At 34.4% G+C, this 51,054-nt stretch overlaps 3 protein-coding genes and 1 long non-coding RNA gene across 4 annotated transcripts; 2 read left to right on the top strand and 2 right to left on the bottom strand.

Moving 5' to 3' along the window:
• Positions 1–891: 891 nt before the first annotated feature.
• LOC139429410 (uncharacterized) lies at positions 892–1,446 on the bottom strand. Its single transcript, XR_011640055.1, has 3 exons — positions 1,369–1,446; positions 1,146–1,298; positions 892–1,082 (listed from the first exon to the last, which is right to left on the bottom strand). It is a non-coding gene; the product is annotated as an uncharacterized lncRNA (long non-coding RNA).
• Positions 1,447–20,239: 18,793 nt separating this feature from the next.
• Positions 20,240–24,114, top strand: LOC111419509 (uncharacterized). Its single transcript, XM_071195235.1, has 2 exons — positions 20,240–20,593; positions 22,027–24,114. The coding sequence occupies exons 1-2, from the start codon at positions 20,240–20,242 to the stop codon at positions 24,112–24,114; spliced, it is 2,442 nt and encodes an 813-aa protein (XP_071051336.1).
• A 44-nt stretch (positions 24,115–24,158) lies between these two features.
• On the top strand, positions 24,159–24,812 carry LOC111423181 (uncharacterized). The gene has a single exon (XM_023056429.2). It carries the CDS (start codon positions 24,159–24,161, stop codon positions 24,810–24,812), a length of 654 nt encoding a protein of 217 aa, XP_022912197.2.
• Positions 24,813–31,618: 6,806 nt separating this feature from the next.
• LOC111419014 (uncharacterized) lies at positions 31,619–36,246 on the bottom strand. Its single transcript, XM_071195234.1, has 3 exons — positions 35,776–36,246; positions 34,627–34,839; positions 31,619–31,660 (listed from the first exon to the last, which is right to left on the bottom strand). Exons 1-3 carry the CDS (start codon positions 36,244–36,246, stop codon positions 31,619–31,621), a joined length of 726 nt encoding a protein of 241 aa, XP_071051335.1.
• Positions 36,247–51,054: the final 14,808 nt, after the last annotated feature.

Genomic DNA, 51,054 nt, shown 5'->3' with positions numbered 1-51,054 from the left:
CATCTAATTTTACCTCCAACGAGGCAACTTTCTGCTCCACTTCACATAGTCTTAGCATATGATTAACTCTCATATTATCCATATTATTAGTCATCTTTAAGCTAGGAAGGGAAGTTTACGCTATTAGTAGTGAAACTAGATAAAATACATTCAGCCTTTTTAATTTCACAGGTTAATGATGCTATGGTGATGTCGAGCGATATTGTTAAAGGGTTGTTACAGCTCGATGCCAGCCCTTCTCTAAACTGTGAAAGTTCTCTCAAAGAGGTCTGCAATTGAAGAACCTTTGCATGAAGGTCTTTATAAAAATTTTGATACAAATTATTAATTTCGGCCAAAATCTCCCCTTTGGTTGTTTCTACTGCTGTACACATTGCGTTTGAAAAAAGGCTGGCAGACACATCGGAAATATCTGAAGTAGCAGGAATATTAGCAGGAATATTGTCAACCCTTAAGATGTGTACTTTCGGGCTTAACGAAGGAATTTCGGTGTTAGGGATATTTGAGTTAGTAACGGGAGCCAATGAAGCTTTAGAAGAAGAAAAAGAAGCCTTAGTAGCTTTAAGATACTTCCGGTTACTACAGTGTTGTGATACCGCCATTAAAGCAAGAGAGTCGTCGGATTTATCGGACTCGTTCTCGGTAACCACTTTCGACTGTGTCATTTCAACCTTCGACGGGGTCGCTTGTTCAACTGACACATACTTGCGTTGGCTACGTCGCGAACGAGCACGTGCCTCCCTTCTTTCCTCTCTATACTTTTCTGACGGTACCCACACACCTGCAGCCTTCTTCCAATGTTCACGGTTCCCCGAATTCCGACGAAGTGAAAGGCGTTTCACATTTTTATCGTCGACATTCGCGGAACCTGCGACGTTCAGAAGTGACGGATCTTGCTGCGCATTAGATTCTACGTTAGGATCCATCGGCTGCTCATTAGGTTGCACGTTTGGATCCAGCGCCTTCTCAACAGTCGATATGTTCAACAGGTTTATGTCAAAACTGTTTAACAGGAATGACTCCTGGCTGCTGGCGAAACCGGGAGCAGTTAAATCAATTTGACTAAAACCGTCTTGAGACATCTTGATAAAAAAAGATTCATACATTAATTTATTTTATTTTAATAAAAAATCATGTATACTTACATCGCTTGATGAAAAGAACGTTAAAATCTAATTGCAGTGGGTGCTGAATGATAGGATGTGAATGATAAAAAATTATTGTAGATATTATGATACAAACGTTCGAATAATAAAGTTATGCTTACCAACAAAAATTAAGATTTAAAATAGAAGGAGCTATAGGAATGAAAAAAAAAAACAGATTAGCAACAATATATGCAAAGGAAAAGAAGGCTATAAGGCTTACCAGAAAAAAGTCGCCGAGATAACGAAGTTATCAAAACTGATCGAACTGATCAAACACAAAATGGAAGTGATCAGTAGTAAGGTCCTGTAGGAATTGAACAAATAAAAATAACAATTTAACATAACAAACAAATAAACAAGTTGTACTCACAAAAACAAAGTAGAAAGAACTGTTATGATGAAACAAAACAAGAATATTTTACATATTATATAAGCAAAGTAAAAAAGGTTACTTACCAAATAAAACACAGCAAAAAAAGAGAAAGCTGAATGAGCAAGGATGTCTAGGAGTGGAAAAAACAATTTTAAATATTATATAAACATGCAAAACAAATATAGTTTTACTCACCAAAAAAGAGAAAGTTGTAGAAAGAGCTGTAGTGATGGAGAGAAAATGAACGTTATATAAACATGATAATAAAGAAGGTTGTACTTACCAAAAACTGAAGAACACAAACACTTAAGTGACTTGGACTAAAGTGGCTGGGAGGTGCCTTCTTATAGTAGAGTAATGAAGGGGGGCGTGGGGTGGGGCGTGACAAGGGGGAGGAGTGGGGAATGGGCGGAGTTAGAGTGGGGGTACTTTTTTTCTGGCTCAACTTTCCTGGCAACGGGGGGGGGGGGGAATTTTAGATTTCCCCCACTCCCATCCCCACTCTTCCATCTCCACTTTGGGAGGAGCCTGAGGAGGAGCATGGGAGGAGCATAGGAGGAGTTTCAATAAACAATCCTTTTCCCTTTTCCTTTTCTTTTTTTTTTTTTCTTCCTTTTTTCCCCTTTCTTTCTTCCTTTTTTCTTCCAATTTAATACTTTTTCAATGTACAACCCAAGTCATACCAACCCAACCCAATGTATACATACCATGTATTCATTTAGATTAACTATTTTTTCTTTTAAATTAAAACAACTTTTTACACTTTTTACAATCTTTTATTATTATTATTATTAATTTACAATCTATAACTGACAATGTTTATATACTAAACCTTACATAAAGAACAATCCTTTCTTGCCGATGGAGGACCATCAATATGCGTTTCCCAATGAGGTAAATTATAATGTTCAAAACAGGGCAGCTTGCTTTGTAATCGCTCATCGTTTCTATACTTCAACGGTAATTTAAACCAAACCGCCGCCAAATCTAATGGCTTTACTTTATTGATATAATAATCGATTGGTAAATAACATAATTCGTAGTTTTTAATATTCGCAAAAGATAAATCAGATTCGTATCTTTCCATAATATCCCACACTTTATTAATTATAAAAGTTGAAAGTCCCAATCTGGTAACTAACCGCCAAAGACGTTCCATCTTGAACTGCTCTACCGCTACTACCCGTCTGCCTTTCTCAATTCGTTTACATATAGTTATAGATGTCTGAATACGTATGAAAATAAATAAAAAACATTCGATAAGGAGCACAGACTTGGTCTCTTTTTATGATAGGGACACATCGGCGCACCAACCTCCAATTTGCATTCATTTTCCGGCAATTCTTTTACCGGTATTGTTAAAATTCTTCTTAAAAATGTAGCTTTCTCACGTCCTTTTACGTACGCTACTTTTGTCGAACGACACAAATAATAAACGATCTCATCGAAACGAGACGCAGGAACAAACCCGTCGTTCCAATCAATACAATGATGATGACTCATTAACCAATTCGCCGTATTGCGAAATTTGGTAGATAGTGAAGAAAAGCTTCGACTAGGTTGAAACACGTAATGACTTATACAATGATTACTGTCGTAAGAAGCCAGTTCCTTTGGGATAAATTCTTCATCGTTTATCGTGAAACCTTGAATGTCCAAAATAATAAAATCCCTTTGAAAAACCATAATATCCATAATATACCACTATATGCAAACGTTTCCTTCGATGTTTAGAGATACACTAAATGACGTTGCTTCAACAGTACCACTATATTAATTGCTTAACCATTTTCGTAAGAGGCGAATACACAAATGCTCTGTCATGCAGAATTAATGCGTAAGCTGTCGTACCTTCCGGAATTGGATTTTTCGTTGAATACTCGATTTTTATTTCTACTCCGCTTTTATGTATTGCTTCCTGTTGATACGTGCAATCGATTCCAATTAACGGCGCGTAAGTTTTAAATTCTTCCGGTGAAAACAAAGGTTCGCTTTCTTGATAGTAGTATGCTTGCTGAAATCTTGAATACATATCATACAAAATCGCATAGTGATTGTTATCAAAATCCACATTCAAATTATCGTACGGAAAACGTTCTCCATTCAAGAAAACGGTTACGTTCGTTAAGTTTATATTATCAAATAATGCCATGTTTCCTTTAAATATACCCTTTCGATTTGTTTGAAATCCGATGATTATAAATCTAGGCGTTTCCAATTGTGGAGCAGTTTTGACGGCCCAAGATTGCTTCGTAGTTTGAGGTAATTGAGGGTACTCGTGTATTTCCCACGATCGAAAAGGAACGTGAATGTCTACGTTTCTTTCTGATAGTTTTGTTAATGCCAACTGTTCGCGTAATCCCACCGCCACGTGAGGAACTCTCCATATAATTTTATTAATGATCAATTTCAATTTTTCGTCGTTCGGAGCGGCTGCTGGTTGAAAGATGACGTCCGTATCATCGTGTCCGCGAATTAGCACAAGTTCCTGTCGAACGTTCATCATGATCTTTCTGAAATCTTCTGCGAATCCTAGCAACGTTTTTAGCGGAACGCTAAGACCGAAATTTCCATTTTTATCTAAAGCCTTTGAAACACCCGCTATATCATCTTTCCAAGGTTTTATGTGCCAACCGGCGTTCTCTAATTTCACCACCTCGTTCTGCGTAGATGAGAAATAACCCTTCATGCATGAGCTTATACCGACGTTCCGCACACCATCAACATGTACTCCGTTAATAAGATATCGAATATCGCTAAACATAAATGCAACGGGATTGTTAACCAATTGCCCCGTTGCGCTGGCATCTTTTGTTATACTTCCGTCCGCGGCTAACTTACGAACGCTACCCTCGACGTATAGATAACTCTCGCTCGGTAAAGTATAATTATCTATTTCCGGAATTGAAATTCTAATTTCGTCATTGTTATCGAACGTGGTCGATCCAAACGGTTGATGCGAATGGAATTCATAACTTACGATAGAGTGATCTGTTTTTATCTTATCCGTTACTTTTAAAATGTCCATTACTTTAACACTTCGTATCCTAACTGAACTAAATACCTTCGATTGACTGGTGATAATCGATGAATGGATCGTCTTCTACTGCCGCTACGTTGACTGATGACGCGCGCTTTATAGTTTTCTCCATTAAACAATTTTCTCGCTCTGTCTCTTCTTGACCACCGCATTCTTTTGTTTTGATATAACACTGTCATAACGTTAGTCAAATTTAAATAATTCAATTTATCGATCTCAGGTGAACTCTCACTGTTATTTCTTCTTCTCTGAAGTCTACCAAGTTTCCGTCCTGATCAAGTATACGTACTGTTAAGCTACTAATCACGTTCGTTAAAACCGGTAAATAAATAGGTAGTTGTGGTGATTCGATTATTTTAAAACCTGCCGGAACGTTTGGGAAAAAATGATATAAAACGTGCACGGGAACTCCGTTATTATACGATCCCGTCACTAAATTACAATAAATTTGTAAGGCGTTCGTTTTATTTATGTTTACTACGAAATCGGATTCCACTTCCGTATCTCTAGGTAATATTTGAGGCTTGAAGCCAAGTAACGGCCCTATAGAATTATCGCATGCAAAATTAATTCGACGGGTACTTTTTATTAAAGAATGTTGTGTGTTATTATTCCCCTTAATCCTTATTACGACACTTTTAGCGTGTCTTTTGTCTAGCTGTTCATTCACGAACTCGGCAATATCATCAATATCGTACGTTCCAACAGGTACTATTATATTGTTTTTAAAATGTCCTGTCTTATCTTCGTATTGGATTACGTTGTTGTTTTTATTAACGTTTGCTAAACTATTAAACGTTTCGAAATTCAAAAGAGCCAACTCGTAACTACCAAATTCGTTCAAATAGATCGGAGGATTAAAATTACAAGTCAATTCAGATGACTTTCCAGTCAACGTAAATGTATATGTCGTGTGTATTGCTTCTTTCTCCATTACTTCTGAACGTCTAAACGTCTCTAGACTCTAATAGGTTCTTTTATTACTTAGAAACTTCAGACACAACTGTCCGCAATTTTGATCTATTTCTCTTTGATATCGACAGTAATTATACTTTACTTGACCACCCCTACCGTCTGACAGCAAATATTGTTCAATTTCTAATGGCGGTCTTAAATCACCGTAACTGTCGAAATAGTATATGTCCTTGTCGTCTTTCTTATAGGCGACCCAATGAGTCCCTCGTCCTTTCAAGTTATCCAAGTTAACAATACCTCTTTCCTTCTTTTTAATCTTACTCGGGAGATTGTCTCTCATAAATATACCCCGAAAATGTGGAATTTTTAGTACTTTCGCAAACTTTTCCAACTCGACGTTAGTTAACGCACGACGAGGTATTCGAACTAGTTTTTTGAACTAGTGGTTATACCGCAACCTTTCTTATAGGGCTTATTGAAGTAACCTGTGCCGCCAACATTATTCCCCTTTCCTTCAATAAACAAACCGCAACCTTTCTTATATGGTTTTATATAAAATCCACTACCTACGGCCTTTGCTTCCATAGCCTTGTTATGTCTTCGTTCTTCATCTAATTGCTCTCTAGCTGTTTTCGCATTGTTTATAGTTCTTACAATAGCGGCAGCACCACCGCCGATACTACCTAGGGCACCTAAAGCTGCGAATAGGGGAATTAAAGGTAAAAATCCTCCCGTTTTCGGAATTCGAATAACTCGACCTCTAGGTTTGGAAATTCTTTTTCTTATCTTTTTCAAAGCTCCGTACGCCGCTTTAACGTTTGTCAACAAATTCTTAGCACCTGATCTCGATATTGCGTTGCGAGCGAATCGAAGTGCATCTACAAAAGATATAGCTCCACCACGCTTTACACGCGTTCGGACTTTTTTTAAAGGTCGTCGACCCGTACGATTTCTTTTTCTACCTACGCCCATACCGACCGCTACTTTTGCATTCATTAAGGCGGCAACTGCGGACGATGCCACTTTTTCTCCAAGAGTAGACTCTTTATTTCGTATTCGTTCTTTCGCTGCTTTATATAATGCTCTGTCTGCGTCGTGTCTAAATTTTAAATTTGAACTGACCGTATATGCTATATCGTGTTTCTTACACGCTTCGTCTAATGGATTCACGCCTCGATCTCCTCTCGATAATCTCTTTTCCAACTTGGTACCCGGTCCACAAAAATTATATCCTGGCAAATGAAGTTCTATCGGAAGTTTATCTATCAACTTGTTAAAAAATCCTCGACCAATTCGTTTGCCTGTCAAACGATAACTGTTACGATTAGGTTCTAACAAATTCATTTTATAATTTCACTCCTTCTTCCTTTTCTTCACAGTTAAAAACTAGAAATGAAGCTCTGCTGTTGTGCTTTAAGCTTTTATTCCTTTTAAATATTTTACAAAAACAGTTTTGCTCTTAATTTATACTTAAATCTATTAATATTATTATTATTATTATTCAGCTACACTTAAATCTACTAATATCCTAAAAATTAATTGTTACTCAGTTAAAAACATTTCGATTACTCTACAATGCTAAAACGTTCTTGATATATATTTAATCTATAATCTACATCTAAATATTTTTCTAATAACTTATTTACGTTTCTTATCCTAGTCTTAAATCTAATTCCGTCCAACATCTTTTCTTCCCAGTCACTTATCCTTGATTGTCTGTAAGCAAACGTCCAAGTGTGCATTCGGTACACTCTATTTTTCGATTCGCAAAACGTCACTTTTTTTTCCATTTTATTCACTTCACATCTTCATTAATGCGTGCAAATCTAAATCCAGTAATATCTTATCCATACCGTATACGAGCAGTTCTTTAGTTACGCACAAATGTTCACTTGGTGCACCGTTTGAAGCAACCAATATATTCGATTTTATATCACCTTGCATTGTTGATACCACATCGATCACGCTATCGTAATAATTTTTATATTCCATACACTTTAATACTTCTACCCTACTCGAAACTAAATCGCTAAGTTTCCACAATTCGTGTAACGAGTCGTAAGCCAGGTAAAATATTTCTGACCCCCTTTCCATTTTCAACACTTTTCGTACATTTTCTATCCATTGGCTGCTGCAGGTCACGCCGCTTACAACGAAATGTGGTGGTGTCGATAAATCACCAACAAAACTATTCATAATCAATTGTCTGCTATTAATCACATTTTTCCATTCGTCTTCGGTAAAAGTTATGCATTGTCCTTTTCCCATTAATCTTATAACCGGATCAAAATGTAGATTGGCAGACATGCCAACCGATATCCATTTCGTTCGACTTTTATTTAAATAATATGTACTCTCGGAGAATAATGGCGCTTGATTACCTTTTTGGAGATTATTTTTCACTGCTTCATTTAATACTACGTTACTTGTGAAAGGTAACTTTCCACAATTTTCTACATAATGTTGTTGATTGCTAGGAAATACGTACTCCGCTAAGTCGGAAGCCAACAAATTAATTCCATCGAATACCACATCCTTTTTTCTTTGATTATCACTTCCTAGCGACACATTTGTTGCAGTTGTCTCATTACAATTACCCTCCATTTTGATGTTTCGGGCAGGATTTTTATTTTCACCCTTTTCAAATGAATTTACAGCAGCTCTCTTAGTTGGACATTTGGGGTTCGGTCTGGTTGCTACTAAACATCAATATTATTGTTTACATTAGTACATTATCTACTTGTATTACATTTGAATTACTTACTCGTTACGTTAAAAATCCTCTGTACTAAATGCACCAAAAATCTACACGATATTTTTAATATGTACTAAATACACAAAAACCTTACTCTGAAGCACAACACTCTGCGGTACAACTTCGACCAACGTTTGTATTTATAGCAATACATAAGGTTGCTGGTGGGGGGAGTAATATTTCACATCATTACCGAATATATCTATTATACATGTTCTAACATGTCATTATATCGTGAGACGTCAGACAAAACGCATGACAAATTTATTAAGAAGCTCTTAAAAAATATCTCGCAGGTGGATCATGACTCATCTACTACTAACAAGTTAGTTGACCTCCTCCTCAAACCTGTCCTCCCAAAAAAATTGCCGATTCAAGAACCTCCTCACATATTCTTAAATACCCGTACACCTTTACATAATAAAATAAAAAATATCTCGCAGGTAAGTTATGACTCACTTATTTGTATACCTACATATCTCAAAACCGTATACCTTTGTGTATAATAATAAATTAAGAGATATATCGAAAACATTAACAGTTCATTGAGAAGCGTCGAAGGATAAACATAGTAATTGTTTTCATCTAGGTAAACAGGTTACATATAAAGATAAATTTTTAATAACATAACCTAAATAAAGATACATTTTTAATAAAGATAAATTTTTAATAATTTCGTCAAAATAACATGACCTTCTCAAGTTAATTGACCTCCTCTCTTCATCGAATCTCCTCCGACCCTCAAAAGAATCGCCGATTCAAGAACCTCCTCTCCTCATCGAACCTCCTCTGACCCCCAAAAAATTTGCCGATTCAAGAACCTCCTCCTAGAACGCAGGTTCGAGGAGGAGGTTCTTGAATCGGCGAATCTATACTACTCAGGTCGCACCGTCTTGTTGGAAAAACATGTCCTTCACATCAATGATATCCAGTTCAGGCCACAAAAACTCCGTTAACATTTTGCGATATTGCGCACCATTAACAGTTAGTCTAGAAATACGGCCCAATCATTCCGCCAGCCCAAAATGCACACCAAACAGTTACTTGCGGTGGATGCGTTGGGTGTTTGAGTATCACACAAGGATTTTCAGCACCCCAAATCTGACAGTTTTGCGTATTTACGTATCCATCGAGTTGACAATGTGCCTCATCTGAACAAATGATTTTCTTCGAAAAATCAGCATTATTTTTAATGATGTTCCAACATCCAATCAGCTAATTCCACTTTTACCACAATTTGTTGCATAGTACTTCTGGCAATGTTTAATTCTTGACCACGATGCCGAATGGAAGTTCCTGGATTCTCAGCCACAGATAAGGATGATGACCAAAAATGATCTTCTGATCCATCAGCGTAAATTTGGTCTCATATTTTGTAATTAAACGCCTCACTGTCGATTAATTTGGCGCATTATTACGACCGAAGTCTTAACGTAATTGGCGAACGGTTTCCGCAAAACTTTCACCATTTTTGTAATATGTTTTTACAATAACTAAACGTTGTTCGCTTGAATACTTCTCCATATTCTTAAATCGCGTGGTCTATACGTGACAACTATCAAAAAAAAATCACCGTACAAGTCGTATTAACAAAATGGCGACAGATTTAAATCCGGCGCTCTTGTTGGGTATATTGGTTGCGGACGAATCGCTTTCGATGTATTTAATCTAGACCTCACATATGCTTTGTTCAGAAATACAAAAAGAAATAAATAAAAAATATAGTGATACATAATTAAAATAAGTCGAGTAAAGTTGAGTTAATGTTATGACCGGTTTCAATTTTGTTTATTTGTTTTAGAATGGGCCACGTTAAAACAATATCTATTTTGTTATTCAAAACATTACGTTTTCTTCTCTGAACCGTATTGCTCCACTTTGTAATGACCACTTCTGGTGAACTATTATATTTCAACCACTGGAAATCGCAATACTTGTTGTAATCTTCGTCATTAGTGCTTGATTCTGAGGATGATGTTCTTTTCCTTTTTTAATTGTATTTACTATTTGGTTAGTATTAGGAATTCCTTGTTTCCTGTATTTTTTGGTTAGTGAGTAATACTTCTCTACAAGTTTTCCCCTCTGGTTGTTGTTATCAATAAATCAATAACTGATCTTTAAATCCCGTAATTAGTTGAATTGAATTTCTTACTAGATTTTCGAAAGGAAACATCTTTACAGTTTCGTTTCCGATCGATTCATAAACTTCTCGGCCGACTTTTGTCTCCGCATTAATTAAATTTTCTACGATAATATTTGTTAGAAATTTTTTATCTTTTAAAGATAGTATTTTTTTTATTTCATAGCTTGTTAAAATAGCTTTACCAGCTATAGATTTCTTTAACAAATCTTCCAAATTCTAAAATAATATGTTATTATTTAGAGAATTCACAATCCTTTTTGATATCACTATAAATAAATAATTTACCGAGATTTGTTTATTCTCTGATTGAAGTTGTTGGAAATCAATTACTTCGACTTCAGGTATTTGATCTACAGAAGCAACCCAACTAGTGAGGGAACTGCTAGGAGAAGCAGTACTACATGAAACTGTTGAGGCCAAAGGTGTAAAATATGCCTGGAATATGAAATAATCAAGAAATTTTAAAAATTCATTATTGATTCCTACACTTTCTGATTTCCACGGAAATAATTATTTACGAAAGTTAATTCGTAATCCAAATAAATTTGTTGGAATTAAGTTGTCAATATCGGAGAAGGTTAGCTGCTTTAACATATCGACGTAAATTCCTTTTTCTAAAACACAAAAAAACAACTTATAAAAATTATTAGTTTTGAAAAACTTCATGTTACGTGTAAAATTATTAAATAATTAAAAACTTTTAATTATTATAGTAAAAAGTTTTTAAAACTGACTTAAATATGTAGTTATTTTTTGATGTAATATATGTAAAATAAACCCAATTTAATTGAAAGTGAATTAAAAATTGTTATCCTATGGCAACACTAACGATCACTTCCGCTTCATACGCCCATCTCTTATGTTGACAGATATACGTATCTGTGATGAGGGCTAGAGGGCGTTTGAAAATAATTTCCAATTCTAGCGCATATTAATTGATAATAGTATGGGTAAGTCATCTAAAAATAATCTTAAACAATAAAATCATTGAAACAGTATTTATTCAGAACAAAAATTAATTTAGAATAATATTTAATAGTTTAAATTCAAAAATCAATAGCAAGTTTATCTTTTTTTTTAATCTCTCTCGCATTGTTTGGGGAGAGATTTCATCTTCGGAAGAAGAATCCTGTTGAGGGTCTTTATTTTTGTTTAAATTTTCGTAGAAACGATGATGTTCAGGTGGTATAACGTTACTCTGGCAAAGCTCCGTCAGGTTCTTGTATTTCTTAGAGTCAATTTTTAGAGGCGCATTATACAAAGTCGGAGGATCTTTTCTTACAGGTGTTTGTCTTCGACGACCTCCTCTAGTTCGGTATTACATGTCTATTTCCAGGTATCTAGAACTTTTATAGTATAAAATGTTTGGTGTGTTTTAGAAACTTTATGCATCGAACATTTTTCCAATTGAGATGACTTCCATCTTTGTCAATATGAAAATTTGGCATTGCTGAGTGTTTTAGTTCCTTAAAATCTTTAAAATCTGTGAACTTTATACGGTTCACCTCTTTTTTTTGCGAGACATACAACATTGTACCAATCAGAAGGAAGCATTTTCGATGCTGCCTCAATGGTAGAATGCATTGTCCATAAGTATCACACATTTAACGGGCAGCTTCATTTCCTCAAGATAAGTTTTAACAGAAGGAACAAAAACGTCATTTATCCACTCTCTAAAATATATTCTGGTAACCCAAGCCTTAGAATTTGATCTCCACATTACTGGCAGCTTACTTTTTATTACTATATTGCTCTTAAAAACACGCGGATTCCCAGAGTGATATACTAAAAGGTGTTTAATTTTGAAATCTCCACTTGCATTTGCACACAATAATAATGTAAGTCTATCTATCCTTCATTGCTTTGTGGCCAGGTAGTGATTTGTCTTTGAATATATATGTCCTCTTTGGCATTTTTTCCAAAATAGCCCCGTTTCATCGCAATTGAAAATTTGATTCGAGACGTAAAAAAGTGTTTCATCAAAAGTCAAGTCAAAAATCAAAATTAATGAAAAACGACCAATTCTTTTTAATGGAATGTTAAAAAATTGGTATTCTTATAACTTTTAAAAAACTCTAAGTAAAAATTTTAATATAATATGGTATGTGAAACATGACCTCATCTTCTAGTGGAAAACACTGTTTTATCTGTAGTGCTGCGTGGGTGTGAGTAGTGTGAGTTGGAATCACATTACTATGCAGCCAAAATTCCACCATCAAAGTGGTCAATGTGTTTCTATCTTGAACTGATAGTGCCTTATTTGAATCAGAATTTTTTTTATAAGTATACCAGCAATGGTATTGTTTAATTCTTTTTCCAAGTTCTGTAATATTCATAGAATTTCAATAGAATTTCATATTGTTTTCATATAACGTCTTACCAAACATAAATCTACTGCAGTTTTTAATGTATCAGAGTTAATGTGGCTGAAGTTAAATTCATATTCGAATCTGTAACAGATTCAGATTCATAAAATTACAGTTGATCAGACAAGTATTGAACATATCAATTGAAAAATCGTTTTCTGAAACTACAGAAGTTGTAGCAATCTGCGACTACCCTGGATAATTCGAATAGACCCTCTAATATGTTCCCTATGTACCCTCACCCAAAGATACTCATCGATTTTAATAGCAAAGTTAAAAATTATTTTCTCAAGAACTAAGGACTGCAGCACCCTGGGACTAGTCTGAATTATTGAATTAGGTCCTCTGGTATTCTTCTAGCCCACCAGCACCCTCAGATTTGCCGTAGGGGCCACGGGATGAATTTTTTAATATTCTTCGTTTTCAATAGCAAATTTAAACATTATTTTCTCAATAACTAGAGACTGCAGCACCCTGGGACTATTATTTATCTATTGGGTTATCCTATAACGCTCATAAAATATATAACAAATATTCCACAATTTGTGTTATCCGTTTGTTTAGGATATTTGTGGTCTTTAGCAATTCTGCAACCTTTGATATTTATTTGTTCATTACGACTTTTTGTTTTATTAACCTTTGGAAAAACTTTTTAATTTTGTTAAATATGTTGTTGTCCGTATTTGTTTGACCGGGATCGAGTAAATAAATTAATTTTTCTGACATACTTAGGACTATTAATATCCAGTGACTAGAGTTTACGTTATATGGAATAAATACGTACTTATAATTATTTAAATTTTCCACAAATACTTTTAAATTTAAACAATCGTTTCCGGAAAACATAAATTGCACTGAAACAGAATCTTGCGACGTCAAAAAAAATTGAAAACCAAAATTTTGTATGTGGGATCAGGACTGATAAAACGTCACAAATAAAATAAACAATTCCCAGGAAGTGGGTTGGGCGCAAACTTATTTAACTCAAGCTCAAATAAGAAAGCTTTGCCGATTTTAGGGCAAGTCCCAGTTCCAAACACAAAAAAAAAATGAAAACAACAAAAACCCGCGTATTTAAAGCTGTTGGACAGGGTAACAAAACAACAAAATTACTAAAGGTAAAAAATAAAATTAAATTTAATATTAAAACAAAAAATATATACAGGATTTAGGTCCTTTACAAAAAAAATGGATTAAACAAAAAAAAAAGTTGAATACTTTAAAGCGTATCCGAAATCACTTTCTTTTTTTATATACTATATATAAAATTACTTAAATTATTGGCAGCGCTAACTCTATTGATTGTGAATATTTTGCGATAAAACGACTGATACTTAGATTTTGAAGCAACTCACAGTTTTTCTTTTTTTTTTCTATTCCTTTCGTGGTCCAGATGTTTGACATATACGTCACCGTAATACAAAAATGACGGAGTTATACTGCAGAATATGTCGTCAGTTCTTCGAATCCAAAATAATTAAATTTATATAATGATTATATAAAACGGCCAATAAAATGTCCAATATTTTATTCCCAAAACTAAAAACCCTTAAAACGGAAAACGAAAAGAAAATAAAAATAATCTTTAAAACGAGAGAGACATACCTGTTACAGGGTTTTTATATCCCAACCAAAAAAAAAAGAACCGTAAATGTCGATGCAAAACAAAATGTGTAATAAATCCCGGAATCCGGTGTAAATATAAGCGTAAACCAATTAAACGACTTGCGTTTTCCAAAATACACCCAATTTATGAATTTTCGAGAGATCCCCCAAAATTAGGATTAACAATTTCCTCGCCGAAAAATTCTCAAAAACACGTTCCTTTTGCCTCGAACGTTCACGACCGACTCTCTATACACGAGCGACAAATATCAAACCGGTTTTTCCCTACACCCCCGACCATTACCAAACTTTTAAAACACGAAAATAAATTTCAAAAGGAAAAACAAAATATAGAAAATAATTAAGCTCCCGCAAAATTAAACCGTGACAATCTATGTAATAAATATAATTAGTCATTTTTTTTTAAATATGAAAACGCAAATGCATCGATGCAGTAGTCTAATAACTACTTATCTGTTATTGTTTTTGATTTAACTATTATAGAATTTTTACTGTAATGTAGCCGTAAAAAATCGTCGCTCATTAATTTAATAGTGGTGTTACGATACTTGTATATTCCAATCAAAAAATTTTGGGTGTTTTGTAAATTTTGATTTATTATTGCTTTCACGTAATATTCATTATTACATATCAATCCGTTCATATCCTCCTAAGTCCTAGGTGCCTACGCGAAGCACAAAATGGCGTTCTTATTTGAGTCCTGGGTATTGCGAGCTAGGTGATATTATGACCCAATGTCCTTTATAAAGAACAAAAATAAATATCTTCATTGAGTCCTGAACGTTTAGGACCGTTTTAATTCATTCTATAAAATGCTACATTTTTTTTGTTAAAACAAACATTGTTCATAACGAAGAGAAGGTATATTTGCACCAAGTCAAATTGTTCATATTTTTGTTCTTTATAAAGAACACTCGGTCTCTATGTATGTTGAAAATGCTTTCTTACTTAGTGTGTATACTAAGTAAGAAAGGATTTTCATAAGGGAACGAACAGTTTTTTATTGGTTTACAAGTTTTCATTTCCATCATATATTAATCATAAGACGATGAAAACAAATATTTTAAATATTTAATCTGACGGAAACTTCACTTATACAAGTTATTTAATCAAATGTAGCAATAACAATAACATTCTTATACTATTTCTTATTCATTTTAATTGGTATTTTTGGCATTGAACTTTGACAAAAATTACTAAGTAAATTAGGAACCTGTGTGGAAATCTGCAAAACAGTTTCTTTTTGCAGTAAAACACAAAGGTACATCACAAGCTTTACAATAGACAGTAGTCTTCATCACACAGCCCTTCTGTCTGCACCTATGTTGTGAGGATCTCATAGCAGGTAAGTGAAGGGTACCGTATTGTCGGAAAGCATTTGAGGGGATTGCTTTAACTGGTGGTCTACCTCTTTTTGAAGTGTTAGTGATTTCTTCCAGCACGTCAACCGATCCAGCAATTGTGCGTACAATTTCATTTTCTGAAAGCAGGTAATGATCTAGTATCTCCTCTGCAACTGATTGCTTAAAAGCACGTAGTTGGACTATTTTGTGAGAACGTGTTCCTTGCAACTTTTGATCCGCCTTCTACCTTATCATTAACAACGGATAAGTCAATCAAATGACTAATAAATCTTACAGTCCACTCTTTGGTACGCATTCTCGAGGGACAAACGGTTAACAACCTGTCTGTAAGGTCCACGCCCCCCATGTTATTATTATATTCTTTGACAACTTCAGGTCTTTGGACTTGTACAGAGCTACGTAGTTTTCTGTCGTATCGTCTACATTCGTCTACAGTTTCTGCAGCGTGTATGCTTGACAACAGCATAACGGGATTATTATCGTACCATTTCGTTAGCGCTATCTGCTGGTCTTCTCTTATAAGCACGTCATAGCTACCTCTGCCCTTTTTTGCTAATTGTTTGTCTGTCTGCAAATTGTCTAATACATATTTAGGCAGGCGGTTTCTCATCACAGTACCAGCACATTTAAATCCAGGTTTGTTCAGCTCATCTATCAACTTGATAGTAGTGAAAAATCGGTCACAATATATTACGTGCCCGGTGAAGTCGCCCATGGTTCATATATCAAAGTACCCTTAAAATTTACTAAAGAATCACCTCTTGAAGTTTGTTGCAGTCATTCATATACACCCTGTATATTAATCGTGTGAAGGCCGCTTTACACTTAATAGCAATGTTAATACTTCGTCACTCATCTATGAATTTAAGAAGCTATACACAGAGAAAAATGAAATGGAAAGTTTAACTAACTATGATTAGTTGCCGAAAAATTCGTTATTTTATCTAAAATCCTATAAAATTTACCTAAATATATAAGATGTTATTGCAACTTCAAATTAGATGAAATCAAATTAAATAGCCCGTAAACAATTTCTAGAGGTATCAACTAAACGTTTCGTTGTTTATAAAAGCAACTAAAGTAGTCTGGCATAAATAAAGAAAGAAAGTAGTTAAATTTACGTATAAATAGAAATATAGACCATTCGTTATTGACATGGTAAAATTACTTAATGTTGTCTAATGTAGTAGTTGTATTTACATATTAAATATCTAGTCATGGATTGAAAAGATAACTAATCTTTGTATAATGTGCCTAGACGAGTTAGATTTTGAGTATGCTTGCCCGATGTTTTCCTTTACGGTTATAGTGTTCTAGTCGTGAGGAATGTTTTTAATTTTGTATGGCTGTTTCGGATGGTTTCGGATGATTTCGGATGTAAAGTGTACTGTGTATATTATCTTATAGTGTTCTAGTCGTGAGGAATGTTTTTAATTTTGTATGGCCGTTTCGGATGGTTTCGGATGATTTCGGATGTAAAGTGTACTGTGTACTGTGTATATTATCAATATCTGTGTATTGACAATATTATTGAACGTGTGAGTAGAAAGATTGACAGATTGCCAATATTGAAAATATTGGAGATGGTTTGATGAAATCGAAATTGAATTTGATATATTGACAATAAATATTGACAGTCTGAGGGAGAGATTGCCAATCTATCTTTTGGAGTAGATACGCGAACCTCATTCAACTAATTCATGTGAGAAACCGCGCCTCTCTTTAGAAGCCATTCCCTAGCCCATATTTTCTTTTTCTTCCGGCGTTTTATTGTTACAGCTAAAATAATAGCTACACAAGCTTGTTGAGTGCCATCGCAAAACTAATAATAATAATCTTTATTGATGTTATTAATCTTGTCCAGTCAGCTGCTTGACTCCATACTAAAGTTGCATAGGAAAATAGGGAATGGCATAGTGCAAAATATGCAAGTCTAAGTGCAGCCGCCGAAACAGAGTTGGATAGGTTTTGCAGGATATAATTGTTCCGCGATAATTTAGAAGCCAAAGCCTCGACATGACAATTCCAAGTTAATTTTTTATCAATGTGTACCCCGAGAAATTTAGTGCTATCAGACAAAGTGAGCTGTTCAATTTCATCGCTATAAGGGCATAAGGAAATCATCATAATTATAGTTTTATCAGAATTCAGTGTGAGACTGTATCATACGTACCAGCAAGTAGAAAGCGCTATTCCACCTATAAATAAAAGTAAAAGAATATGGAATTTAATTCTCAATTAAATTAAATTATGTAAGCTTTTTACCGCGTACTACACTCCTGTACAACGCCTGAAGCCGTTTGGTTGAGTTGTTCCGTTTGTATTTTGTTTAGTTCCGTTTGAGCAATTTGAGAATGATTAAAATGCGTACAAATCTTTTTCATTTCGCTATCAAATTTTTGATTTCTTCATCAGAATCTAACGCAGTTTTCACACAAACTTGTAATTGATGTACGGTATAACTGACATCAGGGATATCAGCTAGCCTCATTGCACGTATCACATTTGACTCACAATCACGAATGAAACAGTGGATTTTGTCAGACGTTATTTGCCATTCCTGAACCATCTCGTTAAATTTTTCCTGAATTACATCTCCTGTATGTCGGCCATCAAAACGGTGGCATTTCAAAACAAGTTTTATTCACTTAAAATCTTCAGTTATGCCATGCGCTGTCAAACTCAATAAGGAAACATTGGAACTGGGTTGAGTCCAAACATCCGTCGTAAATGAAATTTTTGTAAAAGTTTTCAGCAAATCCACTACTTTACTGGCCAGCTTAGGATACAACTCATCACAAATAAATGACGTAAAAAACTGTCTTCCCCTTAACTGATAATTCGGCACGATGAATTGCAACAGTCATCGAAATCCGACACCTTCTATAAAATTGAATGGAAGGTTCTGTAGAGCAATCATCTGAGAGATCAAATTATCAATTTCCACTGATTTAGGATTTGAAGAAGCCCATTTGATCTTTCACCAAAGCGTCTTTGAGAGTCATTTGTTTATTGGCTTCTTGAAGTGGGGATGCAGTCGAGGGCTGCTTTTTTTCAGTTTCAAGCTTAATGCATTCTTCGTATTCAGTAATAAGCAACGACTTTAAAAGACCTTTTAACGAAGTAGTTGTACCTTCTTTTCTTGAATAGGTTTTCTCACAAATCTTACACATTGCCGAATTTGCGTCTACTTCATTGAAGTAGTTCCATATAACCTTTGATTATATATATATAGATAGCTCACCTAATGTTAAAAATTGGCAACGCTAAATGGGACATCAAAATAACAGCTGTGGGACACCAAGATAAAGTTGGCTGTATTACGACACCCAATACGAAGCTTGTTTTATTCAACACTAGATGTCTCTGCTCAAAAGTGCTATTAAACATTTTGTTTTAATTAAATGTTATTTGTTAAATATTAATTGTTTGAATTGGTTATTAAATTATAAAATAATAATTATAATTCATAATTTTATTTCTTAATTCTTTATGATTATGCGCATTTTGTTTTTTCGGTCACAGGTAGAAATGTGTAAATTACGTGAGTCACGCCGGGTCACGATGGATCATGCGTGAGCGGTCATCAATTTTTGTACCACTCACATGAGGGTGAGTGATCGTGAGCAAGTTTTATTTCGACCGGACCCACCGTGACCCGATTAGACCGACTTTTTAATTTTTCTTTAATAATATTTTACCGAACGTCGGACAGAACGGTATATGTCGAACAATCTTTCAGAATTTTTGGTTGCTTTTTATGCTCCTCCATTTAAATCTTTTGCCTAAGTTTATAACGTGTATGTATTTATTTACTTAAAAACACATTTGTTTATAGAAAATAACGCCTGCTATGTCCTATAACGAACAAAGACGGTTGTAAACAAATATTTTACGAACCCCGAAAGGTGTGTTCCTTAATGCGGCCCTTAGTGAATAATCCCGTTTTTGTCCGTGTTAATTATTTGTTATTTTATTGATTATATATTTTTTATTATATTATGTATTTACCCTCACGTTATCAAGTTATCCGTTGCACGGCGTAAAAATTGATTCGTCGTCAACGCGACATTCGTCGTCAACGCGATAACAAACAAAAATAAAATATAATTATTCACAACTCGAACGCAAGTCTTTCAATGTTTGGCTGTTGCAAACAAATAAAAATAAGGTATTTTTCACGAAAGAAGTTTTTCAACCAGTGCAACCCAGAGAAACCCAGATATTATTTAAACATAAATTGGTCCTTCGAGCCGGATGCTGGAATTGGTATTTTTCGCAAGATTTCGTCGTGATTTTGTCGACATCAACCTCGTAGAACAGTGTGAAAAATTATTTTGGTGTCCAAGAGTCCTCAAGTTCTCAAAAATCTTCAACGAGCCCTGCAAAATCATCCAGGACGCTGAATTTTGCCAGACGCCGCCATACTTGCAGCCAATAGGAAGTCGGGAGTCACGTCATAGGGTCGTAAGTTTTTATTGTTCAATCTGAAACAAGATCGCGTTAAAAATGAGTCAATTAGAAACATTAATTAAAAAACGAGGCATTATTAAGGGAAAGCTTACGAATTTTACTAAATTTGTCGCGAAATTTGAAATTACTATACGAGATACAGGCGTTGATCATGACTTGTCTGTTGAGTTGGAACAACGTTACGATAGGGCCTCTAACTTTATTGATGAGTTCGAGGCAATTCAGGGGGAGATTGAATTATTATGCGTTGATGGCGAAGCGCAATCCGCGGAAAGAGAATCGTTTGAAGCGGCATTTTACTCCAACTTCGCGAAAGCTAAGCGTATGCTTTCTAATAGAACTATTTGCACTGATTCTTCATTCGTTGTCGGCCCCAAACCAGAACAGAATGTACGTCTCCCGGTTATAGACCTACCAAAATTTGATGGCAATTACAATATGTGGTTAGAGTTTCGCGAAATATTCGAGTCGCTAATACACGAAAATGCGGCAATTAATGGCGTACAAAAATTCCATTATTTATTATCTGCGTTAAAGAGCGATGCTCGCCAAGTAATATCAAGTCTAGAAATTACAAATGCCAATTATGACGTCGCGTGAGGTTTAATTCGTGCCCGTTTCGATAATCCACGAGTACTCATTCAAAACCATGTACAATTCTTATTTGAAACGGAAAAGGTAAACGAAAATTCTCAGTCTATCCGAAAATTCATAGATCACATTCGAAAACATATGAGGGCGTTGGCATCATTGAATGAGCCCACAAATAATTGGGACACGTTGTTGATCTACCTCGCGACAACAAAATTAGATCCCAACTCTAATAGAGAGTGGGAACAACGCAAGGCAACAATAAAGGATCCGAAACTAAACGATTTATTCGATGTCTTAAGGGCACGCGCGGATCTATTAGATACGCTTAATCGAGGATCTAATCAACGTTCGTTAGAGCGGGTAAAATCAAACCGCGAAAAATCATTTTTAGTAGCTAGACAATCAAACATAAAAAATTGTACATACTGCAAGGGTGATCATTATATACAAGAGTGCTCCACTTTCGGGAAACTTGCCGTTCAGGGTCGGATCGAACAAGTTAAAAGGATGAAATTATGTCTAAATTGTCTCCGATCGGGTCATTTCCTTAATCAATGCCGGTCAAGTTCATGCAAGGTTTGCAAGGCGCGACATCACACTCTTTTACATTTGGAGAACAATCGTTCGGGTTCCCCAACACAAGCATCAACATCTAATGTCAGTCTCACGTCTCAAACTCTCACACATTCTAACGTCTTACTCTCAACAGTCATAATGCATTCATTTGATAAATACAACAAAAAACATTCTCTTCGCGCACTTCTCGATCCGGGCAGTCAAAGCAGCTTTATTACAACAGAAGCTCGGCGAAAGTTGTCATTAGCTGAAACTGAAATAAATGTTAACGTAGAGAGTATTAATAAAAATCAATTAACGATTAGCGGTTCATGTTCATTTAAAATTCATTCAAATTGTTCAGATTTCTCTTTAAGAGTTGATTGTCTAATAATTGATGGCATCGCAAACAATTTACCAAACTTTATAGTAGATGCGAATGCTTTGAACATTCCCGGTAACCTTCGCTTGGCGGATCCCTCCTTCAATCAACCCGGCAAGATAGACATGTTATTAGGAGCAGATTATTTTTGGCAAATATTACGTGTCGGGCAGGTTAAACTAAACAGCGGACCGATCATGCAGAATACCAGGTTGGGCTGGATAATTTCAGGCCCGGTAGCTACTATCGCGTCACATTTAACTTATTCCGTGTTTTATAATCAAACAAATAGCGATCAGTATGCTGGGTTAAATTTCGACAACAATTACCTTATCTAAATTCAATTCGTGTTCCGCGGCACATATCACTTCAATACTCAAGGTCATTAGAATTACACGGATTTTCGGACGCTTCAACGAAAGCGTACGGAGCGTGCATTTACCTTCGTTCTTGTGGGGTCGACGGAGACGTTATAAGTCGTTTGATTTGTGCAAAATCCAGAGTTGCACCATTAAAGCAAATTACCGTGCCGCGATTAGAGTTGATGGGAGCATTGCTGCTTGCGGACTTAATGAGTAAGGTTACAAATGCCTTAAAAGTAGATATATTAAAAACAACTTACTGGACAGACTCTAGTGTGGTTTTGGGTTGGTTATCAATAGATCCATCACAGTTGCAAATATTCGTAGGTAATCGTGTCACAAAAATATTGGAGAGAACAAATTCAAATGAATGGAGATACGTCTCTACAAAAGACAACCCGGCCGATCCTATTTCGCGCGGGGTTAATGTTCGGGAATTATCAAATTTAGAAAAGTATTGGTTGGGACCGGCTTGGTTAATACAAAACGAAAACATGTGGCCTGTTCGGAAATTTCAGACAGAAAATCTTCCTGAAAAAAGAGTTGTATTAAATTTAACCACTAATGTCAATCAGTTAATTCCATTTTCAAAGTTTTCGACTTTAACAAAGTTACAAAGAATTGTTGCCTTCGTATTCAGATTCAAAAATAATTTTAAAGGAAAATTAAGACTTAAAGGTCCTCTAAATGCTGATGAGTTAAGAGTTGCTTTGGAATATTTAGTTAGATGTAGTCAAAGGGAAACATTTCCTGAAGAACTACAATTATTAGAGAGCGATAAATGTTTACCAAAGAAAAACAGATTAACAAATTTGAGTGCATTTTTAGATGAAAACGGGATAATTCGAGTAGGCGGACGATTAAGTAACTCGGATTATGCGTTTGACAAGAAATTTCCAATAATAATATCAGGCAAACATACATTAACCCGTTTAATTTTCGAAGCAGAACATAAATTTCTTTTTCACGCCGGGCCCCAACAATTATTAGCATCAATACGGAAACGGTTTTGGCCAATCGGTGGACGAAGCATCGCAAAGCACATTGCGCGTAAATGTATAACTTGTTGTCGAGTAAACCCAAAATTCACACAACCCCGTATGGGTAACTTACCTAAAAATCGAATAACACCAGCACCTCCCTTTCATACCACAGGAGTGGACTACGCAGGTCCATTTCTTCTAAAAAATAAAAGGGGCAGAGGGGCAAAGACAAGCAAATGCTACATTTGTTTATTCGTATGTTTTGTGACACGTGCAATTCATTTAGAATTGGTATCTGAATTAACTTCTGAGGCATTTTTATCCGCACTCCGTCGTTTCGCAGCAAGAAGGGGTAAACCGCAGAAAATGTACTCTGACAACGGCACTAATTTTGTGGGCGCTAATAGAGAGTTAGAGGAATTAAGCAAATTCCTAATTAATAATTCCAACGAACTAACAGACATGATTAATGCCTGCAATATAAATTGGTCGTTTATTCCTCCCAATTCTCCTCATTTTGGAGGAATCTGGGAGGCGGGGGTTAAATCCGTAAAGTTTCATTTAAGGCGGGTAGCTAGTAATGCCTCGTTTACATTCGAAGATTTTTATACCTTGCTGGTTCAGATTGAAGCAATTCTTAATTCACGACCCCTTACACCATTATCATCCGATCCCAATGACTTGGCTCCTTTAACCCCGGCCCATTTCTTGATTGGAAAACAACTCATCTCACCACCAGATCCATATTTAAGTCACGTGGGTGAAAATAGACTATCGCATTTTCAACACATTCAACGGGTTCAACAGCATTTTTGGGCTCGATGGTCCCGAGAATTACAGCGTCGACACAAATGGACGAAGAGCGACTCTGACCTAAAAATTGGACAATTCATGGCGTTATTAACGAGAATAGCACAACAACTAGATTACGGGTGGTGTTTGACGCTTCTTGTCCAACTACCACGGGATACTCGTTTAATGATATCCAAATGGTTGGGCCCACAATACAGCCCGACTTATTCAGCGCGCTCATAAGATATCGAAAGTACACGTACGTAATAGCCGCGGACATCAGAAAAATGTATCGTGCATGCTTAATGAATTCGGAGCAAACATCGCTGCATCGTATTCTATGGCGTGATTCTGAAGAATTGCCTATTGACACTTACGAACTGTTAACCGTAACGTACGGCACGGCATCCGCGAGCTACCTAGCAACACGGTGCCTAAAGCAACTGAGCATTGAATGCTCCGATCCGGTAATATCAGAAGTAATCGGGAACCACTTCTATGTAGACGATTTACTTACAGGGGCGGATTCAATAACAAAGCTTTCTCATATCATTGGTAAGGTTAAATCTAAATTACTTGAAGGCGGTTTTGAATTAGCTAAATGGACGTCAAATAACCTCCAAATTATTCGCGAGCTTACTTTAACATCTACGATAGACCGGGTCGATTTAGGCAAATACGAAAACACTCGAACTTTGGGATTATTGTGGGATCCTACAAGCGATGAATTTAGATATCAAATAAGTGAAGGTACCAAATATAATAAGATCAATAAACGTACAATTCTGTCTGATATTGCACAAGTGTTCGATCCACTTGGGTTATTATGTCCGGTAACAATAAATGCAAAAATTATTTTACAAGAAATTTGGCAAGCAGGGTTGAATTGGGATGAAGCGCTACCAAATCATATCCAGTCCGTTTTATTCCCACAGAAGTAAAGAGACGGAGTTATAAAAACCGATCCCGATATAGAACAAAATTTAATTTAAATTTATGATGAATGGAGGAAGATCTTTAAAGCTTTAAAGGAAGTATTACCCATATGAATATGCTAGTTTTTATTATTTATTTTAATTTTATTACTTTTGACTTTTTGAATAAATGAAAGCTCAAACAAACGTCAGTGTTACATTTATTTCAAAACATAAAAAAAATAAACTCCCTGTTAATTCTGCCATTAGTCAAACACGATTAATTAATAATCAAATTAACAAGAAGTAATCAAACATGATCAAACAAATATATGAATATTTGATCACGTGATCATGCGTGAGTCACCTGATTCATATATGATATTCACATGATTGGTATGTGTGACCCGCGTGGGATAGATCGTGAGCGGGCATAAAAAATCACTCACGCGCACATCTCTAGTCGCAGGTTCAAATCCCACTGCGGCGTGCTGCGGCGGACGCTTTTGGTTTTTTTATTTATTTTATTTTTTTCATTATTCTTTGTCTTTTATCCGAGTCTAATGATTATCAAGAAATATTAAATAAATCCAAAAATAATATCAAAATTCGGGTATTCACACGGATGCTAGATGTCAATCAGTATTTATGAATGTCAAGTATGGTTTTCGACAGATGTTTTAAGACAACTTGTCGTCAAACTTCTTATTTATTAAATTATTTTTTCCAATTATACTGAAACGACACACGACACGTCGTATACGAAGTTCGCACCTTTTGTTACCGACAAAAAAAAAGTGGCAAAAAAACGTCTGTATTTGTTTAAAAGGGTGTCTAGACATCAGGGAAAAAATAAAACATTAATTCCTTAGTTGTGCGTTAGTAGTTCAATTTATGCAGACGTGAAATTCAGTTAGTAGAAATTTGAGTGAGGTAATATTAAAATTATTAAATATTCATTAATAATTTATTATTATTATTAAAAATGAGTGATCAACGTCGTAGTGGAAGAAAATGTTTCTATTACAATTGCAATTTAAATGCGAGAAATTGTAATGAACTTAAATTATACGGGTTTCCAGTTAAAAACGAAGGTGTGTGTGAACAGTGGATAAGAAACGTGGGAAACATAAACTTACTTGAATTGACAATAGAAGAACTAAAAAACAAATATATTTGTGAAGTACACTTTAGTGATTGTGATTTCATAAATGTTACAACAAGAAATAGATTAAAGAAAAATGCCGTACCACAAAATTATAAAAATCATATAGACTCTGATGCAGATAGTGACAATTTTAAAATGAATACTCCTGAAAAAACTTATAAAAAAAATGAATTTCCGACAATGTGGTCAAATCCACGGCCATCAACTTCTCAAACAACTTCGCCTGTACGCTTAGAAACAAAGTATTTAGAAGAATTCTGCGAATTTGAAACACCTTCGAGAAAAAGAAATTATTCTGGGGATATAGAATCTATCAAAGATAAAAAGATTGCAAAACTAGAGAGATTAGTGAAACATCTAAAACACTTATTAAAAAGTAAACGAACTATAATATCCAAACTTAAAAATAAACTAAATACTAAATCAAAACTTACAACCGAAAATCTATTAAACAATTTCAATTATTGTACAAAGGCTTCTAAAAGTTTAGTACGTATGCAATTGTTGCATAAAAAAAGATGTAAATGGGAAGTAGGCGAGAAACAACAGTCGCTATCGCTCTTTTATTCCAGCCCGAGTGCCTACCGTACAATGAAAAAGCACATCATTCTTCCTGGTCTAAGTACCATAAGACGATGGGTAGGCTACGCAACCATTTTGCCCGGTTTCAACATTGCCATAAAAAAACAAATATTGCTCAAAACTCAGACAATGGCTAAAATGGAAAAAGTTTGCGTCCTCTGTTTTGATGAAATGTCAATAAAAGAACTTTTAGAATACTCGAAGGCTCTTGATTTGATAGAGGGTTATGAAGATTTAGGCTCCTTAGGACGACGTAATCTACATGCAAAGAAAGCAATGGTCTTTATGATTCGTGGGTTGTTTGTAAAATGGAAACTGCCGATTGCATACTTCTTTACAGAAACAGGAATAAAAAGCGACAACTTAAGAGAATTAATTATCAACGCAATAGATTATGTGGAAGATTGTGGTTTTCTTCTAAAAGTTATCACATGTGATCAGGGACCAGGAAACACTTCATTAATGGATAAGCTAAATGTCTCTAAAGATAAGCCTTATTTTGAACATAAAACCAAAAGAGTGTTTTGTGTATATGATGTACCACATCTATTTAAAAATTTTAGAAATAATTTAATTGATAGTGATTTTGTGTATAAAGTGAACAATAAAATAGATGAAAAAACAGTTATTTCGTTTAAAGATATAATTGACGTGTATGAACTTGATAAAAGATTAAATACAGCAAAAGCGCTTCCAAAATTAACGGATATTCATATCAAACCTAACGCCTTCCAAAAACAATCTGTTAAACTTGCAGTTCAAATATTAAGTGGCAGTGTCGCAAATACAATTAGAACGTGTCACAAAACCGGGGAACTAAAAAGCAGAACTTGCTTAAATACAGCCAATTTTGTTGAGCTTCTCAACAACACTTTTGATTGTTTAAATTCAACACAAAAGTTTGACAGCAATCCATACCGCTGCGCTTTAACGGAGGAAACTACTTTGGTTAAGTCTTCATTGCTAGATGCAAAACAGTGCGTATCAAATTTGTGGAAACTACACAACAATAAATTAACTAGACCAAAATGTTTCGCTGGCCTTGAACAGACAATTAATGCCGCGTTAATGTTGAATAAAGATTGTGTTGACGAAGGATTTCAGTACATTCTGACAGGTACGTAATTCTAATAATTACCAAGTGTATTTTTTATATAGTCATTTTTTTACATATCAGGGAGGCTGAATCAAGATGTGCTGGAAAACTTCTTTTCGATGATACGTCAAAGAGGTGGTTACAACAGAAATCCTAGCGCCCGCTTATTTCGTACAACATTCCGTTTGCTAATGACTAACTTATTAATGAAACCACCTGCATCAGCAAATTGCGAAGAAGATGAAGATAACTGGCTTCGACAATTTGATAGTTGTGCCTCAGATGTAGCTAATATTTCCTGTTTTTCAAGTGATGATTATAACATTGATGTTTCCATATCTGATCTACCTTCCTCCTCAACAAATCCGACGCAATCGTCTCTTGTTAAAATTAAAAAACGACAGAGAGTGACATTAGAGGACTGTGCTATAACATATTATGCAGGCTACATATGTTATAAAACATTAACAAAATTTAACTGTACGAAATGTGAGAGTGTACTAATTAAAAATAATACTGAGTTAGTGGATAGGAATGAATTATTAATATTAGAAAAACAGTACGTGAACGACAAACTAACCGGAGGCCTAAAATCTCCAAGGTTTGAAGTAGTGATGTTTACAGAAATGTGTCTTCTTACCCTAAATTCTGTTATGGACATCAAACCACACATTTCTAATGTTTCTACAGTTATTAAACAACAGATAGAAAAAAATAGAGAACGTTTTCCAACCATGTATAATAATATATGTTCAGAGCATTTAAGTTATTTTATTGATTTACTCGTAAGAGTAAAATTATATAAATTATGTAAGGACGCCTGTAGAAAAGCTGCACCCACAGACAAACCCCATCCAAAAATACAAATTTTTAAAAATACCTAACCATGTAAACATAGAAATATATAATGTTAATATGTAAATATGTAAATATATAAATATGTAACTGTGTAAATATGTAAATAGGTAAATAGGTAAATATGTAATTACAGTGAAATTCCCCACTAGAACTTCTATATCTCGAATTATCCTCTAAGGCCCACCTTTACCACCTCTTGATAAATTTAACTGATAGATAAATTGGCCATGGTAATTATCTATGGGTTAAATTTATCAAGAGGTGGTAAAAGTGGGCCTAAGTCGAATAATTTTCGTAAGCTCAAACGTTTGACTAGGTTTCATATGTGTCCTTATCTCTCTAAGTCGAAGTTCACAAACTCGAATGTCTCATGTAACTCGAACTGAACTACTATGGAATTTCTTCAAATTTTACTTCGAATTTACCAAAGAATAAAATATTCGAATCCGTTTTGTAAGTAATTTTCTCAGGCTCAGAAACTACAAACTCTTGAACAATAACAAACCTAATGTTCTTATTGTTTCAGAATCAGATGAGGGTAATGATAATCTTGAAAATGAAATACTTATTGCTGTACCTACATTTGATGAAGCTTATTCCTATCTTAGAAAGCTTGAAACCTGTGTATTATCAAGAAAGAATGTTCCAAATAATATTCACAATCTTTATACAGGGTGATTCATAAGTAATGGGCCAAATTGTAAATGTACGTTCAGGAGGCCAAAATAATAATATTTTCATTAACAATAATGGGTCTTAGTCTGCTCCTTACTGAGGATACAGGATGTTAAAGCGAAAAAAATAAAATAGATTTTTGTTAATAGATCAGCTACTTTTCTACATAATGACTCATAGTTGACTTATAGTTTTTGTAAGGGTAAACAATAATGTGTGAGAGGATTTGAGTTAACTCGTAGATGTCGCCACATGCGCCGTATGAATTAGATGAAATCAGCTACAAATTTTTTATCGCTCATTATTTTACAACATACTTGTTTAATTTGGATAGCCCCATCATTTCTGTAGAAAAAAGCTATACTTCTTTGATCTTGAAAATATTAACGATTTTCGAGATATTTGAATTTTACTAATTCACTACACTACATTTCACGGTGGTCGACGTAGCATTAATCTGTTAAGACACAAGCATGGCATGGAATGTTGACATTTACCTAACCGTAATTGATAATTGATAACAATATTAAACTGAAACCATAAAAAAATTACGTAATAAAACAATTTATTGTACGCCAGTTAATAAAACGAAATACAACATTAGAACAGACTTGAACTAAGACCACTTACGACAACTGTTATCAAAACCTACATGTTAATGTTGTGCGTAGTTAAATTAAATTTAAGCTTAATTATGAGCTACTGCAAAAGGTTTTCAACATGACCACCACCAGCATTTATACACGCATTTAACCGTTTGGTTAAGGATTGTCTGACTTTAAAAAATGTAGCAGGATTATTTCGTATTGAATTGGCTGCATCTTGAATTCTATTCCATAACTCGTCTCGTGTATTTATAGTAGGTTCAGCATAGACCATTGATTTCATGTAACCCCACACATAAAAATCAAGTGGATTAAAATCGGGACTGCGAGGTGGCCACTGAAATTCACTACCACGTCCAATCCAACGGTGAGGGAATGTTTCATTCAGATGTTCGCGCACAGCACGTGAAAAATGTGGAGGAGCACCGTCTTGCATGAACCACATATTTCTTCTTAGTTGTAATGGAAGATCTCCCAAGAGGTCGACTAAGTCATTATTTAAAAAAATTAAATATGACTCTCCATTTAAATTAGGAGGTAATTCAACTGGGCCCAGTAATGTATTGCCTATTACACCGCACCACACATTTATTTTAAACTCGTGCTGGAAATGTCTATCTTTTTTTAAACGAGGGTTTTCGGTTTCCCAGGCATGACTATTTCGCCAATTAAAAACTCCGCGTCTGGTAAAGGTTGCTTCATCCGTGAAAAGAATGTTATTTAGGAATGTTGGATTATTATTCAATTTTCCTTTTAGCCACTGACAAAATTGAACTCTGATTCGATAATCTGTTGGAAGTAAATTTTGCACAGGTATAAAATGATAGGGATATAAATTTTCCTTGTGTAAAATTCTAGTCACGGATGGTTGGCTTATTCCAGTTGCTGCAGACAATCGACGAGTGCTTATTTCAGAATTTTGCGCAATTCTTACCAAAATTTCATCTTCTTGCTGCGGAGTGATAATCTTAGGACGTCCTGTATGATATTTTGGACGAAATGAACCTGTTTCACCCAATCGATTATAAATATTTTGAAATATCTTCCCTTCTGTAAGGGTACATTTCACGATATTTTCTGGATGCTGCTTGCCCAGAAAAACGTTCTTGTGCGTAAACGCATAACATGTCTCTCATTTCTTCGTTTGAAAAGTGATTATGTCTTGGCATTTTGATTTATGTTAGGACAAGAATGAATCAGTTTACTTAACAATAAAATGTTTTAAACTATTCATTAAACGTAAAAGCTCATTGACGTTTCATAATTCATATGGCGCATGTGGCGACATCTACGAGTTAACTCAAATCCTCTCACACATTATTGTTTACCCTTACAAAAACTATAAGTCAACTATGAGTCATTATGTAGAAAAGTAGCTGATCTATTAACAAAAATCTATTTTATTTTTTTCGCTTTAACATCCTGTATCTCAGTAAGGAGCAGACTAAGACTCATTATTGTTAATGAAAATATTATTATTTTGGCCTCCTGAACGTACATTTACAATTTGGCCCATTACTTATGAATCACCCTGTATTTAATAGAAGATTTTTTCGACAAAGAGCGGTTGTCCACTTTAAGCCAAAAGAAAATGACGGATTACTTTATAAAACTTGATTAATTTTCTACTTCCAATACTATTAAGGTTTCTGTTTTAAATATACGTATTAGAAAAGTACATTTCTAATGTTTTTCTTTAGAGCTAAAATTCTACTAATTTTTCTCTAACTCGAATTCTCCATAACTCGAAGTTTTCTTCCGCTCCCTTAGTGATTCGAGTTAGGGGAAATTCACTGTATGTAAATATGTAAGTATGTAAATATATTTTTAGAAAAACTTAAATTTCAAATCAAATTACACTAGGCTTTAAATCGTAAACATCGCGTGGTACCTAATTAAGATAATATAAAACTTGTTAAGAAGATTAAATTACGTACGTAAAAACTATCTATATAATAACTACATACTGCTGATCTTAACATTCATAAAAAATGGATCTTGAATATCTAATCTATTCTATAAATTCGTGAACACACGGAAAATATTGTATTTACCTAAAAACAATGCTTTTTTTTGCAAGACCATGTGTCTGTGGCTAACGGTGTTCCGACATGGCTAGACATGGCTGACGCTCAATGGCTCCACACTGACTCTGATTGAGCCAGACGTGAAATCAGCTTGAGACGAAGGGAGACATGAGATCGGTTAATTGCGTATCTTAGCACTTGCAATTAAACTTGAACTAACAACAACTTTTAAGAAAAATTAAGTTTTACATTTATTTTAAATTATTTATAATTTTTAACTATCTACTGAATAAATTATTACGTTTTAATTTTGTCACTTTTTAACACTACATCTATACGCCAAATACCTAACCATTAGTTTCACTTTTAACTACTGAAATGGTTTAAAAGACAACTAAAATTAAATATTTTCGCCTTGATTTAGGCTACCCCACATTACATCCTTTGTTTCCAAATTTTAACATTAGGTGAGCTATCTATGTATATATAATCAAAGATATAACACTCGTTTTAGGCTTCATTATTCAGTCTATAAAAAACTATCACTTCGATAATACTTAACTCACAAGTTATTATTTAGAATCTGTAAAGGCTTGATGCGCGACAAGCTTAGACTGATACGCAAATGAAAAAAGAAAATACAACTGAACAATACACGCGAACGGGATTCCCCGAAATCGATCGAAAAAGAAAACGAAATAACAAGCAAACGTTAACGTAGACCCACAGTGCTGCCAAAGAGTTTATAACGTAATCAAAATTATTTTACGTTAAAGCATATTTTTTAGTAAAAAAATATATATTTTTTTTATTTCGTTAATTTAGTTTCATTGGTAATGAAGGTTCTACCCGCCTGTAAAGCATTTGCTCGCGTCGGGGAACCCCGCTAGCGTGCGAGACACATCGAATCTTATACACTGCTACATTTCGATATTCGTTATAACTTCGATTCAAAATTATTGCAGCCGAAGTCGGAATCGGAGGTGTAAAATCAATCGAAAGTTGCGACCTTTCGGAGTCAAACGGGTTATAGCGTAGTAGTAACATGCTTCTATCGAGCACATCGATGTGCCGCAATGTAACGATACTGGTTGAATGCTGGCCCATGTAAAATTTGGGGGGTTCTCTGCGGTGCAGCGTTCAATACGTGTTTAGCCGATTGTCCGACTAAAACTCAACCAGTGGCGTGGTATACTATATGTGGCGTGATGTGGTCCATGTGGCCCGAGTCTCTACCGTAAGGCGACGCGCCGCCAATGAGTTGCCCGACAACGTCTTGGCGGTCTTGGCTCTGGTAACATCCCTAGTTCGCACCACAATCGCAGTAGCTTAGAGATGTTGAAGAGGGGGGATTCTATCTCAAGCGAGTGAGGTACTCTCGGTCACGGTACACATACAAACGGTATGCTATTGCGCACGATCGCTCTTTCTCTGTTGCGCATTGTGACGTCATGTTCGAGAAAGAATTTTAAAACCATATAATATAGTTTATTTTATACGGTACTTTAAACTTGTTTAAAGCAGCCCATACACGACGACTCTTGCAGTGTCGCATGCAGCGACGCCAAGAGTCGAGACGCATGAAGCATCGTGTGTAGGGAAGCGCCAGGACTCATGCGACGGCATCGGCAGCGGCGACGGTGACGGATTCAAGACCGTGGCAGGCTCCCGCGCCTTGCAAGAGTCAACGTGTATGGGCTTGCGACGTGCATACGACACCGAAAGTACCCCTTTAGTTTGTTTCCAGCGTCCACCGAAATGGCATCGTTCGCCGAAAGTGATTTTTGGGAAAAATTCATAAACCTTTATAGAATGTACCCTTGTTTATGGGACACAAAATCAAAAAATTATATAAACAAAAACATAAAAACTACCGCCAAATAAACTTGAAAAATTTACAAAAGAACGATTTCCGCAGGAAAATGCAGATTTCGTACAAAAAAAAATTCATACTTTACGTGGAAACTTCCGCCGCGAGTTGGGAAAAGTACGGAAATCGTTAACGGCAACTGGACGAGGGCAAGATGATGCATATATACCGAAATTATGGTATTATGACCATCTATCTTTCATATCTAATACTGAAACGCCGAGACCAGGACGTTCAAATATAGACACTGAAGAAGAAGAATAAGAAGAAGAAAATGAAAATGAAACGCAAAGTGAGGTAATCATAAGTTCTATTATTATATTTTCACCACGCAATACTTCTATAATTAACCAACTATTCAGCAATTCAATAACGCCATTTTTTCTTGAAAAGGAACACTTCCCACGCTATTAAAATATTGTTTGTATTTCGACCTTGCCTCCGTGGTTGCGAGTGTTGTAGGTCTTGTCATTCTTTGTAAAGGTGTGTGTTAATTGTCGTTCTACCCTCCATTGGCCGAGCCTAAGTTCGCCTACCTCAACATCTTCCTCATCGGCGTACCTAGGTGGTATGTAGTATTGCTTTCATCCCGAAGAAAATTGTGCGAAGCACAACAAGCCAAAACTATACAATCCACCTTATCAACAGAAAGAGATATATCCATTTTAACAACACCAAAACGGGACGACATTATCCCAAATGCATTTTCCACAATACGGCGTGCACGAGATAGTCTGTAGTTAAAAATGCGTTCATCGGGATTAAGTTTTTTTCGGGGATATGGTTTCATAAGATTGGGAAGGAGTGGGAAAGCTTCATCTCGCACAAACCCGTAAGGAAGCGTAAACTGCGTTCCTTCCACGTTCTCTGGTTTTGGCAAATTAAGCGTGCTATTTACTAACTTGTCATAGAACGTTGTATGGTAAAGAACACCACCATCAGATACCCTTCCATTCCTACCTGTCTGCACCATAATAAATTTATATGTGCATCCACTACAGCCATTAAAACAATACTAAATTTTCCTTTGTAATTATAGTAGATGGATCCGCTGTTAGGAGGCTTCACAATGTTTATATGTTTTCCATCAATGGCTCCCACACATGTATCAAAGTTCCATCTTTGTTTGAATTCTAGAGCGATTTGTTTCCATTCTTCTTCGCACTTTGGGAACTACAACAAGTAATTATTATTCAACAAAGATCTCTTTGTTTTAATGAAAATGTTTAAAAAGCATTCTAGCACTTACAGTAGTATAATGGTACTTGTGCTAACAAGCGACTAACGAAAAAATGATTTAATTACAATTTTGTTCATTTCAAGCACATTACGAGAAAAGTAATTAATAAGTCTCTAATTATTTTAGACACTACCTGACGACGAGAAGACAATACGCTCTGCAAGAAGTAGTCCTATATTAAATATTGGAAGTCCGCAGACACCTTTGTCTACGAGTTCCCTTGAAGTAGAACCCATCAAAAAGAGCAAAATAAAAAAAAATCTGAGAACGAATTGATAGGCTTAGCCAATGAAGCATTAAAAAATTTTTGTTCTTCCAATGAAATTATTGAAAACGATTTCGATATAGCTGGAAAAAAATACGCTGCTGACCTTAAAACTTTAAAAACTAATATCAACGAATAATCCTTGAAAAATAGTAAGTGATGCTATGTATTATGCAAAACTAGGAATGTTAACAGAAACTGCGTCAGTTACAACAGGACCATCTAATTCAGGACAATACAACACAGAATGGCGATTCAATATGCATGCAATGCCACCACATCATACAATGTCACCACATACACAATTTACTGATTTAGACAGGGCTACCTCAAATACAAGTCAGGAACTATTAACATTTAATTACAATAAACATGTAAACTAATGTATGTATTTTTTTTTGAACTAGATTATAATTACTTGGTTATGTTAAAAATAAATAAACTAAAAAAACCTAAATTAATAAATATCAGGTATTCAAAAAATTACAATCTATTTCATAAATCAAGTTTTCAATGACACTCAATTTCAATAAAAACAAATATTTTCAAAGTTAAAGAAAGTGATTTTTGGCTCACTGATAATATATAGAGGTATACTATTTACCTTCATGTATGTTTTCTGAAGTACTTTGTAAATGGCATCGCACGTTTCTGGAATAATCTTGCCTAGCAGCTGGGGCGAAATTATCGTTGAAAATTTCAAATCTTCTAAACTATTTCCTGTAGCCAGATATCTGAGTGTCACAGCTAATCTAACTTCAGCAGTCACTGCAGCTCTCATTACCGTATCCTTCTTCTCAATTAGTGGGAGTACCAGTGTTAAATGTTTTTGAAATTGTTCAGAACTCATTCGAAGGAAATTTTTATAATCAGTAGGCTCCGTTTCTTGTAGCTCTCGCAGCAAATTTGCGATGCCGAATTTCTTCTTATCTTTTAACCATCTCTTGCACCATATTCGTTTAACTTTATTTTTAGTTTTTAATCTAATTGCTAACGCAACTGACAACAGCACTGGCAATGTGAAATTAATCCACGTACCATTACTGGTTGACAAGCTTTGTGTGGCCCTATACATTGTTTAAGTTTTTTATCTATCTTGTTTGAAATATAGAGTTCATCTAAGGATATAACACAAAGTCGATCTAGTTCTTTAAAATCTATGGATTTTTTTCCATTAAACTGACTACACTTTTCATTATTCCGTGGCTAACATCAAAACCGCTAGCCCAGCTTCTCATTGTTGACATAGCTGGTAAAAGATAATTGTTGGTTCTTAAATATCTGTATGCTTTAGGACTGACACTTCGTAAAGAAATAGCAGACGTAATGTCTTGCGATGACCAGCGAATTCTCATATTTCTATCAGGATGTAGAAGCTTCCTGATCTGCCCTGGACTAAAAACTTGTAATAAGGCAGACTGGTATTTTAGTTTTGTAATATTTTCAACTTCTTCATTTTTTTTTGAAGTTGGTTGTTCTGGGTTTCCAGAATTTCTACCTTCTTTTTAAGTTCGATAATCTCATTTTCTCTAAAAAACAAATTCTGTAAAAACAAACATTTGTTGTTCGTTTGAAACAACAAATTCTACAACATATTTTGTCTAAATTAAGTGTAAAGAAATATATCTTATGACCTTATTAATTAATTAATAGTAAAAAATAATCTTTTTCTTCTTACACTTTTAAAATATACTTACTGCAACTTTTGTTGTTCTGATTGCGCTACTTGCAGTTGAGTGTTATAAATATCTGAAGATTCACATCACACAAGACCACATCACTTGAACCTAGTAGTCCTTTCCAAGTGCTTAGAGCATTTAAAATATCGTCAACTGCTAACCTTCTTGTTCTTTTAACCAACCTTTGGGTTCTTTCTTCAGATTTCTGATTTTGATTAGCAGTGTTTGAACCTCTAGGTATATTAACAGTAGAAACAGCATCAGGTTTTAAGTTACGCACATTTTTTGGTGAGTAATTTAAAAGCCTCTGCTGCAATGGTATATCAAAGCAATTTTCTTCAAAATGTATTGAGCATATAGTTGCTAAAAAACAGAAACAAAAATACTATTGGAAAAATAGGTATTTATATAACCTATCAAAATGAAAAATAAATAAATGGAACTTACCATTTTTAAGATTTAATTTGCCTGCACGCCGACACGCATTAATCCATTTTTTTGCTAATTGTTCGTTTTTTGGAAAAGTGTAATATATCTATTAGTATACTGTATAGTTTATATGTAATATAAACTATACAGTTTATATGTAATATAAACTATACAGGCTTATCTTCCGCATCAGAGCATTATACGGTTGTAGGATACATTATTCTGAAGCGATCTTTACAATAAAATTTTTTCGAAATGTTTATAATAACTGCACGGGAACTGTTTAAAATTCTCCGCTATTATCCAATAACGGACGATTTTGATTGACACAAAAAGGTTATTTCTCTCTCCATGTGAATCTATTGGTGAGTACACGTGAGAAACGTGTTTTGATCGGCGCGGCGGTCCGGCCGAGGGTTGAGCCGATTACCTGAATCTGATTTACGATTTGCCATTGGACGTCGAAAAACAGTTCCCGTGCAGTTATTATAAACATTTAGAAAAAAATTTATTAGAAAGATCGCTTCAGAATAATGTATCCTACAACCGTATAATGATGCGGAAGACACCGGACACCCTGTATAAAATAACTTACACAAAGCGTTTTTTGAAATTAGTCGGTACTATTACTATTACTTATAGTTTAAAACAAATATTCGCTCATATAGACTCCTTGAAATCAATTTAAATTACATAAAACAACAACTCGCATAAAGCGTCCGTATAAATTAGCCGGTAGACGAAGGGCGGTTTCTCGAATGTGAGGTAGGTGCTCAAAGCCAGTCGGAACAGAACGCCTATTCTTTTGGGCTTTGTATTCTTTAGCTTCTTTTGGTCTTTTTCTTACGTCTTCGCTTGTTATTAATTCAGCACCTGAAAATATTTTCTTCCTGGACGTTTTCGTTATATTATTAGCTTGATTTCCTTTTACGAGGTTTAGTAAAAGTGCTTCAAACGTGACCTCTTCCGTTTCAGCTGGTGTTTGTTTATGTTCTGCCTCAGGTTCTTGTTTTTCTATCAGACCAACATCTTCAGCTGATGGTGTATGTTCTTGCTGTTCCGTTTCCAACAATCTAACGCAGCCATACTCAACCTTTTTTTCCTTAGGGCCACCTACTTATGTTTGGTAAGTTACGCGAGCCGCAACATTATATACATAATGTAATAGTATTTTACACAATAAAAAACTAATGTATTTTTTACAATATTTATTTGTTACCGTTATAAATGTATTGTACTAAAATCCCTGTTTCCGAAGAACCGAAAAAAAGGCTAATTAAATTTAAGAAATTTAGTATTATGGATTAGGCTAAGTAGTTACGTTTTGTTATGATTTTCGTTTAGATTTAAGAAAAATTAGGACGATGTGCAAGAAAAAGGTAATTCATTGAATTCCATGACCATCAAATTTGACCTTGTCATTTACATTTTTGACAGGTATTGATTATGGCGATTTTTCAGACGATTTTAGATTCTAAAAACATGCGAGATCGATAGATTGTATCGATTTAACCCATAGGCCGCAATTTCATCCATTTCGGTATCATTTTTTATATCTAAATTCCAATTTTTCATTTCCAAACTTCAACATCAAATTACGACTTTCTCGAAGGAAATTGACACCCGAAAGCGCGTTTATCTAAAAAAATGAAAAATTAGCTACAAAATTACAGAATCTTAATCAAATTTAAAGTTTATTAATAATTTCGAATATTTCAAAATTGATAGTTATTTTCTTTAAAAAAATCAATTATTTTGGCCAACCTGTGTAATTTATAATTCCTGCCACTTAATCAACCAATCAGAGAGCCCAGATTCAAACTGAGACGATCAAATTTGGATATCTAAGATGCCTTTGTCTAAAAAGGGTATATAAGGCCGCGCAAATTGACACCGAAGAGAGTTCAATTTTGGCATGATTTTGGCTAGAGCCAAGCGTTGTCGAATCCATAGATAAGATATAATATATTTGTTATATAGATGGGCAACTATAAACGTTTGATTGAAATGCGCAATTAGTTTTGGATACTGTCACCTACAGCGCTGAAATCATTGGCAGGCGGGAAATATAAATTAAATTTGTTATTTGAAAGGTTTATCGATGATTTTTTACGAAAGCATTGCTTGGCGACAAAACTTTACAAACTGTGCAAAATTTTAAACACATTAAATTTTGTCGTTTACAATGTTTTACAAAAAAACATCAAAAAACATGACTAGGTATTAAATTATTATTTGGTACAGGGTTTATTAAAAAGTCTTTAAACGAATAACAAAGACTTTATTCTTTAATTTTTTTATTATTATTTTTACCACATCGTTTCCTTTTAATTTTATTGCATTTATCCAATGCTGCTTCCGCATCAATCGAGGTGTACTTATTATAAAGCAACAACAACAAATCGCTTTTTCTTCAAATCGCTAGCAACTCTTCCACTGTACACAATACAACGCAATCAAAAATATTAGTATGTCAAACCTGGTCAAACCAGTCAAACTGACAACTCAAAAAATTGCCAAAATGGGTTCTGTAATCGAAAGCAACGCCATAAGTGATAGTATCCAGAATTAAACGTATGTTCCCAACTTCATTAATACGAGTGACTGGTGCATGGTCGAATCTACGTAAAATTAACCTCAAATCTTCTAACCTAAGTCTGAACTTAGAATTTTTTTTTGACAACTCAATTTTCTTTATCAAGTAAAAGTTAACAAGTGTTTCTGAATTATCTTCGAAGAAATCTAAACCATACCTGAGTTCGAGTCCAATTTTCCATCCTCTTCCCGAAAGACCCGAGAACTAAATTTCCCAAGATTCCAAAACTTCTAATACCGAAGAATACCCATCCCTCAAGATCAAGGTCAGCCAGCCATTTTAACTGACATGTCACACCTCCGGAAAGAAACAAGATAAGTGAACATATTTCCTTATATAGAACTCTTTAATTTTTAACCATCGCGATTAAAAATCAAACTTAAAAGATACTCATAAAATTAACGCGTATAAGCTTTGTCTACGACAACACTCTTCTAAACGAGTTACCTCTTTCTTGCACAGACAGAAATTAGTTCGAAAATTTAAAAATTAGGTTAATAGATGTCTCCACGAACTTGCGACTTATTTTTATTCTCTGGAATTCATGTTCTTTTTGATTTAAAAATATATTTTTGTTCGTTGCGAATCAAACAAAATATTTTTGTGTGAATTATCGTTTTGTATAATTAATTTGTAAAACATTGGTTTGCATAAAAAGTTAATAATCGAACAAAACAAAACAATACAGTATTTAATAGTAAATATTACATTAAATATTATTTTTACACAAAAAACAATTAATGTGATCTTTGATACTGTGACAATTTTTTTACTACTTGAGACAAATCGGATTTGTAATTGGTACATGCTACCCTCAATACATCATCAAGATGAGAATCAGTAAGTCTATTTCTGTAAATGTTGTTCGCATATTTAATTTTTGAAAATGATGATTCACAAATATACGTTGATACGAACAACGTGAGCAGTAAAAGGGAACACTTTTGTAAATGTTTGAATTTTTCTGGTACTATTTCTGGTAATCAAAACTCATTGTACTCCTGGCCTTCTCTCTTTTCTTTAAAAATACCTTCCAAACATGTATCGTTCTTAAATTCGATATATTCATCAGATATCTTTGCGTAATCACATCCAAAAGACGCCAATTGTGTTACACTTGTTGTTTCTAAGTGCCAAGGATTTTCCACAAGCAACGGACAATTCTTGATATAACGAAAATACTGAAATATGCTCTTAAACTCATTGGATAAGGCAGCTAAATAATTTGCAAAAATCATATAATTTTCTTGAGAAATATGAATACCATCTTGTTCAGCTTTTATTATGGTTGGAAAGTTACGTGATATTTGGTTCTGCATTTCTTTGTAATAGATCTTTAATTTTTCTTCAAAAGCAAATACTTTATTCGCCATCTGCGAAATAATTTTATTTTCCCCCTGTAAGCTGCGATTGAGCTCATTAAGTTTTTCTGTAATGTCGCACAGGAAAGCTAAAAGACACCACCATTCATTATTTTCCAGTTTATTGTAAATTTTATTGTTTTGTTGCAAAAACAAAATAATGTTTTGCCTTAAAGAAAAAAACCGTTCCAGAACTTTTCCTCTACTTAGCCATCGCACTGAGGTATGTAAAGGAATGTCATTGTAATTACAGTTCATTTCTTCTAAAAGACTTTTAAATTTCCTATGGTTCAGTTCTCGTACTCGAATATAATTCACTATACTTATTACGATCTTCATCACGGCGTCTATTTCGGCAATGGAGATACGTGCTGCTAAGTTCTCTTGGTGAATGATACAGTGAAAGGATTTGTGAGATTTGTTAAATTGTATTTTATAATTATAATTTTAAATTATAATTTATGAAAAAGGCAAATGCCTTTTCTTTTAAATTAGGTGGTATGTTTTTCAAATTCATTTGTTAGTAATGAATGGTAGATATGGACGTTACTAATATCGATACAAATGTAACAAAGGACGTCACAGAAGAAGAAGTTATGTGCCACTGGAATGAATTTGACGTTGCAATGCTACAAACCGAAAAACATCCGGCAGTACAACTTCAAAGTAATTTCCAGGGTAACACTTCTTCTTCTTTGGAAATATAAAATATTCCTCCAAACACTATATCAGAAGTAGAGATTACCCCATTATAGAAGTAATTCCTTCGGAAGTTATTACGCAAAAACAATGTCAAAATGAAAATAAGTTGGGAAGTAAGTCTGATTATGCAGAGTTATGCACGGTATGCACTACGGTGTTACTTGATGCTTATTATACTTACTTTTATAGAATGGTCGAGCTGTAGGAGACCTGTTATTAAAAAAAGTTGTAACAAATCTGTATCAACGCAATTTGAAAAGTTGGCAGAAAGAAAGGAATAATTCGCCAAAAGTTGATTTCTAGCATTTCCTAGTAATTCACCATCTTCTATATCAAGGTTATCTTGGTGAATGATACAGTGAAAGGATTTGTGAGATTTGTTAAATTGTATTTTATAATTATAATTTTAAATTATAATTTATGAAAAAGGCAAATGCCTTTTCTTTTAAATTAGGTGGTATGTTTTTCAAATTCATTTGTTAGTAATGAATGGTAGATATGGACGTTAGTAATATCGATACAAATGTAACAAAAGACGTCACAGAAGAAGAAGTTATGTGCCACTGGAATGAATTTGAAGTTGCAATGCTACAAACCGAAAAACATCCGGCAGTACAACTTCAAAGTAATTTCCAGGGTAACACTTCTTCTTCTACCTCGACAGTATTTACATTTATTCCAGGATCATATGGAGGTATTTCTTCCTTTGTATTTATTGCTATGTTATGTAGCACTGCTGTAGCAACAATTACTGTCATTGCAGTTTCTAGTTTCAATCGGAGCTTGAGTGCAAGTACAGGAAATCTTCCCTTCCACACGCCATATTGCCGTTCCACTGGATTTCTAGTTCTTATTAAAGATTAATTATATAGTTCTTCTACTCTATTTCGGGTATTCAGCAAAGGTGTTACCAAATATTCGGTATTACGATATCCGCTGTCACCCACTAGCAAAGCATTACCAAACTCATTATTTTCAAACCTTTGCTTTAATAATGAATTATCAAAAATGTGTTGATCATGGCCGATCCTGGCCAACGAGTAACAATATCCAACATTTTTAAATTCACCGAGGACACAGTTTGAACATTCAATGAAAAAAAGCCCTTTCGATTCCGGAATGTCTCTGCACGTGGTCCACCTATAATTATTATCCACTCATTAACTCATATGTTTCGATTAAAGGAAATTGCTTACCTGGCGAAATAATGCTAATATGAGTACAGTCGATACTGCCTATTTGGTCACCAGTAGGCATACGTATATGAAGGGTATGGGGAAAGAACAAGGTATGTCCTTTAGACTAACAACGGAGTAACTTGAATGTTAAAGTTAATTACGCAAACTACTTAGCGATTTGGTTTTGCATTAACCACAAATAATTTAAATAAATCTTACTATATGTTTATTGTATGTCTCAACATGTAAATACAAATATTTTTCTTCAGTGTATCTGATAATAAAATAAAACTAATTCGAAGGTATTACAAATGTGAAAAAAACGAGGAATGTCCCCTATTCATGCGGTAGATCGGTAAAAAACTTGACAGCAACTGGGCCACAGAATTGCTTCAGCACCATTAAATCCTTAAACTTATCTTTATTTACTGGAATAAGATTTGCAACGAATATAAAAAATATGAACGTTTATCTACATTCATGGTCGTGAATATACAAACATATTTTTAATAGGACAGCGACCAATCAAAAAATAAAATTTATACTATTCTTTCTCTTACGAAGTTCAAATTAGGAAACCACAGATGGGTTGGTATCGTAGATGCAGCTTTGTCCATCTGTGGTTTCCAAATTTGAATTTCGTAAGAGAAAAATTAGTATAAATTTTATTTTTTGCTTGGTCGCTATCCTATTAAAAATATGTTTATAAAAAATATGTATTTACCGGTCATACAAGTCAGTTTTATGCATGCTCACCATTGTATAGTTTATCTGGTAATTTGAATTCATTTGGCAGTAAAGTGGCTGCTTCCATCTGAATTTTTCCCTTTATTACACTTTTTTTCCAAGAACCATTGTATGTATCTCTGTTAAGTATAAATCGACAATGATCGATTGTACAGAACACTTCTTTGGTTTTTTGTACAGGAAATGGACATTTCTTCACATACAGGTTCTGTAAAAACGAAGTCCAGCCCATTACCATATTTTGAGTGACTTCTTCGATAACGAATGACGACGGTTTGGTGCGTGATACCCTTAACAGTTCAAACCAATCATCTGGAGTTTCAATTTTCGTTTTTAAATTTATGTTGCCCATATTTTTGTCGCATTCCAAATATGAATGCCTCCTTTCCGGAAAAGTTATTTTAATGCTGCTTAGTTTTTTTATGTCATGTACTACATACAATAATAATGAATACAATAAAATTTTTGTTTTGCCCACCGGCACCGTCACAAAAAATGTGCAAATGCTTTACTGTATCAGGAACATGGTTAAATAAAAAATGTACTAAAAAGGATACAACTTCATTGGGGCTTTTCTTCGAGATGGTCTCTGGATACGTGTAGAAAATAGATTCTCCTGAGTGCAAAACGTGAATATTGAACGAAAACATTGACAATTGTCTTCGATAGTATACGTCATTCGTGGAGACATTTGGTAATGATATGTTCTTCTGGAAGTCCATCGCAATTGCAAGAAAATCAGGTCGTCGTTTTGCATTTAGGCGAGCATTCTTTTTTCGATCATAAAAAGTTTGAGCCTTTCTTTTGTGTATTTCATTGACCAAGGTGAGCTGTTTGATTTCGTCAGCATTGCTATCGGTGGATAATGTTCTCAATATGGCATGAAACTTATCGCATGTAGAACAGGTATCTGTTCTACAAATATATGTTTGTATGTATCATATGAAACGTTGACATTGGGATTCTTTTGTTGAAACATTCTAAACATTTTCGTAATGTTTAATTCTTCCGGAAGATATTTTTTTTTTTGAATCCGTTAGACTATAGTGAGATTGTCTTGCTCTAAATGAATTTATATGTCCCCAAACAGCCTCAAAATATTCCTCTTTTAGTTTTCGATGATTGACACTATGTTTCCCTCGTTGATCTTGAGGTGCAATGCCAGTGTCTTTCAGAGATTTCTGCAGGTACTCTAGTTTCCCTTTGGTTATGCTATGGACTGCTCGGAAAGCTGCAGCACACACTCCAATATCCTCAGAAGAATCATTTCGATGCACCCTTAATTTGTACGCAAATGAAGCTTGGTGAAAATTTGCATTTTCTGGTTTTCCACTACGGTGACGTTGCACAGGAATAATAGTTATTAAACCGCACAGATAAGCGTTTTGAGCATTGTGTGCTTCTAAATGATTGAAATTTTGCAGTATGTATTTTCTTTCTTCAGGTGTAGTTTTTTCATAGCATTTCAAGCGTTTACATTGGCAAGGTTTACCTTCTTCATGTGTCTGAAGCCTCAGTTTTTTCATAACCTCCGACACTCGCCCCGTCGTCTTACGTTTCTTATACAAATTATCCTCACGAATGTCACATTCACTACTTTCACTTATGCCAGATTCAAAGCGCCTAATAGGTGGCATGGTCAATAGATTATTATGTTTTTTAACGTTTAAGCAGGTAGTTGTTCTACAGTGAAAACATAAACACAACTGACGTATAAGCACGCCGTCGTCTAACCGACAAACAGAAACGCAAACACCGCCGGCAAGAAGGACATTCCTTGTTCTTTCCGAATGCGCGCGGACATTCCTTGTTATTTTCCCCTCCATGGATTCTAAATTTTAAAATAACTAAGCATCTACCCACTTCTTTCCCCACACAATTTACTCAGAAATCAATGAAATCAAGAACTTTCCTGTAGCATAGAATCTCAGTGCAAGGAGCAATTGGTCGATAGGAGAGATGCTGTGATTCCTAAAAATTCGATTATTTATAAATTATAAATTATTTATTTATTATTGTTATATTATTATTATGAAATACAAACCTGTCAGTTTGGAATTCTAATCTCGTCTCAATTTTAACCAAGATTGACAAAACTGTACTCTTTTTTAACCGAAATCTAACAAAAAAATCTTGGTCGTCTAAATCCTCTAAGTGGTTTTGTCTTTGTTTTATAATATATGGTCGACGTTTATAATGTAAAAGTTGGACAATATCCTCATCTTCAGCGCTTTCTAATAAATATTCATGTAAGAATTCTATTAAAGAGGTTTTCGAAAACAAAGCACACTGGAATGACAACTCACAAATCAACTTCACAAACTAAAGTCAATTATTTATATTTGACCAATCATGTTTTATTTTCGTTTCTAATGTCAACACTCAGGGGTACCATCTGTTTTCTATCTTAACTCGACATTGATAAACCGGCCCTAAAACCGATAAAAAAAATATAATATTACCTGAGTAACAAAAGTTTTCAATGTAAAAAACGATTCGGAATTGTCATTCTCATAATTTTCCCCTTGCGCTGGAATGACGACATTCCATGCATTAAAATACTTCTATATACAGGTGTATCTGAATGACTGCAACAAACTTCAAAGGGTGATTCTTTAGTGAATTTTAAGGGTACTTTGATATATGAACCATGGGCGACTTCGGCTCCCCTAAGGAGCTACACCCCTCCAAAAATGGCGGAAAATTTTGGTTTAATTTCTTGTTCTCAAAACCATAAACGCTAGGAAAATGAAATTTGGGGAATATGTTTAACTCATAATAGGGCACGTTTTGATCCTATTTGTACTTTCAATCTACCCTTCTGAACTACTAAACGTAACCACCCCCGTTCAATTTATGCCTAGATTTTTTTATGAAGATGATAAATACATTGGAAAAGTTTCAGTTAGACAGATAAAACTATTCTAAAACTTTTTTGTCTCTCTGATGTTCTTCTAAAAATTAATAATTTCTGAGAAAAAAATAATTAAGCAAACACTAACTGTTAAGCTGTATGGTTGTTAATCGAAAGTTGGAATGAATTTTGAATGAAAAAATCTTAGTAGGCTTTGCAATCTTTGTCAGAAATATTTTTAACGTTTAAATATCAGTGGTTTTCTTACTTTATTATTGTTTTATTTAAAATTTTGAAACGTCGAGTGAACGAGCGTAAATGCGATAGAACTTTATTCAAAAATTAATTTGAAAAACAATAATACTAGTAAGAAAAACTGACATTTAAACGTCAAAAATATTTCTGACAAAGATTGCAAAGCCTACTAAGATTTTTTCATTCAAAATTCATTCCAACTTTTGATCGACAACCCCGTTGTTTAACGAGCAGAGTTTGCTTAAATATTTTTTTCTCAAAAATTAGTCGTTTTTGGAAAAATTTCAGAGAGACAAAAAAGTTTTAGAATACTTTCATCTATCTATGTAAAATTTTTCTAATGTATTTACCATCTGCATAAAAAAAATTTTAGCTAAAATGCAAATGGGGTGGTTACGTTTAGTAGTTTAGAAGGGTAGGTTGAAAGTACAAATAGGATCAAAACGTGCCCTATTATGAGTTAAACATATTCCCCAAATTTCATTTTATTAGCGTTTATGGTTTTTGAGAAAAAAAAATTAAACCAAAATTTTCCTCCATTTTTGGAGAGGCGTAGCTCCCCAGGGGGGCCGAAGTCGCCCATGGTGCATATATGAAAGTACCCTTAAAATTCACTAAAGAATCACCCCTTGAAGTTTGTTGCAGTCATTCAGATACATCCTGTATATTTAAAAAATGAGTTGGAGTTGTACCTATATCCAGCCATCCACACTATGGCGAAAAAATTTTCTTGGGTAGATTACTTTAAAATTTAATTCTGTACATTTATTATAATAGATGAAAATTTTTTATTGTTAAAATAAATTTTTTAATGGATGGTGGTGTAGAACGTCTGCCATTAGGAAAAGAAAATATCATTGAATGAAGAACCTTTTTTGGACACTCACTGGAAATGGCCTATATTTCCTTATTACAAATTGTAAAGAAAAGTACTTCATTTCTTTATAGCAACCATTTCTTTATAGCAACCATTTCTTTATAGCAACCAAATAAACAATTAATTATTTATTAGAATAAATATTAAACGTACAATTATTAAGGTTAGAGAAGCTTATACTTGATGTACACTGTTGTAACTGTAAATCACCACATGTTAGTGACGATTTTGATAACACCTCCTGATGAACTCCTGATGAATCACTACATGCAGGAGCCAAATGTAATTCATTGGGTTTTACGACAATATCTGAGGGATTCTGGCATCCACTGTCTAACGATGATGGCTGATTAAAATTCATTTTCGAAGTCATTTTTTTATTGTTAATGCTTCCTTCTATATATCCTTCTGCAGTCGTGTTTGATCGCCATCCTTCATGACTTTTGAGCCTCCTGATGTCCGGTCCACCCTCAGCAAGAAAAGTAGTTGACGTTCGACGTAGGCAATGTCCAGTGTAACCATCTGGGTTGGGTAGATTCAAATAATGGGCAATTTTCTTCGGTATCTTGTAGAAACTGTGGATGCCCACAGGTTGCACGGTACATTTATTGTTCATATAAAATATGAAGAATCTTGAGTGATTGATATGTTTTGGGCGCAAGCTTACATATCTTCTGTACAGCTCAATTTCATTAATTCCTCCAATTTCCCTCGAAATGGTGAATATGCTCTTTTTCTTTGTCTTAGTATCATGGAGGGTAACAACCAAAACAGAGCCGGTATCCTCGATATCCTCCACATTTAACTTTCTTAGTTCGTCACTACGACAGGCACCATACAAATCGAAAATTAAAGCCACTTTATTTAATCAGTAGAAAGGTATCGCCAGACGCTTCTGTCAAATATTTTGACACATTATCCTCTGATAAAATTTTTGATTTTTTTTGGTTCGTATCCTTCGTTTTTGCGCTTTAAATATAAGTGCACCTTCGAATAATTCGATATGTCAACATTTTCTTTTACTTTCAACATACTTTTCAACATGGAAAATGTTGATCACAGCGAGAAAGATTTCAGACTTTCTGCCTATAATCAAATGTAAAGATAAAAATTGAAAATTTATAAATGTGTTCAGGGAAACTAACCTTTTCATGAAAAAAGCAAGCATAACTTCTTCATTACCATCTGTTACGTTCTTTGAAGTCCTCCAGGAACAGAAAATATCGTAGATCTTTTCATATTTATCTCTTGATTTGTGTGGTAATAAACTGGCAACAGCTTCAACCGCTAAGGCCGATATTTCTGAAGAATTGTTATTATTTCTATGCATTTTTACCTAAATTTCACGTGGTCGCATTTGCAAAATTTTTGTTTTCTTTTTTTTTTTGTTTGGTTGCTGTAGTGAGGGAAACGAATTTCACGTGGTCGCATTTGCAAAATTTTTGTTTTCTTTTTTTTTGTTTGGTTGCTGTAGTGAGGGAAACGGCAGAAACGACGGCATATATCAAGATTAGTGCCCGGTTTCTCGTACATTATAATATCGAATAGATATCGGAGCAATAGTTATCGGATCGATATCTTTTGACAGCTTGGCCGGTTTCTCGTACAAAAATGCATGTAGATATCGAACCGATATTGCGCTGTTGATCGATAACTATGGCGATATCGGTCATTTGGGTTTCTGAAAGGGTCGATAGTAGATATCGGACCGATATCGGATCGATAACTATATCGCATGCAACAAGCACCGATATCGACTCGATAAGTGTGATTAATGACAGTGATGTGTGTTAAAAGATTGCAAATTTTGATTAAACTGTTCATCCAATGCTTGTTTCTTTACCATATTTGTAGATATTTTATTTCGTTTGATTTTCTATTACTGATTTTCGTTCCATAACTAATTCCACTAACAATTTTTTATCGAAAGAAGTAAAATTCTTCGTTCGTTTCAACATAGCGCGCGTATTATCAAACTAATCGTTTTCGAAAAAAGGGATAGCCCAAATTTTAACAGATATCTTTTATTGTACGTTAGTATAGTCCTTTGTAAATTATTTACTTATTTAAAAAAGGAAATAATTTAACTTAAATAATTAAGTTTTTAGTTTCTCTTTTTTGTTAATTGTTTTTTTTTACTAATCATTTTTGTTATTATTTGATGATTTTTGTTTGTTAATTTTTATTATTATTATCAATTCGTTATCAATTCCTTGTCTTAGCAACTTTTTATTTTTGTTTATGTACTGTGTGTTTTATTAGTGGATGCTTCGCTGGGCTTGTCCCGTTTGAATCCCAAGTGTAATAAATAAATAAATAAATTATTTTACGAACTATTTGTTCAAAATTTTCACCGCCACCTATCTACGGGAATAAACAAGTAACCGATTTTTTGACAAAATCGTTCGATAACTATTGTATGCAATATCTGTCGATCAGTTCGTACCAGAACACCAACAGCCGATATCGACCTGTCAAAAGATATCGATCCGATAACTATTGTTCCGATATCCATGGTTATCGAACGATTTTGTCAAAAAATCGGTTACTTGTTTATTTCCGCCGATAGGTGCCGGTAAAAATTTTGAACAAACAGTTCGTAAAATTATTTATTTATTTAGTTATTACACTTGGGATGCAAACGGGACAAGCCCAGCGAAGCATCCACTACATTGTTTTGGTAATCCAAAAAAGAGAAACTAAAATTTTAATTATTTAAGTTAAATTATTTCTTTTTTTAATAATTAAATAATTTAGAAAAGAAAAATAACGTTACTAACGTATAATAAAAGACATCTGTTGAAATTTGGGCTCTTCCTTTTTTCGAAAACGGTTAGTTTGATAATACGTGCGCTATGGAGAAACGATCGAAGAATTTTATTTCTTGCGATAAAAAATTGTTAGTGGAATTAGTTATGGAACGAAAATCAGTAATAGAAAATCAAACGAAATAAAATATCCACAAACATGGTAAAGAAACAAGCATGGGATGAACAGTTTAATCAAAATTCGCAATCTTTTAACACACATCACTGTCATTAATCACACTTATCGAGTCGATATCGGCTTGTTGCATGCGATATAGTTATCGATCCGATATCTCCTATCGATCCTTTCAGAAACCCAAATGACCGATATCGCCATAGTTATCGATCAACAGCGCGATATCGGTTCGATATCGACATGCATTTTCGTACGAGAAACC

This window comes from Onthophagus taurus, chromosome 3, assembly GCF_036711975.1.
Source record: "Onthophagus taurus isolate NC chromosome 3, IU_Otau_3.0, whole genome shotgun sequence".
NCBI lineage: Eukaryota > Metazoa > Arthropoda > Insecta > Coleoptera > Scarabaeidae > Onthophagus > Onthophagus taurus.
The sequence above is the reverse complement of the archived record's forward strand: the minus strand, read 5'-3'. Positions and strand labels throughout refer to the sequence as shown.

Bases quoted from the DNA above. Each gene is read 5' to 3' on its own strand.
- LOC111419509 (XM_071195235.1), top strand. From the start codon at position 20,240: ATGAGTCAATTAGAAACATTAATTAAAAAACGAGGCATTATTAAGGGA. The intron at 20,594-22,026 runs GTACGTCTCCCG...TCAAACAAATAG, and splicing joins GCCCCAAACCAGAACAGAAT to CGATCAGTATGCTGGGTTAA.
- LOC111423181 (XM_023056429.2), top strand. From the start codon at position 24,159: ATGTATCGTGCATGCTTAATGAATTCGGAGCAAACATCGCTGCATCGT.
- LOC111419014 (XM_071195234.1), bottom strand. From the start codon at position 36,246: ATGTATAGGGCCACACAAAGCTTGTCAACCAGTAATGGTACGTGGATT. The intron at 34,840-35,775 runs GTAAATAGTATA...TACTTGTTGTAG, and splicing joins TTCAGAAAACATACATGAAG to TTCCCAAAGTGCGAAGAAGA. The intron at 31,661-34,626 runs GTAGGAATGGAA...TATCTTAATTAG, and splicing joins ATTTATTATGGTGCAGACAG to GTACCACGCGATGTTTACGA.